This window comes from Melospiza melodia, chromosome 9 (assembly GCF_035770615.1).
Source record: "Melospiza melodia melodia isolate bMelMel2 chromosome 9, bMelMel2.pri, whole genome shotgun sequence".
NCBI lineage: Eukaryota > Metazoa > Chordata > Aves > Passeriformes > Passerellidae > Melospiza > Melospiza melodia.
In genome coordinates, this window is record NC_086202.1 from 10,299,769 (window position 1) to 10,370,549 (window position 70,781).

At 46.0% G+C, this 70,781-nt stretch overlaps 1 protein-coding gene across 3 annotated transcripts; it reads left to right on the forward strand.

The window, feature by feature from the left end:
• The first annotated feature begins 11,257 nt into the window (after positions 1 to 11,257).
• XPNPEP1 (X-prolyl aminopeptidase 1) lies at positions 11,258 to 44,005 on the forward strand. Of its 3 annotated transcripts, none has more exons than XM_063163231.1 (21): positions 11,276 to 11,299; positions 12,838 to 12,933; positions 15,539 to 15,669; positions 21,147 to 21,210; positions 22,908 to 23,012; positions 23,294 to 23,386; positions 24,310 to 24,453; positions 24,791 to 24,886; positions 27,078 to 27,159; positions 28,069 to 28,279; positions 30,972 to 31,061; positions 32,348 to 32,398; positions 33,504 to 33,562; positions 34,220 to 34,297; positions 34,806 to 34,877; positions 36,484 to 36,544; positions 37,374 to 37,443; positions 38,599 to 38,772; positions 39,605 to 39,681; positions 40,360 to 40,458; positions 43,955 to 44,005. In XM_063163231.1, exons 3-21 carry the CDS (start codon positions 15,553 to 15,555, stop codon positions 43,988 to 43,990), a joined length of 1,779 nt encoding a protein of 592 aa, XP_063019301.1. In that variant the 5' UTR covers positions 11,276 to 11,299; positions 12,838 to 12,933; positions 15,539 to 15,552; the 3' UTR covers positions 43,991 to 44,005. The 3 variants fall into 3 exon arrangements, with proteins under 3 accessions (XP_063019300.1, XP_063019301.1, XP_063019299.1); XM_063163229.1 differs by lacking the exon at positions 43,955 to 44,005 and adding an exon at positions 41,509 to 42,050; XM_063163230.1 differs by lacking the exons at positions 12,838 to 12,933; positions 43,955 to 44,005 and adding an exon at positions 41,509 to 42,050 and having other exon boundaries at positions 11,258 to 11,299.
• Positions 44,006 to 70,781: the final 26,776 nt, after the last annotated feature.

Here is a 70,781-nt window from a genome sequence, read left to right on the forward strand (position 1 = left end):
CAAACAGGCTCCAGGGCCAGTGGAGCATGGTCTGGGCTGGGGGAGGATCGGTGCCTTGGATCCCAGGGTGTCACCATGGCCGTGCCTCTGCTCAAATGCCATGCAGCTAATGAGTTGTGGGAGCAGCCTTGGTGCCTGCTGGCTGGGTTACCTCTGTGCCACATGCTATTGCTGAGCTGTTTCTCCAGCCTGAAGGGCAGGGGGAATTTTACCAGCAGGTTCAGAGAAAACAGGCCAGCAGGCAGTGCTTTGCATCTCCTACACTAAGAATCTTTACTTGGTTCACCACTCATTGTTCTGACAGTTGTCTCATTTATTCACTTTTTACATCAAAATCCATTCCTCTGAAGCTTATGTTTAGCCTAAAGCTTCAGCATGTGCTAATAGTATTAATCATTCTGGAAATAGCTCTGTCTGCTCTGCTATCAGTAGCTATCTCGATGGCACACTGTCCCAGCTCCACACTGCCTCCCTGCTCTCTGGGGGTGGCTCTCCAGCAAGAGCACAGCAGGGAAGGGGCACAGGAGGCAGAAGGAAGCAGAGGGGGATGCCCTTGGGTTGCACATCCATGTTTTAGAGCTGTGCCAAGGTGCATTTAGCTGCAGTGCTTTTCAGCCCTGGCTCTTTCTGGAGGGGTCTGAGCTTCCCCTGTGTGTCCCATCTGTCCTGGAGGAGGCATCACAGAACACATTCAGGCTGGTAAACATGGTCCAGAAACCTTCCAAGAAGGATCCCATTGTCACAGGCTCTAGGGGCAGATGGGACTTGCAGATAGGAGAGCCAGGTCTTGGAAGTGCTCCGGGGTCCTGCAGTTCAGCTAAATGTTGGTGCTGCTGTGTGACCGGCCCATATGGTTTTGCCTTTTTGCTAGCCTGACTTCTGTGTAGGCTCCCCTTCAGAAAAAGGAAGGATATTCTGGAGGGCTTCAAAACCTTCTCCTGAATATATTAAGAAATAACACCACATGTGGAATTATCAGCAGAGAAATTAAACTGAGACTAAAAGCAGAGTTTCTTTTTGCTTTCTTATTAAAATTAAAAAAAAAAGCAAATGCCCAGATCGTGGACTCTCGTGTTTTGTTATCTAATGGACAATCTCCAAACAAAAACATCCTCTGGGGCAATGCCATGTTCCCTTCACAATTGCCTGAAACATTTTTTCCTTCTTTCTGATTGTATTATATCTCACAGCTAGCTATGGCAATTGTGGAAAAATGCCAGTAACAGTAGTAAGGATGCAAGTAACACATTGCCAGATTTTTTGAATATAATTTAGCTGCTGAAAACCAAATGATGGCTACAAGCATATGACCAGTCACCTGCCTGCTTCCTGGCCCACAGCTTAAGAACTTCAAAATAGACAAAAATATTTGCCAGTTAATTAAAAACCCTGACTTTTATGAAGGTTAATAGAGATGGCTCTGCCAAGGAATGCACACACAAAAATTTCCAGCACAATTGGCAAACCACTTCCCATGTCTTAGTTTCCCATTTTAATATAATAGAAAGTACTTGCAGACCTGACTTTTCCATGATCCACAGCAGGTGCCAGAAGAACAAATTCCCACACAGGGCATTTGCTCAGGTGAAGTACTACTGTACTGAAAGTTGCACATGATGGAGCAGTCATTGAATAGGAAAACATGAGGTCATTTTTAGCTATTGATAATTCATGGAAATGTAAAATATGGGGGGCATAAGTGGGAGTGGAACAGAATACTGCTATGGTAATTGTCCAAGAAATGTTTTGCTTTTATTCACAAATCAATTGACAAGTCAACAGGTTCATCTGAGATCATTGTGTATCTGAGGTACTTCTGCAGTACTTGAATTTTAGAGCCCTAGTATCCCATAGCAATGTAAAAATATTGTATGTGTAGTTGAAATTAACGTAATTACCTAACTTCTTCAGCACTGATCATTTATTTTGACTCTGTGGTCCTTGGGGTAATATTCTTCCTTCAATTCAGAGTATACTGTCAGCATTAACAGTGAATCATAGACAGGAGAGAATAATCAGCTTGCAGTTTCATCTCTTTTCCAGCTAACCTTTTGCCATGAAGCATTTTAAAAGGCTGGAAATGAACATAAAATTGAAAGTTGACTGAGCTACTTCATGGTTTTTACTACAGCAGCAACAACATTCATCCCACTAAACAAATTTACTGAGAAAATTATTTTTGCTGTCAACACTGTTGGGAAAAAGCCAAAGTTCCCATTCAAATTACAGCAGCACTGCCCAGGCTAAATAAATATAAAAAGTGAGGATTTAGTGAATTTGTTTTTACTCTCTCCAAAAATGCAGCACATTTCTTGCATCACAAGCTAAGACATCCTGTTCAGCCACATTGTTTTTTAATCAAATGCTTTCCTTTACCTATTGCTTGACATTAACCCATTGCTCCTCCTCTGGATGCTCTCCTCCATATCTGTGCTCCCGTTCCCTTTCTGCTGCTGTGCTTTTTAACTTAATATCAATTTTAAAAGTTCCCTTTTAATCAGCCCGGGCCTGCTGGCATGAGCTGTCAGCAGTATTAATTTCTCTAGGCTCTTGCCTTGTGTTGCATTGCCTTGGCAACAAGATTTAGCGGCAAGGCAACAGTCTTGAACTTGTCAGAGTCTGTTGCAACGCGCCGAGCATGTATTACTCTCCAGCACCTCCGGTTGCTATAACAACTCCTAACAATAAAACTCATCTCCTGGCTTTTAAACACAGGAACTTCTACAGTCTGTTTCCTGGCAGGGCTGCAGCAATATTATGTGATTCCTGGCTGTGCTTGTTTTGCCTTCTCCTTCCTTTGTGCTCATGATAGCAGCCTGCAGGAGCTCGTCATGGGCAGCACAGCCCGTGTTGGTGACCATGGGCACTGCCAGGGCTGGGAGAGGGGAGAAAAATGCCAATGGATCCCAGGGACAGTGCTCCAGACTGGTGATGCTCAGCACCTGCCTGAATCAGGCCTTTGGCTGTGGTGTTTTGGATTTTTTCCCCTGTTCCAGCAAAATACACCTTGTGGTAACAGCATCCTGGGGAGGAGACCGCAGCCAGCAGAGAGGCACTTTTGGTCTCTACCAGTCTCTACCAGCACAAAGTGTTTTCTCCCATCCTTGCAAATGTTCAGCTGGCAGTGCTGATGACAATATAGGAGCAGTGTAGTGTGGAAAGTTGGGCAAGGGACCAATGACTGTCATAAGATCATATAATATCTCAAGCTGGAAGAGACCCATGAGGATCGCTGAGTCTGATTCCCTGCTCCTCACAGTATTACCTACAGATAAGCCCTATGACTGAGAGCATCCTCTAGATGCTTGAACTCTGGCAGAGCTGGTTTCAGAGATCAACACCCTCTCAGTGAAGAACCTTTTCCTAATGTCCAGTCTGAACTTCCCCTGGCACAGCTTCATTCCTGTCCTATTGCTGGTCACCCAAGAGAGATCAGCACCTGCCCATCTCCTGCCTGCTGTGAGGAAGCTGTAGCCTGCTATGAAGACACCCTTCAGTCTTCTCTTCTCCAAGTCTTCTGCAAATTAAGTCTGAATGACTGGTGCTAGGTATTTAAAAAACCTTTTAGCAGAGACAAGACTGTTTGTGCCACAGGAGCCCTTTATGAGGAACACTTTCAGTCAATGAAAATGCAGGATGAGGATGCAAATTGAGCCAGTGCAGAGTCACAAACCATGGAAATTTCTCAGCAGCTCGCCCAGTGCCCTGTCACATCTCCTTCCTGTGGCTTCATTCATGAGGACAGAGCAAAGCACTCATCCTTTTCCTGTATGTCACATCCATGAGTATCTCGTGCAGACTCAACACCATTCTCACTTTTCCATAACATGGCTCATATTTCTTCCAAGGGACAGAATCCATAACCCGTGACGTGAACAATGGGAAGGCTTGTACAAGAATAACTCAGGATACAGCTCATTTCAAGTGTGGTGAGGGATGCAAACAGGAACAGAAAAGAAGCAGCAGGTCTTTCCTCCTTTATGAGTGAAGCTCAGGTTCTGCAGCCAGGAAGCACTGCCTGTGTTACAGCAATTGGTGGGATGTGGGAGGAGGCAAAGCTCTCTCTGAGCAAAGGTCTGTTTGTTTAAACAGATTTTATAATATAGAAATGGTGCTTTTCATTTTCTGCAGTTGCTGCCAGCTGAAGGACAGTGGTTGCTGGTGGCAGGAGCTGCTGGAGACCTGGTCACACTGCTTTGCACTGGCTGCCTTGCTGTGGGGCCAAAGGCTGAGATCCCTCAGGGTCCCCAAGCACAGAGCACAGCCTGGACCCTCAGGTCTTTAGAAATGACCCCAAACAGGACTCATGTGGGTAATGCTGATGATAAAAGAATCAGTGCAGGGCACAAAAGTTTCAGGCAAGGAGCATCCCTGGATATGCATGATCTTTCTACAGAGAGAAAAGTTACCTCATTTGCTTTCTTGGGCTCCTTCTTTCTCCTGTTCAGAGTTTTGAGCAAACATTCCCTGTATGAAGTTGCTAAGAGTCAAGGGGCCAGTCTGACAGAGATACCCTGGCCCCCAGATTTCTCTGGAGTGCCTCATATTTCATGCTTCATTTGAGGAAAAAAATCAGCCCAGGTTTTATCACTCCTAATCTAGAGTTTTGGTTTAACAGACAAAACCAACTAATCAAATATAATGAGCCTTTATTTTAAGGAAAACAGCTAATTTGAAAAGCCCAGTTCTGCAGTTGGATCTCAGGACAGCAGTGTCTAAAGAGTTGAAATGTCCTAGGTGGGGTCTCAGATGTCCCAAATCTCTCACAGATACCAGCTATGGATCACTGTGCCTTGGGCATGAGAGTTAAGGAACAGGGCCAGACCCCACAGTAAAGCAGCTAAGCCTCAGTTTGGTGCAATGTGCGGGGCATGTGCCAGCAGCCAGGTTTGTGCCCAGGTGCTGACCACAGCCTGGGAATGAGGAATGCCTCATGGCAACTGCAGGTTTGGTCCCATAAGGCCAGGCACAGAACCTGGGCTACATTTTTAAGGTTTAAAGTTTCTCCACTGAACACATGTAGAATGTTTAATCCCAACTTTTCTCTGCTTTGTACTGTTATCTGAGACAGACAGTAACCCAATACTTTTTGTCTGGACTCCTGCACTCACTGGAATAAACATCTGTTTCTTGTGCTGTGATTCATTTAATATATTATACAGCTTGGGACACCAAATTATTTCAACACATTCAGGCTCAAGGGATTTTTCAGCAGGTGAGTGGGCCTTGCTCACAAAAGCAGTGACTTTGGGTGGGAACTGGGCTTGTAAAATGTGGCCCTTTTATATATTTATTTACACAAATAAATGTCTATTACCCTGCACATATTAATTAGAAACAAAATCCCCTGGCAATCTCAGATGCTAAACTGGTGTTAACACTGGGAGGAGTGCTGCTATCCCAATCCATGGCAGGAGCTCACAGGAGGGCTCTCATTTGCCTCCCAAGCAGACAGGACCTAGCAGACACCTGGCTCCATTAGTTTTATAGCTGGAGCAGATAAGGAAACCTTGTGTAATAAAAATATTTCCCAGGTGTCAGGCCAAAATACAGGCAGGTCACTGGGGCCTCTTAATGTTTGTGCTAGTGAAGACTTTGAGGAAGAATGGCATCACAGGAACTGGATAAAGTCTCTGTTGTGCAATGAGCATGATTTTAAAATTTAGACATGGTATATATCCATAAATATATGCAATTCATCAGGATATAATTCCTTGGCAGAATGGAGTTTCATGCAGGCTGAACAAAGGGTCTCCTAAAGCATTTATCACCAGTGCTGCACCAGTGACCACTGTGGTCTCTTTTGCATACATTAGATCTAGCTTTTCCCATCTCTTTTCCTGCTAGAATGGACAAGGGAAAACTAAGGAGTCCTGGAAATAGCCACAAGGCTCAAATCTGGGCCATTTGCAAAGAGGCAAGTGCAGGTGACAGGGGATGTGTGTGCACTGTGGTGTTGAAGTGGAGCCAGGCAGAGAATGCAACAAACATTTCGTTTTCATCCGAGTCATTAAAGGTTTGCATTGCAGAGCCTGAACATCTGGGATTTCACTTAAAGAGCAGACGTGGAAGTACTCAGATATCTACCTGGCCTACTGCTGCCTCCCTTTCCTTTCCAAATGTGGCTGCTGGGAACCACCCAACCATGATCAACTTCCAGTGCTGGCCAGATAAATTGTCCTCCCAAGGAAAACGAAGATAAGATCTCCAGATAGGCTTGTTTCTTCTCCCCCTGCTATCTTTTCCCCCAAACACAACATTTGTTGTTGCAGTTTCTAGTCTCACTGTTTCCAAACATACAAAATTTATTTTAAACATGATCCAAGAGGACTCATGCCACATGTTTGAAACCTTCATTTAACTCAGAGCTGAGAGCTAAAAATACAAACAATTTTTTGCTGTTCTCAGGCCCTTCCTTGTCTTGGCACATTACAGCACTGCTGTTATATACAACCAAAACACTGGCACTAATTGTTGTTAGGTAATTTTCTAGGGTGGAAGTAGGAACAAAACTGGACTTGCTGTCCCTCACATGGACATAGGTGTGCCCCTGGGCTGGGAGAATGTGACCCTGCCCAGCCAGCACTGAGATGCTCACTTGGGTTGTTGTGAGTAAAACTTTCACATGACAGTTTGCAGGACAGTCCCTGGAAACACAAACACAAGAGGCTGGGTTATTGTCCAGGCAATCCCAGCACTCACACACTGATGGGAGGGACTGCTCAGTCATGTGTGCAACCTTGTAAAAATGTGTTTTGGGCCTGTGTTGGCAGGGAGGAAATGATCCCACACTTCACCTCCAACCCCCTGTGTGTCTCCTGCTGCGTTTCCCAGCGTGGAAACAGTGCTGAGGCTGTGGCACTGTGGGGCCATGGCAAAGAGCCCAGTGGTGCTGGTGGCACCAGCCTCTGTGTCAGGGGAGCAGGGCTGAGAGCACCCTTTCATCTGTCCTGTGGCCAGGAGATGTCCCAAGCCACTGGCAGACACCACTGGCATCCCCTGCCCTTGGTGAGAGCTGTGTAGATGCTCAGCCCCCTCCTACAAATCCCCAGTTTCCATTGCTGTCTCCCACAAAAATCTGCATTACTTTGAAGGGAAAAAAAAAAATCCTGGTCACAGACTGGTTGCTGGGTCACTTCTGTCACCAAAATCTCACCAAAGTGCCAAACAGCATCTGCCATCAAAAGGCTGCGGGATGCTCGAGATGGGCAGGGGGCATTTTTGGTGATTACATTGCAAAGCAGGAGTCTAAATATCACAGGTGCCCCAAAAGAAGAAGGTGAAGGAAATGAAAGTTACAACCACAATAAAGGTATAATGGGTATAGGAGGGTTGATAAGATAAAGCAAGTTCTTTTATGGCTTATTTCCTGGCCTTGATCACTTGATACAGATCAAGATTACAACAGTTAATGGCTGTTATTTGGTGATGTTGGTCTCTGGGAATTTTGGTTGCTTCTCTTCAGGTCTTTCTCCCTTACCCCTCTCTTTTGTTATCTGATGCAAAAGCAGCAATTTAAGGACATAAAAGATAGCCTAATTAGGAGAATTTAATCCAAAGCAAGGTAGATTGAAGTGCTCCCATAAAATTCTTTGCATCACAATTTCCATCATTTTATTTGAGGTCAAACAACCACTTAGAAAGGACATTTTCATCTCTTTGAACATTTAATAACATATATCATAGCTCTGCCTGATAAATGAATTATTAAAGATTTTACATTATCTACACTGGCAAGTTCATTAGGACCACTTCAAAGCTTCCCAGAGATTCCAAATGCCCAGGAAACAAGCATCAGACCTTTTGGCTTAACCGGAAAGCTCACTCTGCCTTCTCTTATTTAACTTATTAGCCACGTATTATTCAAATGAAATAAATAGTGCTGCCTCCTCTGCTCACCCAGGCAAAGCCTGTAGCAGCAATCCACTGGCTCATTCAGCCTGGCCATGCACCAACCCCCCATGCAATCCAGAGCCCTCAGGGCTCATCCATGGGCTAAACATGCTCCTGTTGGCTCAGGTGGCACTGAGGTGCAGTGCTCAGACCCAGGTCCCTGCAGACAGGCAGGACAGCAGCTCACATGGCACACTCACACCTCCACCTGTGACACGGCTGTTCACTGCACAGGACTTGTCACCAGCACAGGCAGGAGATTTCTGCACAATGCTTTGTGATGTGAAAATATCTTTTCTTACAAGATCATCACTCTTCTGGAATGAGGTTCCTATGCAGAATACCCATCAGTTGGTCATTATTAATTCTATCAGAAAGGAAAGCAAATTAGTCTAAATTTCAGTGCTCAATGAGTCAGAACCAGTTAGAAGTCACCTCTGGGTACAGAAACCTTAACAATGTGGCTCTGTAATACCAGGCACTCAGTAACAACCTAGAAGCTCTTCCAGACATCAATATTTTCCCTTCTGTTTTCCGCTTCCTTTAGCACATTTTTAGGAGATGGGAATGAAGTCTTTTTTTACCTTTATTAAATAAAGAACTTGATGAGGAAGACAGAATGGGAACACATTTTGGCCACCAGACAATGCAGTAAGGTATTTTTGAGTGGTGGCTTAATTCATTTTAAATTACATAGAGACATCAATATCACATTGATAGTCTGTCCACAGTGATGCTTGTTATTTCTGCCCTGAGCTGGGTCCAAGGTAGAGAAAGTTAATAAAATTCAATCCTCCTGGTTTGTTCTCCTCTCTTGCTGAGGCTGTAGGAGGAGGGAGGACAGACCTGCTTTCACACTGTAGTTGTTTTCCTTGGACTGGCTGTGGACAGGCAGAATGGCATCTCTAGACCTGGAGCAACTGGGGCAAGTTCTGTGAAAATGCTGAGCTTTCCCCTTCCCTGTCCTCCCCCTGGTACACTGGGATCTGCCAGCAGCTTGAGTATTTCATGCTGTGCACGCTCCCCAAGTCACACTCCCACATACAAGAAGTATTTTCTTTCCTCCCTGTATTTGATTGCCACTGCTCCCACGGACCATGAGCTAGCCCAAAGTGATATAATAATGATTTGCTGGTAAAAAATAATCAAACAAACAATTTCACTGGCACAGGCTGATTACTTTGTGTTTAGCCTCTGTCCTAAATTCAAACAAACTGAAAATGCTGCAGAACAGAAGAGGAGAAGGCATCCCCACTTGGAGAGCTGCAAAGGCATATGACAAACATTTGAAATGTTTTGGACTGATCCTTTTCCCTTCCCTGGGCTGGTGCACAGCTCTGGCAGGTGCAGATTTCCACAACCCTCTATTAAGAGCCACAGCCAAATTCAAAATCTAACCCCAAATTATTATTATTACTGTTATTGTGAGTCAGAGGAGGCTGAAAGGAGTATTTCACAACCCTGATTGGATTCAGCTGCAGAGTTCACCATCAGCAAATGATGGTGATCATCGTGCCAATGTTGCAGTGCTTTTAAAATGTCCTGACACGTGCTTTAGTATGAACATCACTGGATTCTGGCTGGTTTCCAAGAAATTAATCTTCTCAGCAAATATTCTGCAGGGTGAGCATAATGTGGTCTGTAACACAAATGCAAAACACGGCTGTAGTTTACCCCGAGGGGGACACTGATGTGTGATGAACTAAATGGGCCTTTTTGGCCCAGACTGCCAGGATTGTAGGAGTCCCCTGTGGGCAAGGCTGAAAGATAAGGTGAGAATAATCGAGAAACAGCAATTAGCTTCACCCAAGGAGGTTAATGAGGACAGAAATTTTCCTGTTATAACAGTCCTGGTCACCAGCCTCTCCCTCCCCTCTCTCTTGTCCCTCCTCAGGGACAGTTTGCAATCCCAGCCCCTGCCAATGACCCTTCCCAATGCTGGGATGCTGGTTGCAAACAGACCTTTTATTCTCTTCTGTCGGATTACAAGTTCTGCTCTGCTGTGTTGTACCCTACATTGTATTCCAGGGATCTGCAGTGTGGAGCACACCACAGTTGCTGGCCAGGCCTGACTGCAGGGGAGCTGGAAATGCTGAGTCTGGAGAACAGTCTGAGAGAAAAAGAAGCCAGACCCTTTCCAGATGTGCACAGCAAAAGGTCAAGGGGCAAGCTGCAATGCAGGATATCTGCTTGGGTATCTGAAATAAACCTTTTTGCTCTAAGGTGGTCAGCGCTAGCACCAGCTGCCCAGGGTGGCTGTGCTCCTTTCTTGGAGATACTCAAAACCCAGAAGGACAGTCCCTACACAACCTTGGAGATACTCAAAAGCCCAAAGGACAGTCCCTACACAACCTGCTCTAGCTTTGAAGCTGGCCTTGTTTTAGTAGAGGGCTGGACTGGAGACTTCCAAAAGCCCACTGCTGCAGGCAAACCCCTCTTGTCTGGGCACAGTCACAAAGCAGAGCTTTTTCTTTTGCTGTAGCTTTCTTGGTGGTGATCTTCTCACATCTGCATTTCTGTAACAGCCTCCTGTTTCTGTCAGTAGGGCTCACTTACAGCTTATGATACTCTGCCAGGACAGAGCAGGGCCATGGAAGGTATTTTCATTAGGAAGCATGCACGGCAAATGACCAGATTTTCACAGAATCATTGAATAGTTTGGTTGGAAGGGACCTTAAAGACCATCTAGTGTCAACCACGGGCACTGGACCAGGTTGCTCAAAGTCCCATCCAGCCTGGCCTTGAGCATTTCCAGGGCTGGAGCATCCGCAACTTCTCTGTGCAGCCTGTTACAGTGCTTCACCACCCGCACAGCACAGAATTCCTTCACAGTATGGAATTTCAACCTGGTGCTGGGGGAGCCGGTGTGCGCCCGCAGCCCCTGCTGTCCTGCCCCGGCTCCTTCTCCGCCCGCCTTGGGCCCGGGGGCGCTCGCTGCTCTGCCTCCATCGCTGCTCCACGCTGGGTTTTGGAAGTTCAAGGGCAAAGCGGATCGCGGAGGCGAGCGCAGACCGGGGTGTGGGACAGGCGCTTCGCTCCACTCCGGTCCGGTCCTTCCTTGACGGCTGCAGCGCACTCCGGTGCCCCGGACTCCACAGCGCCTTCCCCTCAGCGGGACACGGAGCCCCGCGCCCCGTCCGGACAGCGCCGGCCGGGACAGCGCTGGATGGGACGGGGGTCACGCCGGGCAGCGCGGCGGTGGCTGTGCCAGGACTGATTCTGATTCTGATTCTGATTCTGATCCTGATCCCGGGGCCGGGGCCGGGGCCGGGGCCGGTGCCGGTCTCGGTCTCGGTCTCGGTCGCGGTCCCGCCCGCGCCCCGTGACATCGGCGGTGACGCGCTGGGGGCGGCCCTGGCGGCCCACGTGGGCGCTGACGCGGCGGCGGCGGGCGGGCCGGCGGCAGGTGAGGCGCGGCGAGCGGGGCAGCCCTGGGTGGGTGCCCCGGGCTGATGGCAGACAGCGGGACCTGTGCCCGGGGCCCGGCCGGGCCATGGCTTTCCCCTCCAGCCGGTCCCCGGCGGGTCTCCAGGCCCAGCCCGGGCGCTCAGGCCCCGCAGGGGATCCGGCACTGACAGCCGGGCCCGGCCGGGGTGGCCAGGCCCAGGCGGCTCCGCCAGTCCTCTAGAGGGCTGGGGGAGGCTTTTAGCCCAGGTGGGCACGAACATCTCCCTTACGAGGAGATCCGGTGGGAGCTGGGCCTGTTCAGTCTGCAGAAGAAAAGACTGAGAGGGGATCTCATCAGTGCATGTAAATGGTTTGAAGGTGGGTGCAGGAGGATGGTCCAGGCCCAGCGATAGGATGAGGAACAATGGCCATAAACTAAAACACAAGAAGCTCCACCTCAACATGAGGAAGAACTTCTTTACATTGAGGGTAGCAGAGCACTGAACAGGCTGCCCAAAGATGCTTTGGTGTCTCCTTCCCTGGAGACATCCAGAACCCACCTGGGTGTGCTCCTGTGTCACCTGCTTCAGGTGACCCTGCCTTGGCAGGACTGGACCAGAGGTCCTTCCCTACCCCAACAATTCTGCCATTCTCTTTGGTGAGTTACAGGTGCAGCATGGTTCTGTGGAGAGGGGACAAGCAATGGGCTTGTCCCTCAGTACATGGCTGCCCTGTGTGCAGAGCAGCCTGGCTTTGAGGTGGTGCTGCTGGCTCCCGACTATCCAAGCCAATGTGCTTATTTTGAACGAGACTGTTCATAAAAGAGAAAGCGGAGAGGAAGTTATCACAAGGACGAGCGTATCTGAAGAAAACATGACATAAACAGAGTCTTTTACACAGCAGCCACAGGCAGACCCAGCTGCAGCCAGAGGTGCTGACCTCGCCTCCCTTCCCCAGTGTGGCACTGGCTCACACCCTGACACAGGATGCCTGGTGGCCCTGGCCATTGCTGCTGTCCATTTCTGTGCATGCATGTGGGAGGCAGGAGGACGTGTCTGCTTCCTCCAGCAGCATTTTCGTGGTTGCTCTTTGCCCCGTGTGTCTGATGGAGAGGCTGTCCAGGCAGGATCTGGTCTGGGCTCTTGGAGAGCTGCCTCCTGTAGTCTGAGTGAGGTGTAGATAATATATGTCTAGACAGTGGCAGATTTTGGGATCCAGCTCTGTCTCTTGTCATGCTGCAGTGGTACTTTGCATGTTACTCCTGCTCTGCCTTAATTTCCCCATCTACAGTATGGGGAGTGGCCCCTGATAGAGTGACTGAGAAAACAAATTGGCATAAAGCAGCACACGCTTGCAAGATTTAATCATAAATCTTGACAAGCAAATGCCTGACCCTTGACGTTCCCTGTTCCCTCATGGTTCACCCTCGGTGCATCTCTAATCTTACCACCGAGAACTCGGTGTTCATGCATGTTCAGCTCCTGGCTGGGGCATGAGAATGTTTTATGGGCGGGCAAAGTTTGTTAGCCACTTCAGTTTTGCCCTTTGCTTTCTCAGGCACAGGGGAGCTTATGAAGGCTCAGCAAAGAGCTGGATGGTATTTTGTGTGAGCACAGACAAGTGACATCCAGACAAGGGGAACTGCAGAGACAGGTAACAAGGGAGCCTGGTACCTTGGAAAAAGTTAGGGCAGGAAATGGGGGTGGTTCTTGCACTGCTACAGCCACTAACTTAATTAAGCTGTGTGTCATTTTTATATCTGGATTGATTAAATAATGATAGAAATAGTGATAGAGAAGCTGTTTTAACTTTGTAGAGGCTTGTAATGGTGGCCAAGGGAGGAAAAGTCACCTGTTAAGACTTATAGGGGTGACCACAGTAAATGGCTACCAACTGTCTCTGAGAAAATGGCTTCTATTTCTCTGGAAACTGAAGACAATTTTTATTGTGAAGTTTGTGATGAATCTTTTGAAGACCATTTCTTATATTGTGGGCGTTATCCAAGGTAGAAGTACTCCTTAAGTTGGGTTTTGTTGCTAATCTACCTTAGTTGTCTTTTTAATATTGAAAGCAAATCTTTCAACAGTGAGAATGCTTTTAAAATTATTTTTTTTTTTTGGTCCTTGAGAGAATCTTATCTTGCTAACAAAACCATGGCTTGTCAGCAAGGAGCTTCATTAAAAAGCAAAGCCTTGTCATGCCTTGCCTATTTATATGAGACTTCTGGACTCCTGGAGACAAAGCACAGGCCAAGAAAGGAAGCTGTGTCCTTATGAGTTTGTAGAAGGAGATTCTTTTCTGCTGGCTTGTCACTATGTTGTTGTTCTCTCTCCTGTGTGTTTCACCCTATCTGAACATAAATCAGCAGCAATGTTATAGAGTATTACAGCAGCTCACTGTGGAGGACAAACAGAAACAATCACAGTATTATAAAGTTCAGTGTAGCTTGCAAACACTGTATAAAGCAATGACGTTTGTGCTGGAAATAAATCTGAGGTGTAATCCCCTGCAAAGGGATGAGATACCAGTTTGAGGATACACTAGTATGGTGCCTTTTGAGATTGATTTAATTTTTGTGTTCTGGGTTTTAAAAGACAGTTTACCTGTGTACCTGACTCTGTGGGCAGAGTCAGTCTCACACAAGTCTGGTGTGCTCTAAACTTCCTGTGATGAGACATGTGAATGGTTGTCTTGGGTTTTCTTTACACCTGAATGCACCAGATCTTGGTTCACGTTGTGATTTGGTCACAGGGCTACTGTGTGACCTCGGTCAAATCAAACCTTGTGAAAGGGAGGCAGCTTTTCTGCCTTCCTGTTCAGATGGCAAACATCTCAGGGCAGGGACTGTGCCTTACTGTGCTTTGCCATAAGAGTGTAATGTCATCTGGGACTCCTGGTAGCTACTGAGGTGTAAATAGAATAAGTGCCTGGATAAGCAAAAAATGTTTGAGACTTGCATGCTGTTTGCATCTCCCCTCTATGACCTGTTTGTATATATGGCTGTGAAACGAGCTGTGAAATTAACTGGTCAGAATAAAATACTTCATAGCATGGCCTTCAAGCAGCACATAACCCACCTTGCTCTGGAAAGTGACAGCATTAAAGTTACGAGTTCTTAAAAATGTGAGAGGACTGGCGAGAAAACCAGGAAGGGGGTTATCCCACTTTGGGCATGCTTTGGAGATATGAGCAAAGAAAAAGGTGGAGAACCTCTGAGGTTTAGGCTGTTTGATTTTCCTAGTTTTTCTGGCCAGTCATCCTCTGCAGCCATCTCCTGTGCCAGCACAGCAGCAGGGCCTGGCACGTTGCTGTGCCGGGCGCTCACAGCGGGCACTGCCTGGTCAGGGTTTGGGGGAGCTCATGGAGAGGCTGCTGTTCACTGCACTGCCAGAGGCACATCCATTGCAAAAACACACCCAAGGAGGCTGGCCTGTGCCCTTGGTTTTCCCTCTTATCTGCTGTGTGCCATCCAGGCTGTGCCCCACCCCTGCCTGACACCAGCTGAGATCTGCAGAGCATTTGCCAAAGGTCTTTAGAGAACATTCCCATGAGCATCCTTAGTTGTCCTCTGGCAGTCACTTGTGAGAGCTCAATGGACTGTTCCTCCTGTTACAGTTGGGTTCTTGCTAGGTGAACTAGTCTGCAGCCCTGAGGTCAATGTAACCAGTGAATACATCCCTCTGAATGTCCTTGGGAGCAGATTTCTTTTGTCTGAGTTAATTCAGTCAGCAGTTCAGGATGAAACTCTGGGCTACAGTAAAACCTCTAAAAGTTACATGTATAACTGGTCCATATCTGAGTTCCAGATGTGCATGTCTTCCTCTCCACAGCATCCCTGGTCCTAGATTAAAAAGACTGAGAGTTTCTCTCAGTGCACTTGGTAGGTGGGGCAGTTCTGATCTGTGGGTACTTGGCTCTCGTGCCAGGACCTTTCCTGGCTGTCACAGGTGCTTTGTTCCTGGTGCTTCCACATGCAAAAAGGGGTTGACCAGTGCATTATCACCACAGGGCATGCCATCCTTCACCAGGTGGGAAAGATCCTTTCCAGGACAGGCCAGCTTCAACTCTCTGGCCTTAACCTGCTTTCTTGTTCTCAAGAAATGTAGGGACAAGACATGTGAAATTCTGGTCTGAGAGGGATGATCTTGGCACAGTTGTCCTCAAGGGGAGTTTCCAGTGGAAGCAGCTTCCTCCAGCCTGTGCACATGGGTGACCTGAGATGGCTGGGGAGACACTGAAGTTTTGTGCTTTGTTTTAGTTGCAGGTAGGAAGATGAGTCCGAAAATTACAACAGAGCTGCTGAAGCACCTGCGGCAGGTGATGAAGAACCCCAGATATGTACAGGAGCCTGTCCAAGCCTACATAGTGCCCTCTGGAGATGCCCACCAGGTATGGATGGATACATTATGGGAATGGTCATACTTTCATTCCCTGCAAAAAATAAAAGCCAGGTATAACTAAAATTGTCCTTTGTTTAACCACTTTAATGGTTCTAGCATAAAAGTCTGGGAAACTTGAGAAATATCATGTTGGAAAACATTTCTGGGGTCTGTTCAGGAGATGGAGGTCTTTGTGTTCTTGTAACAAAACAGGGTGGATGTTCCACCAACAGCTTTTCATCACGTTGTCTTCAGGGAGCTCACACTGCAGAAAAGGGAGCTTGCCAGGGCATTTGCTGTGCCCATCTTGGCTGTTGGGAAGAAAGGGTTTACTGGGGGAGAAACAGGCCATATCTGGGCTTTACTTTCCCCAGTAGCATCTCCTGATCAATACATACTCTCAAGGAAGGTAGCAAAGGTTTAGATGCAGAGTTTTCTCTTTGCTGGATCCAGTTCTTGATGGAATTTGTTGCCTTATGCTAGAGCCCTTCAGATCCCAGATGAAGGGGCCTTAGGAGGGGCAGGGAAGGAACAGGCCACAGTGACACTTGCCTTTCCATGCTGCTCTGCATCACATTCTGTGCATTAAAGACAGGAGGCAAGTTGGGCCCAGGGTGGTAACCCATGGCAGTAACTGTTGTGTGCTCTTCCACTCTTAGGAATTTTGTAGTCCATGACATAAATTTTAAATTGCTGAACTGCCTTTTACCTCCCCTGCTTGCTCATGTGTAAGGTTCACTCTGTTAGGAGACCCAAGAACTGCTGAGGGTTTTCCCCTCCTCAGCCGTTTTCAGGAAACAAAAGACCTGAAGCTTTACTGGCACACACCCAGAGCTCCCTTTTACCCCGGGGTGCACAAGAGCAAAATGCAACTGAATCAGAACCTTTGCCCTTGACTTGGCACTGGGGTGAGCTGGGTCCAGACTTGCCTGTGCCCTGGGACCATATGTGCAGCATCGTGTTTCCTCACAGGGAGATCCAAACTTGGGCAGGTAGGGGGAAGGCGTTTTCTGCAGCTGCTATTGTCTGCTGCATTCCTGCCTCAAGCTGCCTCTGTCCATATATAACTCTGGTTTCATTTCACTAGACATTAAATGCTGTCATGTGAGTTGAAGAATGTGACCCTCAGGACTTCTGGGTTTTTCTGTTGCTTTCTTTTCCTTGACAAAGTGCAGTTAAGCAGAGAACCCCATGTTGCTATTTCCTGCCAGGCGAGTTGGTCAGGTTTCTCTGCAGAGGGAATCTATCTGAATAGGAATGATTACTAAAAACTGCTGATTCTGGTGCCTCCTGAATAGCTGGTGCAGGGTTTTTTTCTGTCAGGGTTGGAAATTGATGCAGTTTTTGCCAATGACAGAAACCTGTTGATCCCAGAACAGCCTTATTGATTCCAGGTAAGTTGTGATGACCTGTGATTTGAAACTTCTCCATGTTCCAAGCAAGGGTTTGTTTCCTGTGTGCAAACAAGAACTTTACAGCCTTGCAGTCAGATTTTGCTCTTAGGCACCTCCCTCCATGAGTCAGAATACTATAGTTTAATGATACCCAAGTGTTTGGTGGCCTAAGCCATTTCCTCCCTACAGTCCAAACAAGATATGTATTACTGTCCTTGCCTCTCTCAGCTATTCCTGAGGCTGTCCTGGCATCTGCATCACAGAACTTGTCAACAAATAGGGCTTTCCTTCCTGTGGTGTTGCCACAGGGTTTAGGTTGTGGGATTCTTTATTCCCTCTGGGTTGCAAAGGAACCCCTGGATTGGATTGATGGTGCTACACCCTGATGCTGCAACTTGCTGACTAATTTCACTTTGTAACACTGGGAATGTTGATGAGCTCTGAGTTCTGTGATGCTTTTAATATTGGTTTTCCTGCAAGGCTAGGTGGCTTAGATTATCATGCTGCCAGGAGTCTTGCTACCAGTTGTATCCTTTGCTTTCCATGTTTAGTTGCGTAAGAACTGAAAGACTTGCAGAGCTTCTCAAACACACCTGCCTCTGACTCAGACTTAACCAAGGCTGCCTTGGATTTGTGGCTCTTGCACTCAGTCCTGGATGTTGGCTGGCTCCTTTAATTTTTGAAAACTTGGATGCTGGTGATAAGAAGTCAGAGAAACAGACTCTTTCCTTGGGGGCCAGGGTGGTCCAGAGGCTGATGAGAAAGGAGGACAGTCCCAGCCAAAAGTGGAATGAAACCCAAAGAGTCCCACTTCCTTCCATGAGTGCTGGGTGGCTACAGGTGCCCAAGGATCATGAAGGGATGAAAAGTCATGCTTTTAGGAATGAGGTGCCTAAACCCTTTGTGGTTTGGCTTAAAATGTCAGAGCTTTTGGGATGTTGCAGTGGTAAAAGCAGGATCCATTTTTATGTTGAGTCAATGTGTGTTTACATTGAATCTGGAGTTTGCCCATATGGGACTATTCAGAGACTGGAAGAGCTGCTTCTTAATGGGAGGGAATGAGGTTTGGATTAGAGCTTGGGTTTGGAGCCAGTCACAGCTTAACTGCAGCTGGCTTCACCCTCCAGGCCTTGACTCAAAACAAATTTGGTCAGATTTGGCTGGTTGTGTACATGAAGGAAGCACCTGCCCAGCTTAGGGCCCCGTGTTTGGCTTGGCAGAGGTGCTGTCTTCTCCTCAGGGCTGGCTCCTCTGACACACACTTGTGCTAAGCTGAGGAACCAGCCAGGTTATAAAGCAGGAGGTGGCTTGTGCACAGGTTGCTCTGGTGTGCTCCAGCTCTTACCAATGCAGTTTGGTTTTTGGCAGTGAATCCCTCCCTCCCTTCAGGTTCACTGCAGTGTTTGTTCTTTAATGACACCAGTGTCGTGCCTCTCAGGGTAGCCAGATGCACTTTGCATTGCTGATCTTGGTTGACAATAGACTAAAATGAGCTTCAACATGTTTACAGCACAACCATGCAGGCTCTGGGGATAAGCAGCACTGATTTTTGGGGGGTTCTTCCTGGCTTAGATGAGGGTTTTTTGTGATGTAGCCCCCAGTTTTGTCTGTGTGACTGACAGGTGCAGTGAGAAGCAGATGTGAAGGGACTGAGGAGGGCCAGGCTGAAGGCCATCAAAGCTGCAAGACAAGCCCCAGGGAAATACCTTGTTCTCACTGTGCTGTGGTCTGTGCTTTGTGTGGCACACACAGGTGTTCCCCATGTAATTTTAGCTTGTGCAAAACATGGGCTCATCTTTACACAGTGGGGGTTGCTGCATGGAACAGAACAGGTGGGTGTGCAAGAATTCAGACTGACAGATGAATGAGCTGTCTTTCCCTCCAGATCCCTGATACTCATTTTTAAAGCCCTTCTGCCTCATTGTAAACACTCAGAACACTCCCTGGGCTGTGAATGGGAGGTTTTCACAAGCAAACTAGCCTGTAGTCTCTGCTGTGTTGGTCAAGAGAAATGGAAAATAAATCACTGCTCTCATTTATACTTAAGTACATCATTTGGGATGTATTTAAATGATGTGATCCATGATGGAGAATTTCCAGGATCTCCTGTTGGCAGTGGACCCTGGGAGAGGATGTCCCACCTTTGAGCTGGGAAGTGTAGGAGAGGGGAGTCATAGCAGTCAGCAGGCTGAATAGTCTCTAGGGAGTGTTGAAATGAGGAATCCTCAGGTCTGGCATCACTCTGCCTTCATGTTCTGTCCTGCTGCTCTGAGGCAGGCAGTGGGGAAACAGACACTTGATTCTGTTCCCTCAACACAGCTCTGTCCACTCTGTCTGCTGATGCCTTTGCCATTATTTTAAAGAGGCTCAGGGGGGAAAATGTCTCTGCTTGCTTGGGATGGGTCCATAGGTTCTGCCTCTTCTCCTTTTTTCCTGGTGGCCACTTTGGGAATGAGGTTGTTAGCCAGAAAAAAGAAAGTTGCTGTTGATCATGTGCTGTGTGGGGCTGAGGGACCCACCCCATCAGCTGGAGCTGTGCTGAGGCCACTCATCCTTTCCCAAGGTGGCTGTCCTGACCTCCCCTCTCCCCACAGGAGACATGTGACATGCTGAACATGTTACAGCCCTATGGGGCTGGACAAGAAAAGACACAGGAAACTAACTGGGCCCTCATGGTCTCCATACCCCCCTCCTTTCTGCCAACTTTCACTAGAGTTTGGATAAAATGGAGGATTTCTTTGGGGTATATACCAGGAATCTTCCCTGGCAATTTGGAGCAAAAGCCACTCAACAAGATCCTCTTTTGGGCCATAAGATTTGCTGTCCCAAGGTTCAGTTTCAAAATGTTAGTGGTGGATGGTTGCTTGGCTTCTCCCAGGAGGGGACAGACATGGATGTTGTGGAAGGGGTTTGATGATGGAGTGATTTGGAGCAGAAATAAAGGTCCCAGGTGCTGTAATTTGTGCTGCTTGCTCACTCCTGTGCTTTGAGCCCTCTGTCTTCCTTAGAACCGTGAAGAATAACAGATTTGAAGGGAGTATATTTTAACAATCAGGTGATTCTTTCACAGTAGGGACTAAAAGCACCTGAGAATTGGGCTGTGATTTCTTAGCTCAGTTCCTAAGATGTTTCTGTTGCCCCAGCACAGCTGGAGGCAGAGAAACAGACTTGAATTTCAGGCCATTTGTAAGGTACAAATCCAGGGGTTTTGCAGCTCAATCGTCAGTGCTGTCAGCCTGGATTAAGCTGATTTGCTGATTTGCACTAGTTCATTAACAGGCCTACTCAGCAGTTCTGACCTACAAACTTGCCAGAATGGAATCCCATAAAAAAGTCATGTGGGTCATGTGAAGGTTCAGTTGTTCTTTTAATTTTGGCAGTTCCTGTTAATATCAGGTGTCTGTGCATTCTCGGGCTCTTCAACATTTTGAAACGATGTATCCAGAAACACAGGTTGTAACAGGTTTAGGATGAAGATGGGCTCTTATTCTCTCTCATCTATCAAACCATGCTTTTGTGGTTTTGGCTGTAGTCTGATTTTGACTAGGCAAGGAAGAAGTGAAAGCATCAATATCTATTTGTCCCAAGTGTTAAATTTTTTACAGTCTCACCACCTTGATGGTTTTCTTTCAGTGTCACTATTGCAGGAAAAAAAAAGTCTTAAAGGAATTCTTATAAATGCGTATAAAATGAGGGGACTTCAGTGGACATAGTGAATTTTACAGATTTTATGTGCTGATTACCTTAAGAACAAGGGGTGCTTCTGGTTTCCCTTCCCTTCACGTTGCAGCTTCAAAGGCATGATTTGTTTGTTGCTCAAAGGGGAGGCTGAGTGTGAAATAAACGTCTGCAAACTCTGAAGCACTTCAGTGTTTACAGATGTTTGTGGGAGAAAAGTGCTGCAGCTTAAAAAACCCGCCAGTTAAACAAAAATACAGTATAATCACAGTGGGATAGAGCCCAGGAATTTTTAACTCATTTTCTTCTCTCTGTGGTGTCCTTTGGGAGAAAAAGCTTATCAAAGTATTTGTCATCAGCTGATTGTTTTTTTCCCCTGCTGCTATAAATAATTGCTGCCTCTTTTGTTTTCTAGAGCGAGTACATTGCACCCTGTGATTGCAGAAGGGCGTTCATCTCTGGATTTGATGGCTCTGCAGGTACCTTTCCAGAACTTGGGTTCTTGCATAATTTTCCTCTAAAGAAATAGTTCCTTTCATGGCATAGAGGCAGGATGGAAAAGAAAATCTATCCAGCTTGTTTGGACTGTTTTATTCCCATTTCAGCATCTGCAGAATTATGTCTTGGCTACCCACTGGAATTATGTAATATCAGCAGAATAACAAGTTTTCACAAAATGTTTGACCCCTAAATGAACCTCTCATAAAGTAAAATCCTGTTAACTGTTTAATGTGGTGCCTGTAACCTGTGGTCATTTCTTTTGATGTGCAGCCAGTATGAACAGATTTTTACGTTGCCCGTTTGGGCTGGGTGAATAGTGGATGGGCTTTAGCTGGCCTTTCTGTTTGAACAGAACCAGGGCCAGAAACTCTGCATTTGGAAACTGAGCACTGTGGAAAAGTTTGCTTATCTTGCCGAGACAGGATGTTTTCTTGGCTGTAGGATAGGTCTGTGTTTCAAGAGACCTCATTTTTACCCTAGCTCTACCCTAAGCTGTGCAAATTACTCTGTTCTGTGGTTGTTGGAAAGTCACTTTAGTCTGCTGAAGTTATTTTCCTCTCTAATTGTATATAATTATAATAAATACTGGTACCTATGTTTGGAGGGTCTATTCATCAGTTCCTATGAGCTCTGGGGCCTCTTTTGGAAGGTGATAAATCCAGGACTGTGGGCTGCTGTTAATGGCTAACATGAATCCTGTATTAATTCTGCTCCTTCTGCGCAACCTCTTCATAACCTTCCTCTCTAATTGTGCCCTTGTTATGTACTTGGAAGGTCTGTTCCCAGCCTGATGCACAGTGAGGTTTCACACAGGGGCTCACCTTGTGTTTCTTCCTTCATCTTTTCAGGCTGAAGCAACTTAAAATGGGGTTTGTGTTGGGGGAATTTGGTAGAAGACAATGAGTTAATAATTGGAAACTCTGCTCTGCTAATCTGAGTATCAGTTTTTTGTGGCAGAAAGTATTGTCAAGATGCAGACTCCAATGACTTGGATTCAGTTTCAGTTTGTGCCATGGTTTGTTTTGTTTTGTATTGTCAAGGGCAAAGCAGCTTGAGTTCCTTGTTGGGATGTCACTGCCCCTCAGCTGTCTGTTTGCATCCCTCCATCTGGAGTCAGTGGATTGGGACAGACAATGAAAGCAGCAGAAGTTTATGTTCATGTTTCCTGTTCAGCCATCTCTGCTAGAGCTGTAACATTTGGGAAAGGGGTGCAGCTGACAGCTGGGGGTGATACCTGTGTCTGCAGCCCTGCTATCAGCTGTGTTTTGTGGGTGGCCAGAGCCCAGGCTTCCTCTCCAAAAGAGGCTAGGATGGAATTCAGAGATGTACAGTATATGTTACTGTGACAGCAGCCAAGTTACACCACAGTCTTTGTTACAGAAGGTTTGGAAAGCCCCACTTACCCAGTTCCGCTGGCTGGCTGAGATTTGCTTAAGTTGAGTTCATCTGAGGCAATTCATGAAGGTGCATCCTTGTGCATACTGTCTCCAGTAGGATTTGGAAGGTCACAGGGCAGGGGAAACAGTGAATATCTCCACTGGAACAGGAATAACTTTTGAACAGTGATCAGAGGTGCCTTTTAGGGAATCAGGGTGAATTTCAAACCCTGTCCCTGCTGTGTGTGTCTCTGCATGGTGGCTGCCCACCCTGAATCCCTTTCTGCCTCCCTGCCCAGGTACTGCCATAGTGACCGAGCAGCACGCTGCCATGTGGACTGACGGACGCTACTTCCTGCAGGCTGCACATCAAATGGATAGCAACTGGACACTCATGAAAATGGGTATGCAGGAGCCTGGGGTACTGCTCAAATGATAACAGAGAACAGTCACTTCCCACTAGTACAGCTTGAGCTGTAGGGATATCCCATCATGCAGGGACTTTGGGACATGTTGGATACACAGCTTCTGCTTTAGTGTCCTGTGAGAACTCTTGCCTGTGGGTCTAGATTAGCATTCATTAGCAGACATATCTAATGCATTAGCTTGGACTTTTTGCATAGTGTGGGAATGTTTCAATGTGACTGCTTCTTTGAACCTTTTTTTTTTTTTTTAATCCTTGAAGGTCTGAAAGATACACCAACTCAGGAGGATTGGCTAGTGAGTGTCCTCCCAGAAGGCTCCAAGGTGGGAGTGGACCCTTTCATTATTCCAGCAGGTTGGTTTTACTTTATACTTATAACTCTGGGTAGTGCAACTGGATTTTTCTTCCTTTCTTCTCTGCCTGAGCTGTTGTGTGATGGTGTGCAGCTAACCATGTTTCAGATGTAGTGCTGGTTAAACTGTTATGCAAAACAGGCTGGATTTTTGTTTAGCCATATATCACAAGAGTTACGTTGCAGTGCATTGACTCCAAAGCACAAGGGATGAGAACTGCTTTCTAGGCTTGCAGTGACTTTACCTGAAAAGCAGAATTCTGATCACCTCTTTTTGTCTGTGCTTTGGCTTGTCATGGGCACTTCAGTGCAAAGGTTCTGAATGCCTTGGTCAGCATGTGAGCAAGAACACCCAGGCACAATTCAAGCTGTTACTCCTGCTTGGTGGCCTTGGAATCTCTGCAGCTTTCCCTGTAGGAAGCACAGGGAGAAGTGTCATTTATATAAAAGTATGCATCTATTCATGCTTCAAAACATGAGGCACAATGCAAAGGTCACTGGAGGCAAGGGGAGATACTTGCTTGTTCAGATGGATTAAGGCACCTGTCTTGTGGCTGTGTGGAAGTAACTCTTATCTTGTCTAGCTTAGATCTAGCGTGGTTCTGCACTGGGGAGAGGACACCCTTAGGGCAGCTTCTGCTGTGGCTTCTTCCAGAGACTTCTGTCTCCCAGCTGGAGCAGTTCTTCAGCTCAAGCATGAGGCTTCAGGACTGTGAGGTTCTGTACCTGCCACTGGCTACTGTGGCATGTTTGTGGAACTGTGACTTCAGTAGATTTTGCTGTCTTTCTTAAGGGAATGGGAAAAGGAGAGGCTGGAAGAAAAGGAGAAGAATGATTTTTGAGTTTGACCTTTGTGAAGAGAGCTGTTGTTGAACATATGTGCACTCCTTAAAGCCCCCACTCTTGACTTTCTTCCCTTTGACAGACCAGTGGAAGAGAATGTCCAAAGTCTTGAGAAGTGCTGGCCATGACCTTGTGCCTGTCAAAGAAAACCTGATTGATACAATCTGGACAGATTGTCCTCAACGCCCCTGCAAACCTCTCATCACACTTGACCTGAGTTATACAGGTGAGGAGCTGAACTCCCAATAGACATGGTTCTTCCTATTGCCCTAAATCCCCCTTTTGCTCTTCTCTTACAGAGGAGAGTTAAACAGTACCACAGCACAATGTGGTCACTGTGAATAATGACCCCTCTGTCCTCAAAACTTCAAATAACCATTTTCTAGAAGTTGGATGACTTCAAAACAAATCCATGGGCATCTAGAAGGCAGCTCATTTGAGATAGTTCATATCAGTTATTAGAAAGGAGTGAGGAGCACAAGCATGATATGTTGGTCTGTGTTTACATCATCATCCCCAGCAAAGTTAGGGAATTATGTGGCTTTTCCTGTTGTGTTTTACAGGAGTCAGCTGGAGAGACAAAATTGTAGCCCTTCGTTCAAAAATGGCTGAGAGGAAAGTCATGTGGTTTGTGGTAACAGCCTTGGATGAAGTAGCATGTAAGTCTTTGCATCTTCTTTCTCTGTTCTTTCTACAAAATAAATGTTCTTCCTGCCCTGGAAAGGAAGAATCATGCCAGGGTGAGAGGCCCTTATGAAAGCATGTTCGTTAGACATCAGTTAACTTCTTATCAAGTGCAGTGGTGGTAACAGGTCACAAACAGCCAACCTGTATTTCTGCACAATGCCTCATTACACCACTGCAGCTCCTGAGTACAGTTTTGGCCCAGGAAATGCAGCAAATCACCACCTTTGAAAAACAGCCCAGGCAAAGGGAGAAGGTCACAAAGCCTGAGGCAGTGTGATGGAAAGAAAAAGACCTGTGAGATTTTCTGGCTGTTAAATATCCTGATGCTGCCTCACCCATTGGAAAAATGGAGACTGTTTTCTGCTGTGGAGTCTGGGCTATAAACAAAGCAGTGCAACATGTGGCTTTGTATACATAAAGCAAGGGTGGGGTACACCACATTCACAGTAATCTTCCTAATTGTCACAACTTCTTAAGTCAGTCTCTACCTCTCCAGTGTTCAGCCAATGCTTTGGTTAAAACAAGTATGTCAGGGCTCAACTTGTTTTTCCAGATCATTTCAACCCAGGGTCTTGCTAGAGTCCCCCCTGTGTTTGGCTGGGTCTCTACACCCTGGCTCCCAGCCCAGTGTGTAGGAAGGGAGAATGGCCAGAAACAGCAGTGATTTCCCCAGAACTGCTGTTCCTAGGACTGTGTGTCCTTTTTGCAGAAATCACCAATGCACACACTGCTGTAGGGGAATGTAACCCTGGCAGGGTGTGAGTGCTGCTCAGCCTGTGCCCCATCTCTGATCTGGAAAGATAGAAATAGGAGTGCTGTTTTCCTCACTCCAGCACTGCCAGCACAATGTCCCTGGCACTGGGTGAAGCCAACTTGATGAGGTCCCTGGGCTGTTCTGGATCTGGGACACTGAGCAAAGAGCTTTTTTTGTGAAAGAACTACTTCTGAGAGTGGTGAATATGACTCCTCCCTGGGGAGGCCTGCATGAGCAGAGATTGTATGTCTCACCTTTTCAGGCACATCTCCAATTAAATTAATGATAAATTGGTGCCCTGAGGTGGTTTCAGATTAAATGTCTCCAGCAAAGTGAAGCTTGGTTATGAATCAAGAGTGTTAAGATGAACCAGAGAAGGTCACTAGAGCAGCTCATTTTCGGGTGCCTGGTTGATTTCTTGTCCTACAGGGGAAGGGGAGAAGTTGTTTTAATTTTATCTAATTCAGTTCACTGTGTTAAACTCCAGACAAGTTTCTAGGGACAGAGAAAGAGCCACAAAGGAGATTGTTGCCTTCTTACTGCATTGGGAGTTGGCTGAGCGAGGAAGTTTGTGCCCATGAAGTAAAAAGTTCTTTGTGGCTCTTTCCTGCATTCAAGTGACCTGCTGCTTCCCTGGAGAGAATTAAGCTCTATTTTTACTTTCATGGCAGAATTTGCACAGTTCAATGAATAAAGTGCTGGGTTGTAATTTAGGACATGTTGGTTCTTTTCCCAGCTGTCCTGCTGGCTGGCCTTATTGGCTTGAGTAACTTATTTCAGCTAATTGGGTACCCTGGAGTTTTTATTTGACCCTAAAATCAGGATTTTAGAGATGCTGGACATCTACTTCTCCTCTTGACTTTGTCTGGAGTTGTGTGGGACAAAATCTTTCTGAAAAATAGCTAAGACTGTACAGTCTGAATCTGAGATATTGGAGGGGCCCAAATAAGAGGCCTTTTTGAGGTATTGTAGTCTTGCCTATTGTGTTTTCCTCTTACCTCAAATGTCAAAAGGATTGGAATGAAATGACAGTTTGTAACCTTGAAGTTTTCTGGTTGTTAAAAAGTGAGCTTTTATTGCATTGCACGGACCAGAAAGGACAGACCCTACCTTTGGTACGTGTCCTTGTCTTTCCTTTTCTGTACCTGCTTTTTTCCAAGGCAGCCCTCCTTTAGAAGTTAAACACCAGTTTAAACACCCGGGAGTGTTCATGCTGTGGTTCTGGTGCCATCTCCTGGCATAAATTTAGGATTGCCAGGAATGAAGCAGGCTGCGGGATAGCTGCACATCACAGCCTGTACCTGCGATGTCTCATTGCCTGCCTGTGTTTTTGTGAGATTGTTTTTGGCTTTCTCTAATGTTGCAGAAGATGACCCAGGACTGTGATTCTTGGTGTTTTTATTTTTCAGGGCTTTTCAACCTCCGAGGCTCTGATGTCGAGTACAATCCTGTGTTTTTTGCATACGCCGTCATAGGAATGAACACAATCAGGTGCTTGTATTCCCTTCCCCAAGACGCGTTTTCTGGGGGAGAGTTGTTCTAGCAAAGTCTTTTCAAAACCACCTATGCTTGGTACTTTAGTGTCCTTTCTGAGCTCTTTTGTCTCCAACACTCATTACCCTCCTCCCCTGATCAGAGCTAGAGAGGCAGCCAAGAGCTCTGCTGCACTCCTCAGCACCTTGGCTGGCATGCTGGATGACCTTGGGCACGATGGCAGAGTCCTCTGTCTGTCACCCTGAGGTAATGTGTAGGGCCTTTGGAGCTCTGGCTGAAATGTGCCTGACCTGGACATTACAAACTTTAGGGAAAGTCTAATTGCTGAGTCACTTCAAAACTGCAGGGACAGTGCAGGAAAGTTTCAGGGCTTATAACAGAAGGCTTCTTTCCTGTGACTGCCCCATATATTGAGCCTCAGCAAGCACAGTTCCTTTGCAGGCATCTGTAAGCTGCTGCCTAGATCCATCTAAGGTAAAACCTGGCTGGGTGGGTGAGTACAGGCTGTGTGAAGGTTGAGCTGAACTTTTCAACTCAGTGGAAGTGAGAGCAATGTGATACTTAGAACTACAGTAGCTTTTCTCTTTCCAGATGGTGCCCTTAAAAGTTAGAGTGTTACTTTCCTGTTTCAAGCACAGTGATGGGATGTAGCCATTTTGACTATGTCATACCAATAGAAATGCTGTCAGCTCTTTCCTCTCATTGGGGTGGTACATCCTAATTTCAAGCTGGGATTTAAACTGTGTGAAAGCTGGTGGTTAAAATGACATAGGACAAAGTAGAGTGCATAATTTGTGATTTCCTTTCTCCCTAAAATGTTGCCAGAATGGTTTTTCCTTCCCTCCTTTATTCCAGCCACTGTTAGATGTGATCTCACCTATTTGATCTCTCCAATTTGTTTCTCAGGCTCTTCATTGATGGTGACAGGATGATGGACCCAGCTGTGAGAGAGCACTTACAGCTTGACTCCACCCTGGAACCCGAGTTCAAAATCCAGGTGATGCCCTATGGATCCATCCTGTCGGAGCTGCAGGCTGTTGGTGCAGGCCTGTCACCCAAGGAGAAAGTGTGGCTCAGTGACAAAGCCAGCTATGCTCTGACTGAGGCCATTCCCAAGGTCAGTGGCCCTAGCAGGGGAAAATGCTTTTCTCTTCTCTGCTCTTTGTGGTTAGCAAGGGTGTTAATGAGGGCAGCTGGCCTCAGTTTCCCCTCTGCAAAGCCCAGTGCAGGCTGGAGCTCGTGCAGAAGGGTTCCAGCCATGCTGAGGTATCGAGGGGTTGTTAATCCAGGGGTTGCTCCTGCTGGAGCTGCCCTTCCAACTCGCTAAGCCGATTTATCCAAAGAATTGTCAGCTTAAGATAAAACAAGTTCAGTGAGAGAGGGGAGGGAAGAGGCAGCAGGGTGAACTCAGGTCATTCTGCCCATGGGTGGAGCATCAGCCTCATGTGGATGAGCAGCAAGAACTGGTAACTTGCAGAAATTGAAGCAGGAAAGTTGAGCAGGACTTCTGGGAGAGTGCATTTGGCTTTATTGAGTGTCTGAGGGTGGTTGCCCTTATTTAGTTCAGTGCCTTGAGGATATCAGGCAATATGTGATGTCCTTTACTGAAGGCAGGAGGGAGAAGATGACAGTTGTTGTAGCAGGGAATCTTGTGAGGACACAGATAACCTGCAGGCACTGGTTGTCCATGCACTTAGTGCATCTGCTGTGGGGCAGTTGTAGCATCAGAATAATTTCTGCACAGCCATACATGCTGTATCTTGCTATCCTTTTGAACTTGCTGCCTGGGACTCCCTCTGTCCACCTAATATTCTAATAGGCATGAAAAATACCTGGGGAAGGAAGGACACAGCAACTGTGTACAAATGAGCTGGTTTCCATGCATCTTGTGTACATCTCTTGTTTGCTAGAGATCACATTCTCTGGAATACCATCCAGTTTACAGTGATGTCTTGTAACTAACAGATACTGTGAGTAAATATACAGGTTTTTGTCCCTGCCCAGGGTTAAATATTCAGACACCATCAGTCTATTTCTAGGCCTCTTAATACAAAATACTGACAACATAGTGTCTATGGAGCATTCAGGATAAATTGTTGTTCTTTTGACTTCAGAGTAGAAAGCTCCTTGCTGTAGTTGCAGTCAGTGGTCTATCCCCAGTTTGGGTAAGCTGCTGTAGCTGATTTATGTAGAGTATCCATACGGAGAAGTACAGAAGGGCTGACCTAGAGAAAGGAATATAATGAGTTGGAGTTAGAGTGACATTATTTACCCTGTGAGCACTGGAAGTTTTGGCTGGTTCTGAGTCATTACAGTGCTGCATGCCCTGTGTGCAATGGGGAGAGTCCCTGCCTCAAGGAGCTCTGTGCAATAGAAAGCAGGCAAGCAAGACTGAAATGTCTTGATTAAAAGCCACTTAGAGAGTCACTGAAAGAGCCAGAGTTTTTCTAGTTCCTCCCTGGCTCTCCACCACTTCAAAGCACTCCAGGCTAGCTGCTCAGCTGGTGTGAAGAACACCAGTGCTGGAAGTCCATCTACTGTCTGTCTCCATCAGAGCCAAATATTGACACTGGCAAAAATCCATTCCATTATTAAACACAGATCTGCAAACCCTTTACAGATTTGTTTACAGCTGCATGTAAATATACTTTTCACAGAAGATTAATAGTACTTACCAGTATCTATAAAGGGCAAGCCAAAATAAGAATCTGACTATTTATTCTGACTGATAAAAGGACTTTTCTGACTTTCTTGTGACTTCTGTAATTTAGTTTCTGCGTTATGTAGTGTAGTTGTTTTGCTGTTTTTAAGAATTTGGAAATTGTAAGCCTGTAGGATTTATGTGAATTTAGTCTTTGCAGAGGATCTACTGGGCCTTTCCTTGAATTTGAGGGATATATATTTGTATGCTGATGCATTTAAAGTAGGAAACAACATGTTGCTTGGGCTGTGCTTCAGTAGGTGCTCATCCCATCTCCTGATATGTAACGGGTAGAGCAGAGAACTGGGCAAAAGACTTGGTTCTTCTTCTGATGCCAAGTGTGATGAGATTTGGGCAAGTCACCTCAGCTGGTGAATTTCTGAAGATGTGCTGAGACCAGCCAAGCATTCCTGCTAATCTAAGGACAGCTGGTGTTTGAGGAAGTGTGCAGTAGTAAGGGATCAGTTACTAGTTGTTAATGCAGGGTCACCCCATCCGAGCACAGGAGAGCTTTGTCTCAAACCACTGATGTAAGCTCCTTTCAGAACTGACAGCGTGTAAAGCTGAGCTTTGCAAAGGCCTTTCATGTTTCCTCAGTTCTTGATGTGTTTGTCAGAGCTGCTGATCACTAACAGTGGCGTGCTCAGTGCTTGGTACCTGGGCTGGGTACCTTTGCTCCCTGCTACTTGAGGGTGGCTGTCAGGTAACAAATTTTAGGTCATTTCCACAGCCTAAGTTCTACCATAACATCAGGGATTGGTGTTTCTCATTGGCCTCTGGGCCTTCAGTGTCCATCAGCAACAGGAATCTATGGCTCAGGCATTGATATAGATATATGGTATTTAGGATATCCAGGACTTCACCCTGCTTCATGACAAGCTGTTGTTTAGTTCTTTGGATTTCCCTGTGGCTGTTCTTCCTTCAGTCAGGGACTGTTTCTTCTCTCTGTTCCCCAGTGCACTAGGCTGAGTGTTGGCAACCAGCATCTCACAGTGCTGAAGGTTGAGAGAGGCTGCCAAAGTACAAATTGTGGCCAGGCTGAGTTATTAAATCTGTAGGATTATGTAGTCTGACTAATCCACAAGTAATCCCTGTCCTTCTGCTGCAGGCTTACCGATACCTCACCCCATATACCCCCATCTGCATTGCAAAAGCTGTGAAGAATGCAGCAGAAACAGAAGGCATGAGAAGAGCACATGTAAGTGAAGCCTTGAGTGTCTCCTTGCACATGGCAACAGGTTTGCTTTACTTTTAGGGAAAAAAACAACATTTCCCTTTCAGTTTTAATGTTTTGGATAAAAAGCAAATAAGAATTTGGATGGGAGGATAAAAAAGGTCTTCTGTCAGACATCTACTGCTGTTGAAGCAGGTTTTTTGCTTGTTTTGCATTCCCTTGAAGAACAACATTTGCAATAGTGTGAGGAAACAGCCTTGCTCTGTGGGAAGACTGTGCAGACTTGAGAAATGTTGTTTGCAGTGTGGGCCCTTAAAGGGATGCTGTTTCCCCTTTGCTAGTTCTGTTGTCTTTGTCAGTGGAGTCTTTAAATTGTTATCACTTGAATAAACACAGCCTAAATAACACACAGAAATTCTTCAACACATGGTGCAAAGCTCAGGCCAAGATGCTCAGAAGCAGCCAGTGTCCTCAAAGCACTCTCTTAGTCTTGTCATCATGACACTGGAAATGAGGCTGATTTCCCAGGAAGCTTCATATTTTCAAGCAAGGAATCTGTCTGTGAAACAGGTTAATGGTGGGGCTGAGCTTTTCTCTTGTTTATCTCCTGTTAGTTGTCAAGCAGCACTTTTCATAATAAGAGAAATGTGCCAGTAGAAGCAGGGCTGGCAGTTTTGGGCTTGTCCCATATTTTCTGCAGCTTCTTGGGAACCAGTACTTTGTATTTCAATGCTTTTCTCTCCCTGTTAGTTAAAGGGAAGTAAAAATAGTTGTACTGAGAAGAGGCACTTTGTCACCTGCCACCTGGGGACAAAATTGTGCCTCATTCTTGTACACATCTGCTTCTTGCCCCAACATGCTGCAAGCATGCAGAAAAAAAATGGAACAAAAATGGGGGTCATAAGGTAAGAGAGCCAGAAGCTGTGTGACAGAGACTGTGTGCCCAAAGGACACATTCCCCTGTCACATCACCAGATGTGTTGTGTGTTTGCCTTCTGTGGTCTGAGATGCAAGATCTTGGCTGCTAAGGGAAAATAGTCTTGAAAGTGATGTGTGGGGTAAAGCCAGACTTCACACAGTAATATATGTCCTAGCAATAATTATTAACATTCTTTTAACTCTCCAGGTAAATTTCCAGTGTTCGTATTAATTACAAGGTGCAAAACCTGAAAATACCTCTTGGATTATCTCTTAGTTTGTGATTCTGAAACTTACAGGTTGAATGCTTTTGCATCAAAACCTGTTTATACTGAGGCTTGATAAATCTTTCTCCTTCTCAATTGCCTTTTTTTGTGCCTGTTTTAACACAGATTAAAGATGCTGTTGCCCTGTGTGAGCTCTTTAACTGGCTGGAAAAAGAGGTATTGTATATCTTTTTTTAACTTGAAGGTTCTGTTGCTGTTTAAAATTATTCATTGGCATAAACTTTTTGTTAGTCTTTATAGTACCTTTACTAAAAGTGGGGAAACAGTTGGGGGTTTATCTGGTGGTTTGGGTTTTTTTGTGAGGATTTCAAACATGCTTTTGTCCAAGGCTGAATTAATTTTTTTGAAAACATTCTCCCATTCATTTTATACAGACAAGTGAGAAATTACCTGAGCAGGCTTAGTGTAGTGTTAATGCTGTCTTGTGCTGGTTTGGTAGTGTAAATCATGAAATAATATTCAGCTTCATACAATACTTGGGAGTTATTCTCATGATAATCAGTGTTGTCTGCCAGTATGAACAAATTTGGCATTTATGAATGAGAGATGCAGTGAAAATGGGATAAAAACAAATTATTTGTGTATTCACTGGATTAGAAGTACTCAGTGGATGTGCAGAGTGCCAGGTGTTACACAGCAACTTACTAAGCCGTGCCACTGCATGTCTGAGTCTATTGACTTTATTTATGGAGAAGGCTTGATGGCTTCCAGAAGGTGCCTTTTTACATGTCTGAGTACCTCAAGAAGTCAGCCTCAGGGGTTCTGAAACCTAGCTCTTGCCTTGCTTTGCTTGCTTTCTAGTCCAGGGGAAGTTGGGTCACAGGTTTGAATTTATGCCTAAATGTAAATTTATGCCTAAAGTAAAATTTAACACACTTTGTTTTTTCTGCCACTGCTTCCATTCCTGGTTTAAAAGCATAAAATTTCTTACAGCCTGGGCTGCTAAAGAGAACTGTTTAAGCTCAGTGTCACCTGACTGTGAAGGGATGCTGCCTGTGCACATGTCAGTGAAGTTAGTACTGCACTAACTGCTCCCTAGTCAGGGTTCAGCAGTCCTGCTGTGACCATCTCCACCTCCTCCTTCTCAAATGCCCTGCACAATGTTGCTGGGTTTGTGTTTGTCATTACTGAGGAATGAGGACAGAAAACCTGGAAAGAAGCCACTTTCAGGGTTTCATAAGGCACAGACAAGACCCACTTTAAGCATACAGGGTTTTCTTTCCTTGTTTGCACTAATCCAGCCCATGTCCTTGTCCACCAGGTCCCAAAGGGAACAGTAACAGAAATAGTTGCTGCAGACAAAGCAGAGGAGTTCCGCAGGTAAGAAATAAATCTTCTCTGAGGAGGTTCTCTGGGTGGCTTTTTTATCCATTGTTTTTATTTTATTCTTTAGAAATGCATCTCACTTGCAGATATATATTACCTGAGGAACTTTACTAATGGATTTATTTGAGAACTTGAAAGAGTTGGGAAGAATTTGGTCTCTTGGGAAATAAAAGTCCCAGCCCACTGGATCCTGTCCACTTTCCTTTTGAGATAGCAGTGAGGAGTACTGCAGGTTAGGACACTTAAATCCAGGCAGTTGTTTCCTTACCACAGAGAAATGTATATTTCAAAGTCAGATTTCTTCCTCTTCTCATAGAGACAGAGCACTATTTATTTTGAGAGGTACTCCCATCAGCAGGACCTCTAAAATACCTTGGAGTAAATAAGTAACAAAGTAGAAATTGTTCAGCACATCTTCCTGGGTGATTGGGTAGAGAATTTTCTTCTTCTAAGGAAAGAGTAGATCTGGAAAACAGATGGCTGGGAGATGAAGGTTTCAAAGCTTCAAATTGTACATTTCTTCTACCCAAATTTGCTTGTCTAGGTGGTTTTCAAGGCCAAGGGGAAGGCTGAGATGATGTGAAATTGAGGATGGGGCACTCCTGGTGCCCTAGGTGCTTGGTGTGCTCCTCTCACAATCTTTTCTTTCAGTCAGCAGAAAGACTTCGTTGAATTGAGTTTTGCTACCATATCAAGCACAGGTCCAAATGGAGCCATCATTCACTACAAGTAAGAGAAACACAGCTTCTCCTTTCAATCTTCAGCAAACACAGTTGGAATGAGCTGTCTCCCTTCCCCATGGAGTCACAACAGAGTGCTCCAGGGAGATGTTGCTTGCTATCTTTCTTTACTCCTTACTAAGTAAAGTTCTTCCCCTGCTGGCAGCATGCATGTATTATGATGCTGATCTCCTCAGGGCCATAGAAAAGGGCTATTTAGGGGCTGGAAGTCTGGGAAGGATGAGTATGAAGTGCCACAACTGTTCTGAAATACATCCAGAAACAGATGTTGAGGGTTTTGCTGGAAGCAGCAAAGCTCTGTACTGTAGTGCCATTTGCTGTATACAAATCCTCTCCTCAGTATGATCCCTGGCTCAGCATGTGTGGGATTTCCATCACTGCCACAAGAAATCAGAGCCAACACATCCAAGCTTGTAGTTAATGTGGTTTCTGGGCTGCAGACGTGGGCTGGAGACCTTAAAACTGTGGAACAAAACCCTTTGTGTTTAACTGAGCAGGCCAGTTCCTGAGACCAACAGAACGCTGTCGGTGAACGAGATCTACCTCCTGGACTCAGGAGCACAGTACAAGTGAGTGCATGTATGGTGCTCAGCTGCCAGGTGTTCTTTCCCCATGGCCTCTCCAGGGTCAGCTCACATTTGCCTTGGCAAGCAAGGCAGTGTGGAGCTTTGAGTGGACAGATCAGGGCTGCTGTCAGGCCTTGCTGGAGTCAGGGACAAGATGTCAAAGCACAGGTCCCATCTGAGTCCCGTCCATCCCCCGTGATGGGAGCTGTGCTTTGGCTGGTGGTTTTGGTATTAAGTTGCAGGAACAGGGAGCAGCCCTGAGTGCCCAGGCTTAGCCTTGGGCTGCCTGCTCAGCAGCCTGCACAGCTGGTGAGGCACCTACCCTGCCAGGATCTGCCTGTGGGCAGATTTGACTGATGTTGAGCTCAGGACAAGGTGGGGTGAAGAATCAGGACAGCACTGCCCTGTGGTGCTCTCTGCCTTTTCAGAGACACTCAGAGTCAGGGTTCCTCATCCCAGTGGCCTCTTGGGTATGTTTTTGGGAGGGCATCATGTCTGAAAACTCACTCAATGCTGTTTTGACAGTGCCATTCAGTGGCCTCAGTTCCTTTACTGTGGAACTCTTGACTCCATGGAAAATAAAAGAAGTGATGTTTTTAACCAGTGTAAATAGATGAGAAGTGGCTTGTTCAGGAAGATGCAGGACAAGCCTGGCTGCTCCTTTGAGATGGGCTTTGTCTTTAGAGCTGTGCTTTTTTTGTTATGTCATTCAGGAAGAGCTTTGAAAAAGAAACATACAGACATCCTTTGATAAGATTTTTACAAGGAGATCTTTTTTCCTCCCCTCTGATGGCCTAATTAAGGATTTCCTTAGTGCCACTATGAAAAGGAGCCCTTTGGATACAATGTAAGCTGGACATCAATGGCACTTAGCACAGCATTGTGACAGGGATGCTTTGCTTGTCCCTGCTGAGAAGTTAAACCGTGAGCTCTTTGTGCCCAGGGCCTCTGAGTGCTGGGGAAGAGCACAGGGACAGGAGCAAGTTTCAAAGGGAACTCGTTATTTCAAGAGCCACTGTGTTTTTGACAGCAGGCTCAAAATGCTATTTGCAGAAGGAACTTAGAGCCAGTTTCTGATGTGTTAGATTAACCCCTGTCCAAATGCAGGATGATTTGCAGAAATCTTAGCACAAGACATCCTGAAGATGAAAGGGATACTATCCCCCCTTACACTTCCCTTTTCTGAGCTGGTGGCTGTCATTTTTGCACAACTGTGTGTTTTAAAGCTGTTGGTGAACTGTCTTCCATACAAATAGGCTGAATTTGGCCTGTTCTCAGTGGACAGGTACCTGTTGCTAAACCTCAAATTAGCATTGTTTTTATGAGCAGTTTAGATTCTAATTTGGGAAGAGCTTTGGGATACTTGTGATTGAAAGATATCAGTGGGAATTGTAAATCATCATTGCTACATCTGGGGCATTGTGTTCAGGAATTTTGGAGATGAGGAGCAGTTACATCATCAGCCTTGTGTAGCACAGAGCAGATGAGTTTATCCATTTATGAGCTTGGTTGGTTTGCTGCAGTGTGACTGGTTTTCCTGTGCATTCTCACTTTGATCTTTCTTTTCCCCCCATCCCTTTGGTTCCTGCATCTTTGTTTGCTTCTGAAGAGATGGTACAACAGATGTGACCAGGACAATGCATTTTGGCACACCATCAGCCTATGAAAAGGTAAGTTGGGATCACAGTGTGGTTTGTGATCAGACCCTTATTATTAGAGATGCTTAAATTAATGATGTGCTCTATTGCTATGCAAAGTTCTCTATGGAGTTACCATTTATTTACCAGTGTGTGGCAGCATTTGGATGAGGACTGAAAAGGAGACTGTCATACTTCAGACTTCCAAAACAGAAACTCTTTTACAGAATTGACACCTTTCTATCTTAAAATGCAGAGCTCTCATCTGCAAAATAACTTGTTTCCTCTAATAAATAAGAAAATCAGCAGATTGGTTTGTCCAATAAGGGAGCCAGAGGAGTCTGATTTAGTGCAAAGCTCAATGTCTGATGCAAGGCTCCAGTCAGATTGTGCCTAGTGTATCGTATAAAAAATCAGTCTCAGACTTACCTGAAAAGGTCTGTGTTGGAAAGTGAGCAGTGTAATTTTGTTTATTTTAAATTGCTTCTTTAACTTTTTTATTAACTAAAACTAATTTCATTATTATAGTTCACTTGGTGACAAAAATAAGCTGTAGGATATGCCCAGGAAGTAAAAGTACAGCCACAAAGAGAATCAGTCATGTAGATCAGGGGAATGTTGCTGCTAAACCTGCCCTCTGAGTTTGTGATTGTCTCTCTGTAATTACTGGAGAGGGATCTTCAGAGTGATGTAAACTCCTTCTGCTCATGGTTTGCTTTGGCATTACCAGCCACACAAGGGCATGAGCAAGTTTTTCCATATCCTTTGCAGTTGGCTACAAGATGCATCCTCTCTTTCCTTTCTTGGGGAATACAAAGCTTTTCCTTTCCCTCTTTACTTATGGCACACATTTCTTTGACAGGAATGCTTCACATATGTCCTGAAGGGACATATAGCTGTGAGTGCTGCCATCTTCCCAAATGGAACCAAAGGTGGGTTGGTGAGTCGGAGTGTTTTGACCTCTGAAGAACCATTAAGTGGTCTGAGAACAGCATTATGATTGACAGGTCTAGGCAGATCAGGCAGTTGATATAACTGTTTGTTTCCATCACAAGACTCTGGATTCTGGATTACTGATGCCTTCTGTCTCAGCATCAACCAGTGCTGAAAATTCTGAGGCAGGCAGTCTGAAGGGTTTTGTGAGTGCTCTGTTTCTAGGGTGATAGTGACTTTCATCACTCAGTGGTGCTCTAACACATCTGCTTGGAGGTTGTCTTTATTCTTTACTAACGGCTCTATCAAAGTGAGAGGTCACTCTTCAGCTTCACAAGGACTGGCTAATTCTCTTCCAATTACTGTGGAATCTCTTGTATCAGTGGGAAAACACATGGGAATATGACACACAAAGGAGTTGTTATTTTGTGCAGGAAAAGTAGTGACATATCATCCACCTCTGGATGATATTTTCTCCCTGGTCACACCTTATACAAAACCAGCTCTTTTCAGAGATTTCTTCAAGTTTGCATTCTTGGGTAGGCAAAGTAAAAGCAGCTGCACAGTACTATGAAAAACCCAAACTGAAATTGAAAAGGGTATCTGAACTTGCATGCATGGGCTTGGTGTTCACATGCAGGCAACAGAAATTCTGTGCCCTGTGGTTGAAACTGTGTGAAATGAGTGGCCTTCCATGAAAAAAGCCTGGCTGATTAGTCTGCCAAACACAATTGGCAGGTCTCCTATTTTCAGTTCAATAAGTGCAGCTCCTTTTAGGACAGGTACTGAATTCTCTGTGGGCCTTTTAACCATTAGATTCTTTCCTGAAAATGTCAGTAGAACAAGCAGCAGTGCAATGTTTCTGTTACAAGCATCTCTTGAAGACCTGTGTAATGGAAGAGAGAAGGGCTCTTTTCAGCTGAGAAAGGGATTGAATGTCAGAATTGCCAAATCTGCCCTGTAACTTCTAGCCATCCAATGACTTGCTTTCTTTGTGGGTGGTGTGGCTTTTTGAGGGGATGTTGGTAGGGTTTTCTTGTTTGGGGCTTTTTTTTTTTTTTTGCATGTTTTCCAGGTTTGAACCTTCAGAATGATTCTCAGTGTCTCTGAGGGAGCCTGACTTGATTGAATTCTTTCTCCTTGTCTGTCTGCAGGTCACCTTCTAGACTCCTTTGCCCGCTCTGCCTTGTGGGACTGTGGCCTGGATTACCTGCACGGGACAGGACATGGAGTTGGCTCTTTCCTAAACGTGCATGAGGGTCCTTGTGGCATTAGCTACAAAACCTTTGCAGATGAGCCCCTGGAGGCTGGCATGATTGTCTCTGATGGTATTTAGCACTGGTGATTCTCTCTGGTCACTGGGGAGGGACCAAGCTCTTCAAGATGCAGAGGGAATAAATGTGACTGCTGTGAAGGAAAGGCTGGATCAAAAGCTCTGGGCCTGCCTCCTCAGCTTGCTGGTTTAGTTGTCATTTAAGCTCTCTAAGTAAAGACCCTCACATCAGCTTTTCACCTTCCATGAAGCACCTTTCCTGGGGGTGCTGCAGGACTGCTTCCTGCCCTCTGCAGCACAGCCTCAGAAGAGCTGTGCTGACCAGCTGGCTCTGGCATACTCTGGAAGAACTGGCTGCAGTACAAGGTGGACACCAAGCTTTCAGGAGCTAATCCTGTCTTTGCTATGGGCTATTTGAGGCAGCTGTTAAATCTTTGCATGCCTTATTTTTCCAGTAGTAAATTGACAGCCTGCTGGGGTTTGCTGAGAGACTTACATCCCTTCAGGGCTGCAAAGTCCTCTCAGGGAAACAGTCTCTAAAAGAGTGTTTTGAGGAAGGGGTTACCTACTCATGAAGATATTAATATTTTCAGAGTTTCTGGTATTTGAACACAAGTATTCTGTGCCCTCTTGAATTCCAAGGAGATTCTGAAGCTTGAGGGCTGTCTGTCTTGTTTCTTCTCTCTTTGAGAACTTCTGCTGTCACCTTGCTCGGGGCTTCTGTGCAGATTTAGCAGCGTCAGAAATTTGCCTCTGTGGTTGCCTGATGTCAAGATTGCTTAGTGACTTCAGTGGACTAGAGACATAGAGGGGAAGTTTGGCCATAGGGAATGAGTACTTGCAGAGTGCAGCAATGTGGCTTAGTTAATTACTGTCTGTTTCTGCAGAGCCTGGCTATTATGAAGATGGGTCCTTTGGGATCCGAATAGAAAACGTTGTCCTCGTCATCCCTGCTGAAACCAAGGTGAATGACCTGCTCACAATGCACCTTTCTCCATGACTTGCTGCTTATAAAACTTAAAGTACTGGAACTTGATGTGGGGCTATGCTGCAGACAGTTAAATCCTACTCTAGATTCCTGGTCTCCAAAACCCCTTATTGATGAACACTGGTTCTAAGTCTCCCCTCATAATGGGAGCACAAAAGGCAGTTTTGCTTCTGCATAGTTTCCATGGGTTGAAATGTGTGTGAGAGAGTTGTTTTAAATTGTCTTCTGTCTGTGTGTTGAAGCAACTTTATTAATTGGAGTTATTGCTGTAGAACTGGTTGATCTCATGTTGGGATTTTCCTCTCTGGTAGGGAGCTGACAGTGGCAGCAGAAACAAAACTACAGGCAGATTTTGACATTATAGTTGCCAGCCTGGCTGGGTTATGCTTTTAGAAATACCAGACTGAAAATGATCATGTAGTCATCAAGCTGAAGTCCTGTACAATTTTCACCTTTAGAAAGGAACCATTAAAAGAAGTAACTAAGGTTTATATCAAGATTCTTTGCTTGAGCTGTAAGAAAAATGCTGTAAGTTGCTACCCTCTCATCTGAATGTTACCTTGGTTATTCTGTAGTGATGACATAACCAAGGAGTAAGTGTGATCAGGGTGGAGCTGTTTCTAAAATTGTACAATCTCTGTCTTTCTGCTGCAGTACAATTTCAAAAACAGAGGCAGCCTGACCTTTGAACCCTTAACCCTGGTTCCAATCCAGACAAAAATGATTGATGTTAATTTGCTGACAGAAAAGGAGGTAAGTAAAACAGGTTTGCATTGCCTTCTTTGCACTAGAAGCAGCTTATTTTGTTCTGTTTGCTAGAACCACTGGCCATTGTTCCATTTCACAGATCCAGAGAGAAATCCTGAGCACTCTGACTTATTTTTAAGCTTGACCCACATTGAAGTGAGGGAGTAAACTAAACCAGCTTTTCAGACAGCCTTCCGATCTACGTTATATGGTGAAGACATTGAGGATTCCACCAATTATGTTCTTTTGGTAGTTCCCTTAATATGATACTTGCTGCTATCATCTCTTTTCCTACTCCTGCCTTGATTTGCTTCTGGCAAATGTCTGTCTTACCATGCTGTCTCCCCAAGGACAACAGTGATGACTGTCCTGTCTCATTGTCTGCATCTGCTTGTGACCAGTCCCATTCAGGCACTGGTCCCATTCAGCACCCCACTGCTGAGTACACATGAACTCTGAGCAGCCTTCTCTGATATCTGCTCAGCAGCATTTATTTCCTGAACAGCTTCATGCTCTTTCTGTGTAAGTCTCCCACTACCCTCTCCATGGCATATTTCATCCTGTTTTTCTACTGTACTCCTTATTTTACCTCAGCACATCCTCCTTTTTGGAATGATAACCCTGTTTTGCATTTCCATTTGCTGCATAGGGCTGTGAAGGGTACCAAGATCTGCCCTAGGGTTACCTGTTCAGATCAATAGGGCAGCTTGTGCCTCAGGAGTGCATTGTCCAGTCACAATTTTGCAAAGCTTTTTATTAAGCTGTGCCAAGGTAGCTATTCAGACTTGCTGGAGGCAGTGATTTGCAGAGACTTTACTTGTCAGCTGAATTGACCCTTGGCTCCTCTGAAAACCCTGGACGAATTCCTTCAGTTCCTACCCACATCAAATGTACAAGTCCCTTCCACATAATAGAGATCTGTCTCTTCAGGACAGGATTCCAGCTCAGACCTAAGGAGCACAAGGGCCTACAAATGTTTTTGGCTGTACATAACGTGTAAGGTCATGAACTCTCCTGTGTGTTCATGCTGAGTGTGCTGCCCCTCCCTTTCTGCAGCGTCACTGGGTGAATGAGTACCACCAGCAGTGCAGGGACGTGGTGGGAGCAGAGCTGGAGAGGCAGGGCCGGCACGAGGCTCTGCGCTGGCTGCTCCGCGAGACGGAGCCGCTGGCCCCGCTGCAGTAGCACCAGCGCTGCCGTGCACAGCGCCAGGACAGCTCCACCGTCACCTGCGTCCTCCTGGAGCTCGGCACCGCTGGGAGGACGTTCTGCAGTGAGCATTTGGAAATCAGGAAGGGATTTTGTGTAGTGTTCCTTGCCCCACAGCACGTGTGGGCAGTGTGGGGCTGAGGAGGGTAACTGTCTGAATAAGTGTTTTGGGGGGAGGGATTGAGCATAGAAAACAAACAATAAATAAGCACGTTGCCTTTGAAAAAGAGGTCTTATTTCAATAATGGTTCTAAGAGGCAATACTGGAATATTTTATACTGTCTGGTTTTTCACTGTGAAAACTCAGTATTTTTGCATACTTGGATTCCAGTTGCTAAGATGTTACCCACACAGCAGGACTGATTACTGAATAAAAGATTCCAATCCACTGTTTGCTCCATCTGTCTTCTCTTGCCGTCAGTGATGTGTTGGGTTTGGCAGCTTGAAGAAGGACAGGAACCTCATCTTTCCACCCTTACGTGTGCATCTAACTCAGACAGGGAACAAATATGTTTAGGACTGCTTGGTGCCTGGTGCTGGGCAGAGGTTATGGGGAGAGCTGGCAGGAGCAGTCAGTTCTGATTTGTGACAGGTCCTGGAAGGATATGGAGACACTCAGAGGTTTGTGTGTGCAGAGCGCCTGGGCCAGTACTTGTGTCTATTGTTATGTCTTACTGAGTGCTTGTATAGCCCGTGGCGGTGCAGGATGCGTGGGCAGTATCATGGAATTGCAGCTCTTCCTGGACACAAAGCAATTAGTAAGTTAAAATAAATAAATGTGCCCACAATGGACAAAGGACGAGCTCCGCGGTGGGGCCAGCGCTGCCGGCCGGGCGCAGCGACCCCTGGTGGCCGAGCGGGGCAGTGCGGGCTGAGCGGTTTTACAGGGATTGCCGCGCTCGCTGCGAGTGTTCGATCAAAACTCCAGTTTTGATCAGTATCAGATAGAAAAGGCTCCTTTTCGGGAACAGCAAAACGAATTCCTGATCTTTCAAAGGAATTTTCTGAGCAAATGGAAATGTTTGTGTACATAGTTTTCTTTCCCTCTTCCTCCTGCCCCCAGCTGTTTTTTTTTTCCAAAGAGGTGATAAAGCAGAGGTGCAACAAGTGCTTTAAAAGGTCAATATCACCTCCCAGCCACTGCAGACAGGTACATGTATTTAAATAATGAAGTGGTTTCTCTCCACCCGCTGGAAGCAGCAGTTTCAGCTCAGCTGTGTCTGCGGAAGCCCAGCTCACACCTCAACCCCTCCCAGGTGTCTCACGAGGATGTGCTGCCACTTAGAACGAGAAGTGGCAGCACATCCTCATGAGACACCTATTAAGCCCCACTTTAATCCCCTCTCTGCCGAAGGAGCCGGTTGTCCCTGGGTACAGGGTCAAAGGACAAGGGAGGGATCTCTGCACACGCTGTGCTGTGACACGGCGGCTCTTTCCCAGGAAAATCCCTCAGTGGGGCTGAGCTCTCTCCGCCGGCAGCCCGGCGCTGCGGGCTCTCCCGGATCCCTGGAGCTGCTCGGCAGGGCAGGGCTGGGGCTCCGGCAGGCTCTGCTGCTCGCTGCTCACCCGGGGGCTCCCGAGGTGATTCAGCATCCCGGATCTCCCGGCATGGAGAGGAGGACCTCCTGGAAAGGTCTCTATTCAAATGTAAGGGCAGGTTATTCCACAGGAAGGTGGAAGAGGAGGATTTCTACCAAACAGAGAAACACAGAAGCCAGGAACGCTTTTGTCCCTGCAGCCTAAAGCCAGTGTGGGTGGCTTGGACATTGGTGTGAATGGGGAGCACAACACCAAAAGTTTTCTAGGTTTGAATAGCCTTATTAGACCTTTTCCCCACCTCAATACCCTCCTTGCAGCCAGATGCACCCTGGGACCATTCCCACACAGATCACAGAAATCCATGGCTCGTTCCCACCCCAAAGCCTGCACAGGGTCAGAGGTAGGAAACCCATACTTGTGTTCTCCTCTAGGCCTCAGTCCTGGAGCCTCAGCACATCCCTCCCACCCTTCAGTCCCCAGCTCATCCTCCCCCACCACACAGCCCTGTGGGCTTGCAGGGAATCTGACACCAGCTCTTGGTCACAGCTTGGAGATCTGTGCCCCTTTCTGGGGTTTGGCACTTCAGCAGGGACACACGGTGTTTGTAGGGCAGGGCACACATTCCAAACTAAGGCGTTTATCTCTCTCCCTGTTCACTCCTTGAAAACACAACTGCCTTTTGTATCCTGCCCTGTCTGAGCTTTAGGTTGCCAATGGAAATTAAACTTGGATTCTCTTCTTTTCCTTTTATCAGGTTTTCATTTATTCCATTAGTGCCTGCTTTCCCTGAGTGGTTTCTCCCTTCTCCTCTCCTGGTGGAAGGAAAAAGTTACGGAAGAGAGAAGCAAGGAAAAATTGAATGGAAACCAATGCCGGGTTTAGGGGTTTTAATTTTTGTGTGAATCATCCACAGAAATAGCCACAAAATTACGTTATTCAAATGAAAAAAATTTATTTAATTCTGGAAAAAAAAAAAAAGCCCATAAAGGCTTTTGTTGTTGTTGTGGGAAAGCAAGAAGGAAGGAAGGAAGGAAGGGGCATTTTCAATAACATACTCAGTGTTCTATTTTCAAACCATTTTGTTTTGCAGTACTTTTAACCTAGTGGGCATCTTGTACCTTTAGATCATGCTGCAAAGCACATTTCTGAGCTGTGAGAGAGCATCTCCTGCAGGGCTGTTTGTGGGTTCAGCCCATCCAGTCCTATCCCTGCACCAGCCCAGGAGCTTGGTGGCTGCACCTCACCACCAGCACATGATCCTGTTTGTACCCTTGGGACAGGACCTCAGCAAATGCAAACCATACTCAAGGCCCATGTGGCCCCCCTGCTTGATGTCACCAGAGCACTGCCCTCTCTGTCCCCTTCCCAGCTATTTGTTAATGTTTGTGCTAGAAATTTCCAACTGCACTATTGTTGCGTTCAGGGGCTCTGAAATTCTTTGTTCCCTTGGACTAAAAATGTTACAGCAGGAGACAGACCTTATTTGCCAATGAAGGAAAACCCACCTCAGCTCCACAGTTCCATCATGAATCATGATGCACACATTGTTGGTGTACAAGGCTTTTGAGGCAAATAAACCATTTCTCCTTGAGCAGAGGGATTAATATTTATTCATCACCAGGAACAAGTGTTCCTTGCCTCCATAGGCCAGGTGACTGCTTGGCTTCTCCAGTCATCCCTTCTTCCTCAATCTGTGTGTGTTACCTTAAGTGTGCTTGGTAGCAGTAAAATTCAGTTGTTTTTAACTTAAATGGCTTGTAACTCACCTATAATCTAAACCCCACTATTGTTTGCATGACTATTAAACTGGTCACTTCCCACAACAGCTGTTGGAGCAAGTTTTGATTTACAGTGGTAGAAAGAAGAAAACTTTTGAGAACACGGTCACCGAGGGCCTCCTGAGCAAATCCACCAAACCAGCCTGATGTGCAGGCTGCACACAGGAAAATGATTGCCCAGAAGCACTGAAGGGCTGGGGGTGTTGTGAGGCATTGGTGTTTGTTCCTGTGCTTCCTTCAGCAGGGGACAGCGGGAGCCAGGTGGTGGGTGCAGATGAATATCAAAGCTCTCCTGGGGATCTAAAGATGCTGTCTCTTTCCTTTGCCACTTCTGTTCCTCAGGAGTCTCCTTTGGGTGGCATGAGGCACAGGACAGCACAGAGCATTTTGGAAGATGTTCATGGCATGCTGAATAAGGCTCCATGGTCATTCAGGCAATGGATAAAACCCCACATGCCTGTTGTCACTTGATGCCTGCAGACGCCCTGTCTTTGCCCAGCGCCATTTCCTTTTGGCACTCAGCGGGGTCACTTGGCTGCTGGTGCTAAGGATTGCTGACGTTAATTTTTGTTGACTTGTAGCAATTCACACCTTGTTCCTGGAGTCCTCTGGCTTGTTTTTGGAGAAGAAACTGCAGGCCTGGACATCTGGCAATGGTGTCTGGAGATCAGGAGTTAAATAACTTGCATGGTGTCACTGCCCTCAGCTTGTTTTACATGATTAGGACAAAACTCCCCATGGCTTTGGATGTAATAAGAAAAAAAAAATGAAACAAGAACCTCTGGAGGGTAGAAATATGAACTGTGTTAGTGCTTAATTAAGTTGCCTATTAACAGTTGTGTAGTGGCCTGGAAGAATTTTAATGTACCAATTAAAGCAAGGAGCTATCTCCTCGGCTTTCCACCACCTCTGGGGACACTGTCAAGAGCAGGGAGCTTGCAGATCAAGTGTTGTTTATTTTGTTGCTTCCAGCTTGTTAAAAATCGTTCTAAATTTGGGAAGTGGCGGATGCCCGTGGATGTGTTTGCTTCCACGAGGCAGCAGTGATGTCTGTCTGATGGGGATCCACATGGTAAAGAAGCAGAAAAATGCTGTCTGATCCCATAAATCCCCTCCTGTTTCTTAGGGTTCCTCTGAGTTGCTGCAGGAGGTGGGGGCTGGCAGGCTTGGGGCAGCTCCATGCTGACAGTGGGGTGTGCTGGTTTGGCACATCCAACCTGGACATCTGTCTGTCCCAAGCTATCCTGCCTGTTCCCTGGCTGTCCTATCCTGCCTGTTCCTGGGTGTCCCAAGCTATCCTGCCTGTTCCCTGGCTGTCCTATCCTGCCTGTTCCCTGGCTGTCCTATCCTGCCTGTTCCCTGGCTGTCCCAAGCTATCCTGCCTGTTCCCTGGCTGTCCTATCCTGCCTGTTCCTGGGTGTCCCAAGCTATCCTGCCTGTTCCCTGGCTGTCCTATCCTGCCTGTTCCCTGGGTGTCCCAAGCTATCCTGCCTGTTCCCTGGCTGTCCTATCCTGCCTGTTCCCTGGCTGTCCCAAGCTATCCTGCCTGTTCCCTGTCCCATCACTGTGTCAAACCCTTCAGGAGTTTCCCCCTGATTTAAGCCACAGGGATGGGAGTTCCCCCTCCAGTCTTGTGTGAGGTGGTCAGAGAGTGTGGCTGCTCCGATGCCTCAAATGGCTCTGATTTACAGCCAGAAGGTACTTGAGGCTATTTTAGTGCCAGCAGACATCAACCTAAGACATATCAGCAGACAGAGAGAAATGCATTTTTTAAAAAATTAATTTAAATTGCTTGTATTTTACTGGCTTGAGGGCTTGTGAAGGTTGCAGGGGAATTGGTTCATCAGGGCTGCCCACTGCCATGGGCTGCTGAAGAAGTGTTGCCTTGCTCCCACAAGACACCATGTGCAACCTCCATTCTCACATGGCATTTGAATTTTAAAAAATCCATTTCTGTCCATTTTGTGTGTCCCTGTGGATGGATGGCTCACTCTGGTTCCTGATGTCAGGGCAGGGTTTTCCCTACAGAGCCTGAAGGTGGATGGCCTCCCATGTGTGTGCTTGGCTGTGAGCCTGTCTTGCAGCTCTCAGAGCCTGTGACTGCCATGCACCAATCTGCATTGGACTGATCCTGTTTAGGAACAAGGCTGGGGCCAGCAGGTTGTAAACATCTCCCAAAGCAGCACATGACCCGGCAGAAGGGTGCCTGTTGTGTCCTGTCCCATCTCCCAAAGCAGAACGTGGCCCAGCTGAAGGGTGCCTGCTGTGTCCCTTTGGTATCCCTCTGTCACCCCTGTCAGGCTCCCCTGGCTGGGCATCTCTGGAGCTGAAGGAAGTCCCCACTCACAGCAAGCTGTCCCTCTGTGCATCCCCTCTCCTGCACAAATGCTGCTCTCCCCTTGTGGGAGCAGACAGTGTCCTTTGCTGCCATCTGCCTCTGGAACACATCTTCCAATAAACACATCTTCCAACAAACCACATTCCTCTTGAGGCCTGAATACAAAATGAGCTGGAGAGTTTCAGACAAATGTAGCAAAAGCTTGGAGCACCCTGGTCTTCCAGGAGGGGATTTAAGGAGCTTAGAGTGGTTGTGAGAATATCTGTGCTTCAAATCCAAACAGGCAGCTTGGTAAGTGCAAAGTTGAGGAATGTGTCCTCTTCTCCTTGTATTCTATTAATATTTAGGCCTGGGCTTCAATTATTCATTCCTTCAGGGTGTGCTTTTATCATCTCAGCTATAGCTTTAGCTTGTGCACTGTCTCTGGGCATTCAGAAAAGACCTTTTCATAGTATTTGTGAAATTTCATATCTGAGAGGCCTTTTGCAAGCAAAATGTATGCCATGCCATTAGTCAGAAAAAGCAAATCTTCCTCATCCCCACCCAAGGCTTTTCTAAGCCCACACAGGGCTCAGCCTCAGTAGATATGTAGGAGATGGCCTTGGCTGGGGATGTGCTAATCCAGCACTTGTTGGTTAGAGGTTATTTCCCATTTTTTGGGTACAAACCCAAGGATGTATATGATGATATTAGACCCAGACCAGTTCATACACACCCATGACCCTTGGCACAGGCAGCTTGTGTGTCTGAGCTGAGGACAAATTGAAATGTGCTGTGATTAAACACTCCAAATTGTTGACATCTGTGCTGTAAATACCTGACTTGTTAACAGCCCACCTTCCTGCTGGGGCACAAAGCCTGACACTCAGTTTGCTCAAATGAGGATAATCAGATCACATGTTTCTGAGTGCAGCTTGATCAGGGAAGGGTCTGGGAAGAATGCTTCCTTATTTGCACAATATTTGGGCAAGAATATTTTTATTTCATTAAGTAAAGCCAACCATGAAATTAGCATTCACTTTCTCCCTTCAGGAGGCTGAATGCCTATGGGAACTCAACAGTGCAGCAATTTGAGACAAGGGACAAACAGAAAATATTTCTTTTTTTTCTGCCTTTTGAAAATATTTTGTAGGTCTATCCTGTTCTGGGATGAGATTATAAAATCATGAAAAATTTTTTTACAATAAACCATGGAAAAATTGATGAGCTGAAAGAGTCACATCCATAGAATATTTTAATTTTTATTATTATAGAGGTGTTTTGTAAATACTGGCCATTCTAACTAAACTGAAAAGATTGGATTAGTTTTCAGAGCAGTAGAAGAAATATTAGTTAGAGGTTTTTGGTTGGAACAAGGTAGTCTGACATTTTTTGAAACAGTGCGAAAATATTTTTTGACATAAACCTGATGAAGCCTGGCCCTAAACTCCTGTGCGGGCTGAATTTTGAAGAACTTGAACTTTTCAGACAAGAAACACAAAAGCATAAAAAAATCCCCTGAAGTAAAACATTTTGCTGAAAATCTGCTAGAATGATTGCAGTGCTTCTGAGAAAGAGGAGTATGAGCTGAGACAGCCAAGTGTGGGTTCATCCTGCCGGGGCTGTGACCTTGTGTTTGCACAAGGAGCAGCTCACCAGGTGAGCAGCTCACCAGGCTGCACCTTGCTTGTCTGGGCATCCCTGCTGATGCTGAGAGTGCTGTGGGGTCTGTGGGCAGCCAGCACAGAGCTGTGTGCCTCCCCCTCTGCTGCCACAGCTGAGCTGTGTCCTGTCCAGCCCCTTGCCCGGGTTATGCGAGGCAGTCTGAAAGGGCTCCCACCTGGGGCAGAGGCAGCAGGTGCTGATACTGTCTTGGGTTAGGGCCAAATGTTTCTGCTCGGGAGCACAAATAACCCTGGGCATTGGTGCTTCTGCATTTCCCCTGCTGAAGGCTGTGGGTACCTGCACAGCTGGCAGTGCAGGGGATGGGATGGGATGGGATGGGATGGGATGGGATGGGATGGGATGGGATGGGATGGGATGGGATGGGATGGGATGGGATGGGATGGGATGGGATGGGATGGGATGGGATGGAGATGTCTCCTGCAGTTTGCCTTGCTTCTGCTGCAGAGTGGAGGGGATGGGAGGCACGTGTCTGGGCCATTGTTTACAAAATAATCCCTCTACACAAGTGCACTCTTTAAAGAAAGTGCAGTGGTTTTATCATTACCACAAGAGTAAAGTTCTGTGTTTCCATGCCACCATGACAGGTGAACTTGTGTTTGCCCCACAATAAGCAGAGAGTCAGCAACACAAACCTCTTCCTGGGCAGCAAGCAACAGGTGAGACTGTGGCTGTTTTGGGGTAATTAGTCCCTTATGTAGCCAGGCTGAAACACAACCTCTCCTGCAAAAACTCCTGTGAAAGCGTTGTGGTAACGTGAGCAGCCTGATGGAGAGATACCCACCTCCCTCACCTTTGTTCATAGAGTCTTTCCACCAAAAACTGCAAACCCATTTTATATCAAAGGTTCTGCATGGCTACAAGGAGGCTTAGTGTGACTCAATTTTTCTTTGTGAAATGTCAGCAGAGACAGCTTTTTTGCATGCTCTCTCCTGCTCCTGCAGCAATGGTTATAATTTCTTACCAGCTCTGGATTCTTCAAGCAGCTCAGCTGAGCACCAGGGAGGTGCCAGTATTAAAGAGGGAGCAGTGTGGGCCCTGACACCAGGGTGGAGAGCAGGAATGGTAGCTGGCAGTAAAAGCTGACAACCATAAATTATTGCTGCTTTTAAGTATCAGCTCTCAGCAGAAATAAACCTTGAATCCTACCAGGCAGAGCTGTAAAATTGCATGGATCTTACTTTAATCACCAGCTGAGCCCCCTGAGCTCTCTGCTGCTGTCTTGGGGAGGGTGGCATAGGGCCTGTATGTCCCATTTAACAAAAAGTGGAGATAATGTGAATTGAACACTCTGGGAAAGGGTGTTGGCACTGTCCAAATGTGGTCTGTCCCCAGGGAACAGCCTGGTCCAGGAGCATTCCCAGTTGTACCACTGTGGCCTGCTATGTCCTGCCACTCTTGTTCTTGACTGGAAGATGAGCTCCAGGGCAGGGCTCACCCATCCTCTCCTGCCTGTGCTCTTCCTCCTGAGCAGTGCAAAGCTATCTTAACAACAGTTGGGACACCCATCTTTTCCTTGAGCCTGAAGATATGAAATCAATCATGCAACGTGTGTGATCACAGGCTGCTGTGCAAGATCTGGATAAATGCAAAAGCTTCTGAAGAAGTAGGAGGCTTTCTGCAAGAGAAAAGTACAAATGCTGGGACAGAGGAGGCTGTCTAGAAGGTGTTCCAGCTCTACTTATCCAGTTCTCTTTGTGCAGAAGGACATCACTCAATCACAACTCAAATATTCTTTGTAGGGTGAAACATTGGGGACAGTTGGGCCTGCAGCAGGAGAAGGGAGTTCCCAATGTGGGGTGGAAAAACTGTAAAAATTCAGAAAGATTCCAGCTGCTGAATCAAAAGGAGACATGCAATGGCACCAGATAAGCAGCAGAGTCCCAACCTACCTGGTAGTGACACTGAGTAGAGCAGGTTCCCTTTACCTTTAAAGAACAAAGCAAGGGAGTGTTCTGCTGCTACAGCCAAGCACTTAAAAGTGCATTTCATAAACATAGAATTTTTAATACATGCCATCCCACCATTAATAACAGTCTGTCAGCATTACAAATTGTACAGCAGATACATGGTTTTGCCAGTTTTGAAACATCAGCTAATTTAGTTTTAATCTGCTGTAGAGCTAGAAATAGTCCCTGTAAGGATGACACTGTTTTGCATTCAGTGCATTTCTTGAGATGAGAAAACCAGCAAGCATTAATTTAAAGTGATTAATTCAGTAACATGCAAATGTGAAGGCTGTGTGGAAGCAACAGATCACATGCTGCAAGCCAGAGTTCAGTTCCTTGGCTCCCCTGGGTTCACCACCCCAGAGCAAACCTCCTGCACACAGGGAGAGAGAACACAGTCTGAAGGAAAAGTGCTGGTACCGAGGCAGAGTCCAGGATGGGGTTTGGGTTGGCAAAAACCCATCCAGGAGGGTGGTGGGCAGTGATGTGGACATAAGCCTGGCCAGGTGGGACACTGTGGTCCAGAGGCTTCATGCACAAGGGGCCTGAAAGGAATCCTGCCCAAAGAGAGTGCAGGGGATCTCCCTGGGGGAGGAAGGCAGAGTGACCTAGCCCTGCTGTGTATATTGCATATTGAGCATGACTCTCAGCTATCTGTGACATTTTCACAGGACTCAACAGTGCCAAGAGTGCTCTGAAAAGAGAGGAAAGAGCCCAAGAAGAGGAGTCTTTCCATAGCCCTCATAATTTGGTGGAGAGTGGTCAAAGGACCTGTGAGACCTCTGCCCTGGTGAATGGGGCAGCAGTGGATTCAAGCCCAGCACAAACTGGTCTCAGTTACTGCTTGTTCCTCAGGCTCAGGAAGACTTTTGGATAGGTGGCAGCCATAAGTCTCCTCCATCCATTGGGGACCCCCTGCACCCTGGCTGCAGTAAAGGAGCCACTGCAGTGATTTTGCCTTCCACTTCTGAGCACCAAACTTGGCTTGGTCTGTAACACACACGTTCCAGCTGGCAGAGACAAACTGGGTCATTAAGAAAATAAAAACAGCAAACGTATAGAGAAACATGAAAAAATGACCCTGGGATGCATTCACATTTTATGCAATTACTGGGATAAAACCTTGAGTCTATAATATTAAATCAGAATGTCAAAGAGATAGCTTATGCTAATTTAATTAAAGGCAGCATCCTGGTGCATATGGGTAAGAAGCTGAATTAATATTGTGCACCACCCACTAATTTTGCCTGCCATGGGTGTGCTAAGGCTGGGTTGTCCTGATGTGCTCTTGGCTTTGTTTTTTCTGGACAGGATGAGTATATCCCTGCACACACATGGTCTACCAAACTGGTGCAGAATCAAATTTAACACTTTGAAGTCCCAAAGCTCACTAAATCTGTGATAGTTGCACTTTTAGACACCTGGGCACTAATTTATCCACCTGTGCTAGAAAAGTGAGAGATCTTGCCTGCCCTTGCTTTCTGTCAGGGGAACAAGAGAGGGGTTTCTCAAGGAAGCCTGAAGTTAGGTACTGTGAACTCCCACCCTTTCCCTAAGTATGGAACAGGATTGAACCCTTCTGGAAAAGAAATCAATTTAATCAATTAATGGAGTTTGAGACATCATAAAGGCACCATAAGCCTTCAGCTTCACACTTCACATGCCTATATCCTAATTTTGCTTTGGGCATATTCTCTTCCTTCATATGTTTGGGAAAATCATCCTTCAAGAGCCACATCAGGGCTGTGGATTTCGGAAAGTTTGACCTTTACCTAGGTGCCAAGATAGAGCTTCATTAGCTCTATTTGGCTTCATTAGCAGGGACAGGGGCTGGTGAGCTCTGTCTGCCCTTTGGGTGGAGACATGCACCCAGCCCCTGCTCTCCCCCCTTCCAGCCCTGGCCTCCCACTCCTGGCAGTTTGAAATTACAGGTGTGGGTGTCCCTGTTATTTATACAACAGACACATCTTAAATCCACAAAGCAGGAACAAATACCTCACATTCTCATATGCTGGACCTTATCAAAAGCTAGGTGACCATTTAGGAGATAGTCTCTGGGTGCAACTCAAACCTCATCCAAGCTAATGGGAAAGTTTTGGTGGGCCTCAAAGGGATATAGATCAAATGGATCCTTGTCCAGGGCTGGATGCAGAAAAGAGCTTATGGCCTCTTTGTGCAGCACACTGCAATGTGCTGAACTTGCAGAACGTGTTGAACTCCCTCAAAGTTTCTTGGTAGCACCAGAGCTGCCAGACAGCTTCTGAACTGCCAAGTCCTCCCTGCTTCTTCTTTGGCATGGTACTGCTTGTGAAACAAACCTATTTTTCTTTCCCAGCCTGGGTTGTGAAAAGGGAAAATAGGCAATTAAAACATTGCTGTATGAAACCTGGTTATCAATCCATAATACTGATTTCCCATTTGGAGCTTCAAATCTTCTTTCAAGGAGGTTATTGAATGCTTTTGCCCTCTGCAAATCAGGCAAAGAGCTTGAGTCCATTGCAGATGGAGCTAACTGGGGCTGAACCTGCAGACTAATTTGAGCCCATCAGAATCAGAGGCAGTGTGTTTGCCAGTTCCCTTCACTGGGGCACAGGCACTCCTCCAAAGTGCTTGCTGGTTAAGGGTGCCAAGAAAGTGGAGTTTCATTAGTAAGTGTGAGAACTGTGGAGGGAAGTGCATCTCTGAGTGCGTGAGGATTGCCTTGCTGGGGAATATGACTATCATTATAAGCTGGGCTAGGAGCAGTTTTGATGAGAAGAAAGTAAAATAGGAATAAATTGCAGTGTAAAGTTTCCTGTTAGTGCTCTTTTCCCAGGCAGAGGAAGCACTAAGCATGAGTGCACTGTAAGGCTGCAGTAATACCTTCTGCTGATAAGTAATAAGAAGAGCAGAGCATTCTCAGGATGGCACCTGTAACTCCTCTCTCTAGGCTAGAAATGGCTTAGGGCTGTGTAAGTGCCTTTGCAAAGGAAGCTGCTGGTGTGCAGAGATGTCTGTGCTCTGCAGCACACTCGGTCACAGGGCAGTCCTGCCCGTTAGCTGTGAGCATCCTGAAAAGAGTTATCATGGAGCAAAGTATCCAGCCCCACCTGAGGGGCTGGGACAGCTCTCAGACAGTCCAGGGGTCAGTGAGAATGAGGGGTCACTGCCACCATCAGGGACATTAAGATGGGACCTTTCTGCAGTGTGTCACTGCTGGAGCAGCAGTTTCTGTGGTCTGTAGAGGAGATGCTTCAGAGCCTTCTGAGCTGCCATCCTCCCTGGTTTATAGAAAACCTTACTGCTGCCTTAGAGCACTGGCAGAAAGCTGGCACACTGCCCCTAGAAAAGGTGCAGCTGCAAACATCTGCATTCAGCAAACATGAGGGCTTTTTTTTCTTCCATTAAAACTGAGCTGCTCAGGTGATAAACCCCTGTTATGGATAATATGGCAAACCAGAAATGAAATCTGAAATACTTGGGACTTGGATTGGCACTTTAGTTCTGCTTCCCACTGAAGGGTGTGAATGAAGCAACTTAATACCTTACTTGTCTGAGGAGTATGTAATGTCAGACCCCCAGAGGAGTTGGAAGGGCTCCTCTCACCCCTCAAAATTTCCTGCTGGCTACCAGGAATTCTTTTATCACCACACTTTAAAGTGAAAGCACTCTACGTTATTCTCTATGAACTGTATTGCTGAACATGACTTGGGAATGACCTGAATAGGAAGGTCTGACAGATTGGTTTTTCTAAAGGCTCTTCGGGGAAAAAAGCAGACATGACCCTCTGCTAAATTATACCTGTGTTAAAGTAGTGTATTTCCACTGCTATTGACAGCTTTGCACCTGGCTAAACGACTGTGAAAGAAAGATTGGGACCAGCATCAAATTATTTTCCACTTAGTAGAATTGCAGTGGTCTCCACTAAGCCCAGGGGAGTTTAGAAAAACCTCCTTGGTTCTGACCTCCTTGCCCCAGGTTTGACAGGGCATTAGAGCTGGTGAATCATCCATATCTTCAATACAGTGATTTGGGACACTTAAAATGTAAATAGTGTTCTAAATAAGATTTCATTATTTTGGACTACATCAGTGGGAATGTGGTGTAGATGATTTGTGAGAAAAGTATTTGAAGACAATTTGTTGGGTAAAAGCTGCTGAACTCATGAAAATTGCTGTTGGTCCATCCTCTGCCTGCTGCACTAAGATCATTCATCCTTTCCCCATTCTGCCTTCTCTTCCTGTGGGAATTTGGAATTTGTACCTGTGTCCCTGTTGGGGGGAGGACTTAGAGATTCATTTCCCTAAGGCTGGGGATGAATAGTGTTTTCCAATCATGAAAGTTCAGACTATTTGGCAGCCTGAAAACCTGAGTGCAGGCAGTGCCTTGTTTTGTGTTTGGGTTGTGACCTGCTGATCCCCTCCCTGCTCTGAGGTGGAGGAGAGGATGCTGTGGGGCCACACTGCCGCCTGCACTACTGTAATCCTATGGCCCTGGGAGTATCTGCACTGTCCTGGTACTTTGCTGCCTGCCCCAGCAGGCTGAGCACCACCATGGGATCAGATATCACATAGCCAGGAATGAAAATCCCACCTTAAAATCATAGAATCATGAAACTGTTTAGGTTGGAGAAAACCTCTAAGATGGTTGCGTCCAACCATTTAGCCATCCCTGCCAAGACCACCATTAAACCATGTCCCTAATCACCACATCTGCACTTCTTTCCAACACCTCCAGGGATGCTAACTCCACCACTTCCCTGGGCTCCTATTCCAATGCCTGACCATCCTTTGTGCAGAGAAATTTTTCCTAATATCCAGTCTAAATGTTTCCTTCTGCAACCTGAGGCTGTTTCCTCTCACCTGCCACTTGTTACCTGGGAGAAGAGGCTGACCTTCCTCTGGCTGTGCCCTCCTTCAGGGAGTAGTAGAGACGGACAAGGTCTCTCCTGAGCTTCCTTTTCTCCAGGCTAAGCACTGCAGCTCCCTCAGCTGCTCCTTGTATGATGAGTGCTCTAGACCCTTCTCTGCACACCTTGCTGCTCTTCCAGTAATGAAAACAAGCACAAAACCAAAAGTAGAAAACTGAGTCCAGTGTTGCTGGGCTGGACCAGGGGAGCAGGCACATCCCGGGCAGAGTAAGTGATGTCTGGGGCTGTCAGGGAGCCAGCACATCCCGGGCAGGGTGAGTGGTACCCGGGGCTGTTCAGAGCCAGCACATCCCGGGCAGGGTGAGTGGTACCCGGGGCTGTTCAGAGCCAGCACATCCCGGGCAGGGTGAGTGGTACCCGGGGCTGTTCAGAGCCAGCGCATCCCGGGCAGGGTGAGTGGTACCCGGGCTGTTCAGAGCCAGCACATCCCGGGCAGGGTGAGTGGTACCCGGGCTGTTCAGAGCCAGCACATCCCGGGCAGGGTGAGTGGTACCCGGGGCTGTTCGGAGCCAGCGCATCCCGGGCAGGGTGGGTGGTACCCGGGCTGTTCAGCGCCAGCGCATCCCGGGCAGGGTCAGTGATTCAGTGATACCCGGGCTCTCTGGCATCCAGCGCATCCCGCGCATCTCCGGGCAGGGAAGGCGCAGGGGCATCCCCCGCTCCGCTCCGCTCCGGCCGCCGCCGCCGCTTCCATCGGCAGAGGGACCCCTCGGACCGGCCATGGGGAGCTGCCGGCCGGGGACACATCCCCCGAGCCCTGCGGGAGCGAGCCGACGTGGGAAAGACCTGCGTACGAAGGAAAAACAGATGAGGCGGAAAGGAAACAGCGAATAATCAAGTTTTCCCCGTTACCTGCTGTTTTTTCAGCAGTTTTTGTTGACAAAGTGTTTGAAATTATGAAGGTAAAATAGTCTTGATAAAAGTAAGGCCTTCTGCTACCAAGCTTGTTCTGTAAGTCTTAATTATGATTTTGTGGGCCCTAAGACAAGTAGGGAGTGATTATGGGTTTAGGTGGATGCAGGGTGCAGGTGTCTTTGCTTGGAGAACAACATTTGCCTCTGCTATGCTGCTGCCTCAGCCAGTGTCAATCCTGTCTCCATCCTCTACCTCCAAAAAAAAAAAAAAAAAAAAAAAAGGAAGAAATGTCCCATCGATGTCCTGGAAGTAATTAATAGAGTCATAGAATCATTAAGGCTGGAAAAGATCTCTAAGATCATCAAGTCCAACCATTATCCTAAATTAGCAATAAGAAAAAAAGCAGAGCAATCAAAGGGCATCTGCTGCATCCTAAGAAACTGCTGGGCTTCACTGTGCTAAAAGCTGTAATTATTAATGTAACAGATAACGGGGTTGATTTGAAACCTTTAGTGAAGTCAGCTGTAGCATTTCTTTTCACCCTATCAAGGCTAAAATATGAATTATGCACTTGTAAAGAACAGTTTATCTTAGAGGGAGTGCAGCTCCTGGTTTTGAAGGAGAATACAAACTCCCCAGCCTCAGCTCTGTCTGAGAATGGCCCTTTGGAGAGGAGTTTGCTGTGCAGCCCGAGGCCCGCGTGCTCAGGCTGCTCCAAGAGCTCCCTGGGCACCCCTATGAATTCTGCCACTGAAAATGCCTCAGAACCTTCTTGTCTTTCCACTGTCCTTCAGAAACTGCCAGCTGGAGGGGGAAGAATTTTAAGTGCGTTGATCAAGATCTTTTCAGGAAGCCAAACACGTTTTTCAGTGTCACTCTTGCTTTCTGCAGAGGATTCCCTTTCTTTCATAATTCCCAGCTGCAGTGCTGTAGGTGTGCCTAGGAGGTGCCACATACAGGTTGGACAGACCTGAAGCTTTGTACCCAGCTGAAGTAGAGGTTGGGTCCCTGTCCTGGCTGCTTGAGTCATCTGTATTCATGTGTGCTCCAATAATCCTTCCTGCAAAGCCAGCCATGTGCCTTCCTACAGCTGCGTGACTAATCCTTAAGTAATCGTTTATTTGGGGAATGTCACCTCTGGGTGTGCAATTTATTGGTCCATAACAGTACATTTTGAAGGGAGCAGGTTGGAATAATCTAATTAACATTTCCTGAAGGGGGATAGGACCCCTTCCTCTTTTCTCCTTGTCCCCAGCAGAGTACAAGGAGTACATGGTGTGCATGTGAAGAGATGGGAATCTGAGTTTCAAGGAGATAAGGGGTGTCTGAAGGCTGATTGCAGTGTGAAGGACAGACTGGGGAGAAAACACAGGCAAACACAATGTGAGAAAAGTTGCTTGGCCTGGCTGCTGGAGCAGTGGGGTCCCAGAGTGCTTTTTGAAGATGTGATGGAAGCCACAACACCATGCCTTGCTGTGGCTGGAGAACACCGGGGCTTTTCTGGCTGAGGCCTCATCATGGCCTCAGTTGTATTGTAGCCATGTGTTGCATCAGTTGTATGCAGCACAAACATTTCTAGCACTCCTGAAATGCCCAGGTCATGCCCCTCCAGGTGGAGAGTTCTCTGGTGCTGGTCCCTCAGGAGCTTTGGTTGGGCTGCAGGAGTGTAGCTGGCACACTCTAGGTGTGTCTCTCCTGCTACAAGCTGGTACGTTGGGAAGGTCACAGCACTGGCAGTGAGTCTTTAAGGGTGCCAGGAAGTCTGATGGCCAGGATGGATGTTGTACCTGGAGCCAAATCCCATCCCAGCAGCCCCTTGGAGTGGAGAACTTGCCCTCTCAAAGGCTGGATTCTGAACATAATGCTCCAACTTTCATGTAGTGCTTAACACCAGTGGAAAGAAAATTTGCAGTCTAAATTCCTCCTATTTTTTTACTTTTTTTTTCCTCCTCTTATAAGGCAACTTAGGAACTTACCAGCTTGAAAAGGAGGGTGCTGGCAGTCCTTGGGGCTGGCTCCTTGCTCTGGCCTGAGTACCAAGATGTGATTTGAGTTGTTGATAGGACTCAGGGAAAATCCAGCTCATTGCAGGACTGGTTGCTATGACATTTTTTAGATCACCATATCAGGAGCTATTGGTGTAAGGGTAACCTACATTCTGCTTTGTGTCTGATTAAAGCCTTTTTGACAGGAACTCTATGTGTTTGACATGAATATGGATGGTTTGGGCTTCATAAACCAAAAAAAATCTCTATTTACCCAGTGGTGGTAAAGCATAACTCCTGTGGGACAGCTTTGGGGTCCTTATGCCTTTTAAGGAATAAGTTAAAAATAAAGCTATTATTATTCATCTGTTGCTTCCTTTGGCAATAATATTCATTGCTTATATTTTGGCATGGTGGGGAAAAATTTCTAGGTGAGGATTTGATCTGAAAAGTCAGAGGAAATGTTTCTACAAAAACTGATTCCCATAAAATGAAGAGTGGGCTGGTTTTTTCCTCTTCTATAAAAGAGATCAAAACTGGGCACTTCCAGACAAGGCTGAAGGTGTGTTTCTGTCCTTCTGACTAAAACCTGAAGATTGTCAATGGGTCCTTGGTATCTTGTCCCAGGGGCATTATATGTAAGACAACTTTGCTGACTTTCAGTCAATCTCCTTAACACTACTGCAGTGGAGGAAAAAATAGCTGGTTCAAATGAGGACCAAAATCAGGATGTCTGGTTCCAAGAAGACTTTTAAGGCAATGCAAATGTTTCTTAAGGCTATTTTTTTTTGCATTCTAGTTCAAACTGCTCTCTAATCCTGTGTAGCATCTGGTACTTCAGAGGAAGGAAGGGAAGAATGAAAAGAAACCTTCCTGTATGCAGAGTATGCAAGTAAACTGCAGTTTTTCTTGTCTTTAAACAAGATTAACAATCATTAAAAGGACAATTGACAGAAGAAGAGTGTGGGGCTGTGGTCATTTCTGTGAAGTTATCAATGCATCCCTGGGCATGAAATCTTCATTTTCAGTGCCTCCCATTAAAAACCCAGCTCAGTGGGGTCACCATGAGGTCACTGCCATGACGTGCAGTGGTTGCTTTCCCCAGCTGATGCCATTACCTATTTTGACTTTGCCCTTTGGCTTGCCTTTGGCACTTGAGCTGTATGAACCACTGGCGATATGAATCAGCGCCCAGGACTGACAGACCCAGCCACTCAGGCAAGCTGGAGATGTGCCAAATAAATAATCAAAGCTCCTAATGAGGCTGCATAATGCTGGGGGCTTGCAGGGAGCTTTCTTGCATTGTGGTTGTGTCACAGTCATTTGAGAAGAAGAGGAAAAAACGTAATGTTTGTTACAGCAGAGAGAAAATCCAGCTAGAATATTTTAAGTCAAGTGATGAGCAGCTATGGTGCTGTTTAGATTTTTCGTGCCACATGGCTTATGATGTTTATTATTTATGATAGTACTGTTGGAGCTGCAGTGATATGAACAGCAGAGCAGAAAGATTTTTAGAAGTAAAAGATCTTAGTTGTAAAGAAGCCGTTTCTTCTATCTAAACCCACTTTTTTCATTGTTTTCACATACATGTCTACATCTGAGCTATAGGCTTATCTCCTTCAGGAATTTCCATGTGTTAAAACATCAATTATCACCTGGGACTTGTGGTAGCCTATTGACTGCTGTGGTCACTGAGGAGAATGCTGCTTCTGCAATTCAGATTTACCAGGAGAGTGGAAAGAGAGGAGATGCAGAGTTCACACGCAGCCCTGGGAACAAATTGTAGCAATCCTCAGTAACCTTCACCACTGGAACCTGCTGTTCATTTTGTGGAGGGCCAGCATGGTCAGGTCTTGCTGTAACAAACTACCCTGAGCACATCTTTCCTCATCTGGCCAGCTGATCCCTGACTGTCCTCAGTTTTGTGCAGTCTTGCTTTAAGTCATGGCCAGGGAAGGAGGAGAGAGTGGGAAGCTTGTCCTTTTCTGCCCTGTGCTCTAACATGTATTTTCAGCCTCTTGGTCTTTCTCCCCACCAGAAATAAAGTGGAGGGGGAAAACCTGATTTGATAAAGGTAACTAGAAGAGTTTGCTAGATAAAAGCCTGTGGAATTGCAGGCACACTTTACCAGTTCTCTGCAGGAACTTCTCATCACATTTTGAATATTTCTGAGAATCCTTTCCTCTTTCCCCATCTTTCTAAATGCTGAGTTTGGAATTTTCCAGCCCTCCTTGAAAAAACCCCAAACAACCAGATGTGCTATATGGTCTCTTCCCTCAGCCTCTTTAAATTTGCACAATTTTGATTCAGTCACAAGGACCATGGTCCCTCCTCACTCTCCTGCTGGGAGCCTGCCAGGGCTGTGACTTCTAAATCCACCTTGGTGCCTCCATGCATTGGGAGGGATGGAGGACACAGCACATGGGACAGCCCTGGTCTCAAAGGACCTGATACCATTTTGCCTGGCTGATCCAGGGCATGTTGCCTTTGGGAACAGCTGGCAGAGCCCAGACAGGTGAGGCAGAGCTACCAACCACGCTAAAATCCTCAGGCACCGTATCCAGAAGTCAATTAATTATGCCCCAGCCTCAAAATCATTAGTCAGCAGTGACCATTTTTCCTTTCAATTATGGGGTTTAAGGGATTACTGTGAGTCATTACCCTGAGGCATTAATAGCTGCATTGCTTCTGACACGGTTCAGGTGAGGAGGTGGTGCAGCAGCTGCACCCAGGGCAGCAGGGAGCTGGGAGCACGACCCTTCCTTTGAGTGTCTAGGGCAGATCTGGAAGGGAAACATGCCCTGGTGTTAAAAATTCAACTCGTTCCACAAGCTTTTCACTTTGTCTCTCGAGGGGTCAATTAAAGCTTCACGTTCTTTCCTGCCACACTGGCAAAAAAAGATCTTCATCTCCCCTTCCTTTGATTAACTGTGTTGTTATAAACAGACGATGCAGCACAAGCAAGGCAAACTAATATGCCTTCCCCCCAGCCAAGGTCCTTGTAAATGAATCCATTAATTTGAACCAGGGCACCCCTGTGCTCGAAAAGGTGCAAAGCTGGCACACAGCTACAATCCTGCCGAATTCTAGGTGCTGTGGGGACAAGTGGCCTCAGATATGAGAAGCTCCCCCTGCACACACAGACCTCACACAGGCGCCTGGGCAGGAACTTGCTGGAGTGGTTTGCTGCAGATCCTTCCCCCACTTTGGCCTCTTGGTTCCACAAAAAAAGATGCTCAGAGCAGGCATTTAAATTTTTATGAAGTGCTTGCTTTATTATCTTAATAAATCCTTGTTTGGTTTGCAGAATGCATCCCCATTGAAGTTAAGAGTTTATATGAAAATTAAAACGGCACTGTATCTTCTTAATTAGACAAATGTACAGATAAAAAGAAACAAATGTCAGCTGGCACTGGAATTTAGCTTTGCTGGGAGGGCTATTTAATATTTCTCTCTCAAGATGCTTGCAGAGGTTAATGCTGGTCCTGCAGGCATTCAAAGGGACAGGAAAACTGCCCCTTATCAGTAGGCAAAACACAGGTACAGTCTGCTCTTCTGTGTTGTGACTCTCATCAGTGCTGAATTATTTACTTCCAAAAATAAGTTACATAATTGTTATCACATAAAAATTAAGCATATTTAATTTTCACAGGTGAACAGCCAAGGCTGAGCCCATGAAACCTTTGCTCTGGCACATTATTTAAGCTGCACTAACTTACAGGCTTAATTGGTGAAAAATGGTGGGAGAATATTGATCAATTAATTTTTTATTCAGATTGTTTTTGGCTTTCAGAAGCAGGACATTTAAGAAGGAGGTCATAATTACTTCTTACTTACATCTCCTAAAGACTCCAGCTGTAAATCAAGGGGAGTCATCCAATGTTTCCTACATTTTTTTTTTTTTGAAACAGACAGGAAGCAAAATTAAGCTGAATTGTGGGAACAGTTTTCTTCTAGCTCAGAGCTGGTTGCAGGGTGGATATCAGGCTTCATTTGCTCTCTTAGCTACACATGCCAGAAGAATATCTGGTTCTCAGAATGGAATATAGTGGGAGAAGCTACTGGGTTATAATGTAAATTCTTGTAGTTACTGGCTCGATGCCCAGTAATGAGTTTTGTTCCATGTAATAGGTTGGGATAAGTGATATTTTGCAGCAGATCTTGTGCAGCAGAGATGGGCCTGGCTACAGAGCTTCTCATCTTCTCTCTTGGGATGAGGTGGATGGAGACTTGGCAGGAGGCATCAGTCTGGAGATGTCCCACCAAATGGTTCTGAGACACTTGGTGGCACAAGGAGCTTCATAACCCTGCCCTGAAGCAGGAAGAGACATGGGCAAAGGTGTCATTGCAGTGACTGAAGTAGGGGTAGAAAGCAGGGAACAAAAATGTAATATAGAATTTAAAGACATTTTCTTAAAGCAGATCAGATACTTTCTGTTTACTGCGCAGTTTAAAACACTATTGTCAATCAACTCTGCTTAAAAGGTTTTTTGTTTTGACTTCTCTCTGTAAAACTTTCTAAAATTGGGAAATTGTCCTGCTTCTAAAGGGAACATAACAGACTTGAGGAGACTTTCACACTTATAGAATGAAACCAAGACCACGAAAACAAAATCCTTGATTGGGGCAGTGTTTTTGTCTAGCAGAAGTCGCAGGAAATTTATTACAGTCTGGCAGGCTGAGAAGAGACCTGCAAATGCCACTGTGCCATGGGGGGCACTGGTAAATCATCAGCCTCTTGGGAGCTGGGGCCAGTTCCACAAGCACCGAGAGTCTGTGGGCAGGAGTCATTGATCTGCCAGCCCTGGGTGCCCCTTGCCTTGGTGACGAGTTCTGCCTCTGCTGAGGGGAGAGCAGGGGCTGGGACTGCTGAGCAGGGCATGGTGCTGGGCCTGGATGAGCTCTGGGGAGCTTTGTGCTGTGCAGGGCATGCTGCTGGACCTGAATGAGCTCTGGGGAGCTTTGTGTTGAGCAGGGCATGGTGCTGGGCCTGGATGAGCTCTGGGGAGCTTTGTGTTGAGCAGGGCATGGTGCTGGGCCTGGATGAGCTCTGGGGACCTTTGTGCTGAGCAGGGCATGGTGCTGGGCCTGGATGAGCTCTGGGGAGTTGTGTGCTGCTGGACCTGGATGTGCACTGGAGCTTTGTGGTCGAGGAGCTTTTTGCAGGAGAACAGCTCACCTCAAATTTCTCAGATTTTGAAGTGTTGAGCTGTGACTCCTCTTGCTGGCGCTGGGCAGGAACTGAGTGTATTTGCTGCCTGGATTATCTGCCCTTCTACTCCCCTGGAAAATGCAGGATAGAAGCAGCAGGATTCCCAGGGAGAGAAACCTTTTGGGGGAGATATCCTCTCCTAGGCACACAGCAGCAGCCATCATTAGTTTTGTTGCAAGTGTATCTTCCAAATGGGGAGATCAATTCTGAATATTTTATGGCTTTAATTACACCACCCTGCATGTGATGCAGAGAATGGGTTATTAGGCTGCAGGATGCTAATTTCCTTCTAGGATGAGGTGTTTTTTTTTTTTTTCCTCATGCTTTTCCTGCTTTAGATGGCAAAATATTGTATGCGAGGAGGCAAAAATTGATGGCTGCATTGAACTAGCAGTTAGGCTTAAAACAAGAGCTGGCAGAGCAAAAGGTCTCCACTCCTTTCCAATATGACTCAATAGCTGAGTTATCAGCAGCATATGGATTTCAAAGGGCAGGGAAGGAATTATTTATCACCAAGTCATTCATATCTGCTGCCAGAGATTCTCTGCAGTTCAATCAGAGTCCCTGTGTTTGGATCCAACACCCAGGAGACAGGGATGGTGCTCAGGTGGGGGAAACCCAGGCCATGCTGCCTGGCCCTTCCATGCCTGGTTCAAAGAAAGAGACCGAGCTTGCTGCTGCAAGGTGCCACCAGTGTCACTCTTAGCAAGCACAGCCAGAGCCTGGTGATGGAGATACACGTAGGGCTGGGTGGAACAGCAGCAGTGAGATAGCAGCTTACACAGGGTCTGGACTCTCTCTCTGAGCTATCTCAGCTCACCCACAGGCAGGTCAGTCTGTCCATGCAGGGTCCGCAAGCCCTGGAAAGGCCAGGTCCAAGGAAACCATCAAGACGCTGTGAGCTCAAATCAGAGCTCTGATGAAGTTTGTCTTTTCCCATCTGAGCCATCTGTCTGCCTCTCCCCTGGTATCTTCTACCAGATCTTTCAAAGCCATTTATTTTGACAGTCTGCACGATGACATGATGCAGCAGAGGCTATCTGCTCCAGCAAGTAATGACTTCAGACATTTTGCTTTGCATATGGGTGCAAAAGGTCATTGCCCTCTGGTTGGATAGGTTGGCCTATCATCACCTCAAATCTCATAAATTAAACAGGATTGAAACACAGAACCATCAATTGTTTACACTGAAGAAGACCTCTAAGATTGTCATGTCCAACCATTAACCCAGCACTGCCAGGTCCACAATTATCTTGTCCCTAAGTGCCGCATCTACACATCTTTTAAATACCTCCAGGGCTGCTGACTCCACCATTTCCCTTGGCAGCCTGTTCCAGTGCTTGGAAACCCTTTTGGTGAATATTTTTTCCCCTAATATCCAATCTAAATCTACCCTGATAATCTTAAGACCTTGTCCTAGTGCTTGTTACTTGGGAGAAGGGACTGAGCTAGACCTCACTACACCCTCCTTTTTTCTGAGTGTTATAAGGTCTCCTCTGAGTCTTTTTTTCTGCAGGCTAAACACCCCCAGCTCCCTCAGCTGCTCCTCATAGGATTTGTGCTCCAGACCCTTCACAGCTCTGTTGCCCTTCTCTGGACCTGCTCCAGCCCCTCAATGTATTTTGGTTGTGAGGGGCCCAAAACTGAGCCCAGTGTTCCAGATGTGACCTCACCAGTGCTAAGAACAGGGGGCCAGCCACTGCCCTGCTGCTGCTGGGCACACCATTGCTGACTCAGAGCAGGTGCCACTGGTCTCCTTGGCCATCTGGGCATACCTGGCTCATTTTCAGCTGCTTTGACCAGCACCTCCAGGTCCTTTTCCCCTGGGCAGATTTCCAGACACTCTGCCCCAGCCTATAGAGCTGTGTGGGGCTGTGTGACCCAGGCACAGGACCTTTCACTCCCCTTTGTTGAACCTCATACAGCTGTCCTTGTCCCATCAATCCTGCCTGTCCAGATCCCTCTAGGCTGACTGCATCTTAGCATCTTCCACGGGAGTGGATCTGGTGATTGCAGGAACCATCGAATCTCTCCTGAGACTGAATTCCTGGTCCTGAACAGCCTGAGAGGGTCTGCACAAGCACATTTGTTCTGATACTTCCAGCTGTTTGAACATACCCACACACTTCTGGGCAACCATGGGTGTTGAGTTTGCGGGGGGTCCCCAGGATGAGGTGAGAGATGAGCAAATCTGACTCCATGTTCCTAGAAGGCTGATTTATTATTTTTATGTACTTATATTATATTAAAGAATGCTATAATAAAACTATACTAAAGAAGAGAAAGGATACAGACAGAAGGCTTAACAAGAATGATAATGAAAAACTCGTGGCTGACTCCTCAGAGTCTGACACAGCTGATGGTGATTGGTCATTAAGTAAAAACAATTCACATGCAACCAGTCAAACAATGACCAGCTGGTAAACAATCTCCTGACCACATTCCAAAGCAGCAAACACAGGAGAAGCCAATGAGATAAAATTGTTTTAATTAATATGGCTTTTAATCTTCCCAGGAGTGGAAATCCTGGTGAAGGGATTTTTCAGGAAATATGACAGGGACCCATGGGCTAGCTGGGGGATCCAGCAGGGTTCCTGGGGCATGGCACCAGCTCCTGCCCATGTGTGAGTGCTTGAGCTGCTTTCCCCTCCACAGCAGGCTATGCTGCAGCCCTGCTCTGTTTGAAAGGCCCAGTGCTGCCCTGGCAGAGGCTGTGCTTCAGAGGACAATGCTCTCAGGATTGGAGGAACCGGTTATGGCTGGAAAATAGCTCTCCTCAGTTCCATCATTTGTCAATGACACATTGCACTTATCTTCCCTGGGACTGGATTTATAGTCTGATAAAGTAAATGGCAGTCTCTTTGTTGACTTAAGAGGATTTTTGGGTTCACAGTTAAGACTTGATAAAGTAAAAGTATACTGCCTTTACAAGTCAAGGAAAAATAACCCATATTAGACTAAATTTTACTTTCCTAAATAGTCTGCATTCTTGTTTTTTTGGCACTGTTTCACATAACTGCTATATGAGGATGTCTATTTTGTAATTGTGCAGAACAGATAGTTCTTTTCTTCTCCAAATAACTTTCAAATACATCTTTTAGTTGTGTTTTTTGCTCTTCATCCAGCACAGGCTGGATTCACCTCGACCTTTAGCAGATCTACTTTTTTAAGACCTGCTTGGCTTCTTTTGTAACTATTCTTTGTGGGGCAAGAAAATGACACTTTTCTTATATCACCTCCCATAGTTGGGATTTCTGTGAAGTATGGGGTTTCTTTCCTTTTCCATTAAATCTGTGTGCCCCCAAACCCCTGTGAGCACTGAGGGGTCTGTGTGTAAATCAGGTGTTTCTTATGCACATCTTTAAAACCCTCAGTCTTTTTCTTTTTCCACATGGTGTTTTTTCAGGGTTTTTTAACAATCTTGCGTGAATTAGCTGTGCATTTGGAAGCTGAGTTAAAAAGCTTATAGAGAGTAAATCTTTAACAATTTGCAGTCTGAGTTCTAATCTTGGTTACAGTGTTGAGGGAGGGGGAATTCTGGAATGTTAGCAGAAACCTGGGAAGTTTTCTGAGAAGGAACCTGGACCAGCCTCTTCCTCCCATCCTTCATCTTACCTCCAAAGGGCTTCCTACTTTGGTGCCTATGAGAAAGCCATGATTATTATTTCTTACAAGCAGACAATCAAGATAACAGGGGGGTTTGGCAGCATTCCTCATTCCCAGAATAATGTAGTTTCTCTTTTTTGTTAGAAAGAAGATTGTCTCTCTCTGTAAGTCCTCCCCTCTCTTCATTGATCCCCTGTTGTGGTGCGGCCAGGGGAGAGGAACAGCTGCATTTGCATCAACACAGATCATCTTCTCACATCTTGAAAGTTTTCCCTTCCCAGCAGAAGAGATGATCTCCACCTATGCTTATCTATCATCTCATTCCATTGTCTATGATTCCTTTTGTGATTTCATTAAGTGTCCCTTATGCTTATCTTGGAGAAGTTTAGAAGAGCACAGAAAGATCCATGTGATGAGGAGGTGATGAGAAAGTGTGCTCTCAGGGGTACAGAGCAGGTAGGGAAGAAATAATGATTGCAAGATATGTGAATACTATTGCTATGGGGGTCAGAGTTAAGGTTAATTAAATGTCTTCATTGTGCATTGTCTTCCCCTTAAGGTGTTTGAGAGCCTTCTAAGAGAACCATTAACTCTGAGCAGCCAAGGCTTTTAATGAATATTTTTATTGATTTTGCTTGCAACAGGTTTGCTCTTAACTTACCTCTATGTGTTCCTCATGTATTTTGCCTTGAAACTATATTTAAATTTTCCCAATTCAATATTACTAACTGGTACATTTTAAATCAGATATGGCATGTAAATATTCCTACTTTTTTAGGAGAAAGACATCAAAGTGTATATAGTCCTTTTTTTTTCAGTCTTTTTACAAACATGATACAAATAAAATATTCTGGAAATTACATACAGATAACTAATGTGGCTCCTACTGAAATAGGCAATTAAAACATCTCCATATGAATTGCTTGGTGATATGCAGAAGTATATGTTTTAGCATTTCCTGCATTATACAGGATTTAAGATTAAAAAGAACATTGCATCTAGATAAAGATCTGAAAATTGTTACGTCTCTTGTTTATAACCTCCATGTTGCTGTGAGAGATTTAGGTGGATATTAAGTATGAGCATTTGTGATTCATTTCTTCTGTATGTATGAGCATTTCCTTTCAAAATGCCTGCTTCTCATTTTGCATGAAAACTACTCTTTCGCTGCCATGGAAATGAGAAATTGTGAGAATTAATGGAATGATGAATCTCCATTGCTTGAAGACTTTCAATCAAGGCTGGCTGTCTCGAAGAGTTATTGTTCTCGGGGCAGGAGAAACTAGAGGAGGTACTGACCTATGTCTTTCTTTAAGGCTCTTTTCTGGCCCTAAAATGATGTTTCTGATGCAAATTTCTTTTTTTATACTCAGTCTAGCCAGATCCTCTGGAGGTCTCAGCTCCTGCTGACAGTCTTGTGTGTGTCCTTAGGAATGCACTTGACCTGACACTGGTTTGGTTACAGCTCACTTAGGACAATGCTATGGGTCTCCTCCATGATATTTTGGTTTCTCACTTTCAGCAAATCTTCAAGTGGCTGCATTCTGTGTTTAGACTGTGGGGCACATGACATACACAGAGGTGTCTAGAGTCCCCATCACTGATTCTCCATCCTGAGGATCCAGCTGGAGCATACATGCTGTTCTGTGTCCCTACTCAAAAGAAAAGTGGACTGGGGACAGGGAGAGGGAAGTGGAATTTTAAACTTGCTAGAGGTCTTGTGTGTCTTACCACAAGTAACCATTGTGTGCTACTCATCTGAAAAAACTCTCAGGTCTCTTCTGTGTTTACAAAAGGAAATGTTCAGTTCTGCTCCTGCTCAAACAATCTATCAGCTCTGTGTTATAAAATACAACAGTACAGATCTGAGACCATTAGTTAAAGACATAAAGAATCACGCCCAAAGTTGTAAACATAAATTTCTGTGAATTATTTTTTTATTGAAGTATGTTCAAGAGATTTGCATATAGATTAAACCCTAAATATACCAAATGTCAGTCTGTTTACATCCTGATGCCTTTGTGTTGCTGCTGTGAATGGATTGCATTCAGAGCTGGAGCATTCTCCTCATTGCCTCTCTAACTAAAATTCTGCAGCAGTGAGGGTTACAAGGGATCCTTACAGGTCACAGACATGCTTGGGAGAGCTTTGACTTGCTGGGACTTTGGCATGAACATGTCACAATTTTAATGTATGTTGCCTGGAAAGCTAATGAGGCTCCATCTGGAGACTTAGAACTGATTACAGGCTCAATTATTTCTCCTACCTGAACAGGTCAGTCCTTTGTTCATACTCCTATAAAAACAACAGCAGCAGCAATGCAGAGACATCTCCTCATCAGAAGGAGATATCTTTTGCTGGCAGCACTTATTCCATGGACTTCTACTCCATGCACGCAAGTGTCTTTTTTTTTTTTTTTCCTTTTTCTTTGTCTTTTCCCCCTCTAAATTTAATTTCTTGGGCATTTTAAATGCCTCTTCCCTCAAGGTGATCTTGTAGTGGTTAGCAGTTCATCAGGATGGATGTACAGATGATATCGATATCCTTGCCTTCACAGATGGGGCAGGCTAATCTAATAGCTGAGGCACCTGAGGGGTCAGAGCTGTTGGGTAATTTAGAGTGATCACTTCTAACTAAAATGTGATAGCACTGAAGGAGAAAAGAAAACCTTATGGTGCAAAAGGTAAAAAGTGCATTTGAGTTGTATGTACGATGCTATAACAGCAGGAATATGTCCACAAAACCTTGGTGACAGAGCCTGGCTGTCAAGGAAAAGGATTTGAAATCTGCCTTGTGGACTCACTTTCTTCTGCTGCAATCCCCTTCTTTCATATTTCTGTCTGCATCTGGAAAGGAGGAAATGAGGCTATAATCTGACAAACAGAGGCTGTGCACAGCACCTGGTCTGTACAAGGTCAGTGCTGTGTGGATCCCTGGGTCACAGAGTGAGGCTGAGCAGAGATGGTCATGGCACCCTGGCTATGTGGAGCAGCTCAATGCAGGATTTGTAAACCAGAGGGAATAGAGGAAGTTCCTAAAAAGGTCTAATAACTCAATTGTGAATTTCTGTTGTTGTGTTTAATCGTCCATCAGTTTGAGGGCTTCTGGGCACTTCTTATGGGCACTTTTATTTTGCAGTGTACCACTTGCAACATTTTCTTTCCTGTCCCTGTTGCTTTATTCCCATGAGCAGTAGCCACCCCGTTCTGGTGGCCAGGCTCCTCTCCAGTTCAGTAGGGATGGAATATCATCACTTCTGCAGTGAATTGGGCTGGGCCTGTGTCAGC

Excerpts from the sequence above, each read along its gene's own strand:
- XPNPEP1 (XM_063163230.1), top strand. The coding sequence starts at position 15,553 with ATGAGTCCGAAAATTACAACAGAGCTGCTGAAGCACCTGCGGCAGGTG. Across the intron at positions 38,773-39,604 it reads TGGCATGATTGTCTCTGATG|AGCCTGGCTATTATGAAGAT; the intron begins GTATTTAGCACT and ends CTGTTTCTGCAG. Across the intron at positions 39,682-40,359 it reads TCATCCCTGCTGAAACCAAG|TACAATTTCAAAAACAGAGG; the intron begins GTGAATGACCTG and ends TTTCTGCTGCAG.